Raw genomic sequence first — 72,089 nt, forward strand, 5'->3', positions numbered from 1 at the left:
TTTCATGCCCGACAGTCTTAGCCTTTTCCCCCAAAGCACCAAAATAGATTCCCCCTAATCCCTTAATTTCCCCCAAAATCCCTAGGCATCTTAGTCGACCGACCACCTACTCATCGTCGTCCGCCGTCGCTATCTGCTCGGTAAATTTTGGTACCCATTTGCTACATGATACTTGTTTCTTTTGAGATAGGGTAGAAATAGAACCTGTTGTGATAGGGTAGAAATAGAACACTTTTTCTTTTGAGATTACGCACAGTATTGAGATTTAGTGATGCTTTTTGCTTCAAAAAGTTTTGCTTCAATTACAATGGATGATTTAGTGATGCCCCCGCAATGTTGAGATTACGCACGAATGGTGCATCTCAGTCCCTTTTCGAAAGAGAAAAGTTCTATGTCTCTTTTTGCTGGTGATGATAAGTTCTCTGTCTATTTTTGCGCAAAATTGAGGTGCATATGATGACGTGCGAATCCTAAGAACTGTAATGCATGCAATGAAACTGTAACCCAATTCATGGAAAATGGAAAACACCCTTTTCTTTTATGTTAATTCTAATTAATAATTTTTTTGATGTAATTATGCAATTTTAGCAATCATTTTATTTTTTTGTTTGTTCACCAAATAACTTGGGTGTGGAACTCTCCTGCATATTCTTTGAAAAGAGACGAAATTCAAAGCAAATTGATCTCTTTGTAAACTTCTCAAAGCTTCCATTACCTATTTTTTTCATCTTCCCGGAAATAATTTTTCCCAATATCTGTCTAAATTTCTTTTTTGGGATCTTTTTAGATTTGGAACAAATCCTAAAGCCTTTTTCTTCACAGGTGAGCTCCCAAGTTCAATATCCCGATGACTATCAAAATCTTTCATATGAGGATCTGAAGGAGTTCAAACAGACTAGATATGGTAATAATTGGCTATTTTCATGTTGGCTATTATCTTTTCTCTTGTGAAAAAAAATTAGTCAAATGGTATATCATGTGCATCTTTCTGATTAAAGAGTGAGTTCTCCAGCTGCTATATTTTATTTATTTCTTTTGTTTATTGTAGATCATATTCATGTTTCAATTAGATAACATGAAGTTTGCTTCTGGACATTTTTTCTCTTATATTTGAATCACTAAGCCCTTATCCAATTGTTAGAGTAGGTGACTTGATAATTCATTTTATCTATACTGATATGCTGAAATTATCTTTTGTATGTAAAGGTTGTTAAATTAGTTTGTTTTCCTTTCTTTTCTTTTTTGTTAAAGACATGTTTTGGCTTTGATGAATCCCTGATGGGATTGGTTATTTTGCTAGCTGTTGCGGATGTGTTAACTGATGTGGCATCAGTTTTAGGCGGTGGCACAACATTGCAAATTCTGTACATGAAGCTTGTAGAGGTATTTATTATTTTCTTTAATTGCAATATAAACTTATTCATAATGTCTGTCTTTTCTTCACGACTCCAGTAGCCCGGTAATAGAGGGTTTTAATAGAAATCTAAATTTCAAAGTTGAAATGGTGCATGGCATTGTCATGCTAAGAATGCTTCTGTGATTATGATAATAGTGGAATAGTGGAATAGTGTAATAGAGTAATAGTGGAATTTTTTGATTGGGCAGTATCGGACCAGCAATAGGAAAAAGCGGCGAAACTTTCAACTGCTTTATCAATTACCACTCGAGATCTAAGAAAGAAAGAAAAAACTACAAATACTACTCAAATACACAGAAAGGCTAGATAAGCAGAAGGTTAGTTAATCTTTTACTTTCCTTTTTTCTTTCGTTTTTTAAATTACTATTCTTGTTTATCCGTAGCTTAATTTTGAATGGATCATGCTTTTAACTTATTCTGTTTATCGTTGGATTATTTTTTAAATTTGCTTATGCTATTTATCCTTAGAGACTTGTTATGCTGTCGATGAACTGTTTGTCATTGTTTTCCTCTACAATACATAGATATAATAATACCCAAATTTACAAGTGATCAAGTACAGAACTTATTATGCTGTTATGCTATCGGCCTTGAGATTAGTTCTGTAAAAGGGATCATTTTTGCTCAATTTGCAACCTTTTTTAATTTGTGATTTAATATTTCTATATTTCTATCACGATTTTTATTAAATTATTAAATATTATTGAAATATTCTCGTCCGTTTTATCACAAATATTATAATTCTTTTATCATTTAAGTTAAACTTTTTATTCAAAAAAAATCATAGCTTTTAAGCATAAACTTGTCGTTACCAAAAGAACAATGTTTACTTAAATTAATAAGTGCAAATTAAAAGAAAGACTTAACAAGTTTAATGTCATTAATTTAATAATTACCTAATTTTTACATTAACAAATTAATAAATGCAAATTAAAAGAAAGACTTAACAATGTTTAAAATATTTTGTCTACTTTTATTTTATTTTTAAATTACCTAATTAAATTAAATTGTATTTAAAGTTTTATTTTATTTTATTTTATTTTATTTTAATCACGAAAAAACTTTTGTCTACTTTTATTTTATTTTTAAATTACCTAATTAAATTAAATTGTATTTAAAGTTTTATTTTATTTTATTTTTAAATTACCTAATTAAATTAAATTGTATTTAAAATTTTATTTTATTTATTTTATTTTAATGCCGAAAAAACTTTTGTCTACTTTTATTTTATTTTTAAATTACCTAATTAAATTAAATTGTATTTAAAGTTTTATTTTAAATATTTTATTTTATTTTATTTTAATCACGAAGAATATTTTGTCTACTTTTATTTTATTTTTAAATTACCTAATTAAAAATAACCGATTAATTCCTGAGTTGATTTAGCATTCATGTGACTCAATAAAAAATAACCATAATTGAGCACACATGATAGACTTAATTCAAAATAAATAATTAACCCTAAACTTGTAAATTTATTCTAATAAGAAATTCTTCACTTCCCTTGTGTTTTCCCATCAACACAATCACAATCCCATCAATATAAATATATATCATATTTTACATAATTTACATAACTTACATAATACATAAATATATATCATATCTTACATAATTTACATAATTCGGATAACTTACATAATTTACATAACTTACATAATACATAAATATATATCATATCATAACTTACATAACTTAATTAGAGTTATAAATAAACAACTTACCTATGTAATTTATTGTCAACTTTAGAATTCAAGAACTACGAAATGGATAGGAGTTGGATGAAATTGTCAAGGGTAAGCAACGCCTATCGAAATGGAGTAAAAACTTTTCTAAATTTTGCATTTCAAAATGCAAGCCAAGAGAATATGATTCTTTGCCCGTGTAAGAAGTGTGGCAACATCAACTGGCATATTCGTGAAGTTGTCTACGAACATCTAATTGTTGATGGCTTTATTCGGAGGTATAAAAAATGGATTTTTCATGGAGAGTGTACATCTAGTGGAACTTCTTCAACAATTAATCCGACTTATTCTGATACTGAATACCACCAGTATGTTAGACAAGATGACATGGAAGGTATGTTGCGGGATGCATTTAATATGCACAGTCATAGTGAGCAATCATTTCCACCTGACTTTATTGCATTCGATGATTATAATATTGGTGGAAATGCTTTTTGCGAAACGGAAACAAGTGCACCTGATGAGGAGCCAAATGCAAAAGCGGCGAAGTTCTACAATTTACTTAATGAAATGAACGAAGAACTTTACGAGGGATCAAAATATTCAAAATTGTCCTTCTACATTCGTCTATTTCACTTAAAATGTTTGGGAGGGTGGACTGGAAACTCTTTTACAATGCTGTTAGAGTTTCTGAGAGAGATGTTCCCTTTTGCAAAAATCCCCCAATCTTTTCAAGATATGAAGAGACTAATAAAAGATTTGGGCCTTGGGTACGATAAAATTCATAGTTGCCCAAATGACTGCATGTTATACTGGGGTGATCAGAAGAACCAACAGTCTTGTAACGTTTACGGTAAGTCTCGTTGGATGAATGGGAATACAGAAGATATGAATACGGATGAAGGTGAGGCACAGTTAAGAAAGAAGCCAGTCAAGGTTTTGCGATATTTTCCCCTAATACCAAGACTTCAAAGGCTTTTCATGTCGTCAAAGACGACCGAATCTGTGAGGTGGCATAATGATCAACGGACCGATGATGGATTATTAAGACATTCTGCGGATTCTTTAGCTTGGAAATCATTTGATAGTAAATTTCCAAGCTTTGCAATCGATCCTCGGAATGTGAGGCTTGGGCTAGCAGCTGATAGCTTTAATCCATTTAAAATCATGAGTACTTCGTACAGTACTTGGCCTGTAGTGTTTGTTCCTTACAATTTGCCTCCATGGATTTGCATGAAGCAATCTTCGTTTATTTTATCAATGATTATTCTTGGAGAGAAAGGTCCCGGAAATGATATTGACATCTATTTGCAGTCACTTCTTGAAGAGTTAAAACAATTATGGTCTGGTATTGAGACATATGATGTATTGAGGAAGGAGAACTTTAATTTACGTGCAGCTTTGTTGTGGACAATTAATGATTTTCTGGCTTATGCTAATTTATCGGGTTGGAGTACTAAAGGACGTTATGCTTGTCCTTATTGTGTTGCGCAAACTTGTTCGAAGTGGTTGTACAATGGGAAGAAATTCTTTTACATGGGCCATCGTTGGTGGTTAGATGGGAATCATAAATTTAGATTTCAGAGGACTCTATTTGATGATACTGAAGAGTACAGAGGAGCTTCTGAGCAGACCGTTGGATCTGAAATCTTGTTTATGTTAAAAGATATCAACTTTAGTTTTGGGAAGATGAATCAACCACCTAACACACAAACAAAGAGAAGAGCGAGGGATGAATCTGATGATGAATCTGACGAAGAGGATGATCCTAATGAGGCAGACTTATGGAAAAAAAGGAGTATTTTTTTTGAGTTGCCCAAAATCTTGATGTCATACATATTGAGAAGAATGTCAGCGAGAACGTAATTAGGACAATTTTGAATGTCGATGGAAAATCAAAAGACAATCTTCAAAGTCGACTTGATTTAGTTGACCTGAGAATTCGGCGTGATCTTTATCTTCAAGTACTTCCGAATAGGAAATATCGGTTGCTGCCTTCTATTTTTTCAATGTCAAAGGAAGAGAAAGAAGTGTTCTGCATGGTGTTGAAGGATATAAAAGTCCTAAATGCGTATGCATCAAATATATCTCGATGTGTGAGTCTTAAAGATCGAAGATTATATTCATTAAAATCACATGATTATCACATCTTGATGCAAGATTTACTCCCAGTTGCTTTATGTTGCTGTATGTCAAAAAATGTAACGTCCTGTATAATTGAACTATCCAATATAATAAAAGCTATTTATGGCAAAGTTTTGGATGTTGAAGAACTTGAGAAAGTACAGGATCGAGCGGCTTTGACTTTATGCAATTTGGAGAAGATTTTTCCACCTTCCTTCTTCACTATTATGGTGCACTTGGTAATCCATCTCCCTCACGAAGCAATACTTGGTGGACCGATTTTTTATCGATGGATGTATCCTATTAAAAAGTGCTAATTTATTTCTCAAGTATTCATTCAGTCACCTCTATACATTTAGTTACAGCTTTTGATAAATATTATATATCGTGTTTAGGTTCCTAAGAAATTGAAGTCGTATTGTCGCAATAAGCGTTATCCAGAAGGATCAATTACTGAAGGCTACTTGGCAGAGGAGTGCATGACCTTCTGTTCTAGATATTTTGAAGATGTTGAAACACGATTGAATAGACCAAGTAGAAATGCTGGGCTCAGTGATCATAACTTGGCCGAAACTTATTTATTCCAAAGTTTTGGAGAACTAATCGCCAAAGTTGAAATTGCAGAATTAGATGATATATGGTGGATACAAGCACATCGATATGTACATTTTCACCACGATTCAATTAAACCGTTATGCAAGTAAGTTCTAAAATTTCCTCACATATTCATCATTTTGATTTGTTTATCTTCTAACCAATTAAACTTGTTTTTAACGTAGTGAGTACAAACAAATTTTGAGATCTCGTGCACGCTCTCGAAGATTACAACATCGAGAGATTAATAAGTTATTCACAGAATCTTTTCATGAATGGTTAAGCCAAACGGTATGTAACTGAAGTTAATAAGTTACATATAATCGTGAAATTTAGTTAATCAAATAAGAATGTTTTTACATAATACATTTATAATTACTCAATTTACTTTCGATTCAATAGGTTTGGAGTGGGAAGGACATCAATGACGAAGTCAAATGGATTTCTCTAGGTCCGAACAGAGTAATAAAAAGATATAGTGCATTCCTCATCAATGGATACAAATTTCATACAAAATATCGAGAGAATGAGGAGAACTCAAAATTGTGGAATTGTTGTTAATTCTTCAATTACAAGTTATGCTAGTGCTAGGGACAGTAATCCGGTTGAGGGTAATGTGGAGTATTACGGACTTCTTACCGACATTATTGAGTTGGATTACTATGGTAGATGGAAAGTTGTCTTATTTCAGTGTGATTGGGCTGATGTTAATACTGCTCGCGGAATTAAAAAAGATCAATTTGGTTTTACAATGGTTAATTTCTCTTGGTTGATTCACACTGGACAACAATTGATGGACGAGCCATATATATTTTCCTTTCAAGTGAAACAAGTTTTTTATTCGAAAGATCCAACTGATGAGGGTTAGTATGTTGTACTCCGGAACACCCCTAGAGACTTGTTTGACATGGGTAATGGAAGTAGAGATGACATAGTCGAAAGATCAGAAACATTACCTTTTCCAGAACAAAACTTAGATGAAAATATCCCTAGTACTAGTACACAACATCAATGGGTTCGACATGATGTGGATGAAGATATTTACGAATAATGATGTAGTAAGATTTTATGATTTTTTAATTATATGTAATATTATAATTTTAATCTTGGTCATGTTATATAATTTAACTATTTTATATGTACTATTATTGTTGTAATTTGTTACTAAAACTTCAACTATTTTATGTGTATTGCAGGAAAAATGCGTAGAAGAAGATTACGAGATTTAAGTATTGTCCAGAATACTCCAAATTAGAAAGAAGCAAATAGTGAACAGCAGACAGTTGTTGGATCTTCGAATGTGCCGGAGACACTTGACGAGACTGGAGAATTTCAAAGTAATGTTAAGTTTATTTTACATGTGTTGACTTTTATTATTGATTTATTTGTCAATTTTAATATAATAATAATATATCGTTTTTCAGCTGAAAGTGGTGGGACGCGCAGAGGTCGAGGACGTACGCTGCTTAAAGATTTATACGACTTAAATCCTGTCGAGCATGCAAAGTAAGTAGAAACAGTCATGGTTAGCCTGTTGGATCTGAAGCTCGACTTTTAGCAGGTTATTTGGGCATTTTAGCACGAAATGCGAATATGTTGCCCATCAACTACGAATCATGGCATCACATGCCTGATAGCAACAAAAATCAGGCTCTCGATAATATTAAAGGTAACAAAACGTGAATGTAATTTATAATACTTTAGTTTAAGTTTCATTTATATTTACATTCTAAACTTGTGTTTTTTTAGGAGAGATTTGCTTTAGAGGTCTCTGATGACTATATCAAGAAGGCATTGGGTAAAAAATGGAGAGACCATAAAAACACTTTGAAAAAACTATATTTTAAGAAAGACATAAGCCTCAAGGAAAAATTGAGAAATGTCCAGCCGGGAATGCTGAGGTACCAATGGGAAGATGCGGTTAAATTTTGGAATTCAAAAAAATGAGAGGTATTACGTATTTCCAAACTCTTATATATAGTGTTTACTATATACATAATAATAATTTCATTATGTAGGACCGTGAGCGAGTTGGAACAAGCAGCAGGCAAAAACAAAAATTCACGCACACGGCAGGGTCGAGAAGTTTTGCTTCTGTAGTTGAGACCGAGGTATTATGAATTTATTAATTCTATCAAATATTAATGACTTTCTACTATTAAATAATATTTTTACTACTATATTATAGGAAGCCTCGTCAGGTCAAAAAGTTGGCCGCCTTCAACTTTTTGAGATTACGCATAAGAAGAAAGATGGATCTCCAATAACATCCGAAGCTGGAGAAATTATGGTATATTTACTTAATAAAATTTGATTTATTATAAATATTTATAATGTTTAATTATAATGGTTTAATTCGTCATTAGTAGTTTTAAATAATGTTAAGTTATGTTGCATTCCTTTTTATTATATATTTCGTTTCTAACTCTTTGATTGATTTATTAGGAGAAACTAAAGGAGAAGACGGCGGAGTACGAAGCGATTGCTTCGACTGATAGTTCTGTTAATCTTGAGAACATTGATAACATAATTATCACTGAAGTTTTGGGTCCAGAAAGGTCCGGTCGGGTTCAATTTCAAGGATCTGGTGTTACCCCAACCCAATATTTTAGATTTGGCTCCCAGCAATACATGCCTTCCGGGAGTCAAGCTCAAGCTAAAGTTCAGAGGTTAAGAGATCAGATAGCTCAGATGCAAGCGAGCACAGTTGAGCAAATTGCCAAGGTTCAAAGAAAATATGGAGAACTCTAGCAACAACTTAGAGAAGCGGCAGCAGCGAGAGAGGCAGCGGCAGCAGCGAGAGAGGCAGAGGCAGCAGCGATGGCAGTAGAGTAGAGCAGAAAGTATGATGAGCTCCAGCTACAGCTTCAGCAAATGATGCAGATGTTTCAGCAGTCGCAAAAGCTGCCATCTTAGACATTAGTGTTCTCCTTGAAAGAACGTTTTTAACATTGTCACATTTAACATTATTGTAAGAAGTTGAGTTAGACTTAATTTATTATTTATATCATAGATCTTTCATTAAATTTGAAGTATCATTTAGAATTAATGTCTTTTATTGTATTTTTTATGCTACATTTGCTTTTTTGGTTGGATTTCATGCTATATTTTCTGTTTTAAGTTGGATTTAATGCAGGAAGGGTTAGATATCGATGAAATTTGTATATTTCAAATCTGCCAAAATTAGCGACGTTTGTGAAAAAAGCGACGCTAAAAGTCATGACTTTTAGCGGCTCTTTTACAAGAAACACCGCTAAGGGTGTGTTCTCCATTGCTTTTGGGATGAACTTTTGCTAAAAAAAAGTGATTTTCTCTTAAAAGCAATGAAGAATACATATCATTGGGGCAACTTTTTTAACTTTTGGGATGAGCTTTTTTAGAGATGAAAAAGCAATAAATTTTAGCTTTTTCAGCCAAAAAGCACTTTTGGCTGTTATTTTACCTTTTTAACCTTACTTTTTGACTTAAAATGTGTTTGATGCTATTATTTTATGTTCTCTTTCTTGGTTGTTTAATATAAGTTTTACAAATGTGTTAAAAGTATTAATTAAAAATAAAAAATATTTTTTAAAATAATACAATTGTGCCAATATCTAATTACAAATATTTAATTATTATATTTAAATATTTAAATATAGTTTATATATTCAAATTAAATTTAATAAATAATTAATATTAATTACTTAGAAATATTTAAAATTAATATTATATATTAAAATATTAACAATAAGTTATAATAAATTTTTTTATATTTTTACTAAAATATCATAATATTAACTAATTTGAAAATTATTTAAATACATATTTGTTACTTTATAATATCAGGTCTAAAATGGACATTTTACTTTTCAAAAGCACTTTTTGACAGCAATATCAAACACTTAAATTTTTCCAAAGCACTTCTCAAAAGTACTTCTCAAAAGCACTTTTCCACCACACTTTTCAAAAGCACTTTTCAAAAGCAATGAAGAACTGGCCCTAAAAGCCATGACTTTTAGCGGCATTTTTTTCATATAAATGCCGCTAAATTTTACGGAGTTACCTATAGCGACGTTTTTTGCGGTGCTTGGGAAAATGCCACTAATAGTTTTTGCGGCGCTTAGAGGCTAAAAAAAACGCCACTAAAAGTTTGTTTTCTTGTAGTGTTCCCACATAATTGACCTCTAGTGAACCCCTTTGAGCCTTAACTTTTATTTCTTGATTTTTCCCTTTTTATTAACCCACAACCTAACCCTTTTTGATTCGTTAAGAATTTTTCCCTCTTCATTGACCCCTTTTTATCGAGATTTGATTTGATTAGTTACCAATTTATGTTCGTTCATTCCAGTTGTTGAATTATTTCTTATTATGTATTTTTTATACTTGTTCTTATTCTTAAAAAAAAACATATTTTTATATCCATTCAATTATATATTGTTCTAAAAAGCTTCGATAAGTTATCATATTGAGAGAAAAGCTCCCTTTATTAGTTTTGGTTTGTGTTAATTTTGGCACTTGTTTGTAATTCAGTGATTAGCTTTGTTTTTCTAAGTTGGTAATTGATAAACTGTAATTTATACATATTTTTACCCCATGTTTAACGTATTTTATGGATGATTTCCATTAGAATTGGTGAATTTGATGCTCCTAATGCTTTAATTTCATGTTTTATACTTAGGAGAGCATATAAGAGCGAAAGGAACGAGAAACGGGACAAAAACGGAGAAAATAGGCTAAAGTACGAAATCAACATGGCCTGGACCTCCTCACACAGGCAGACCACACGGCCGTGTCAATTTGGTAGGCTCGAGCACAGCCTGAAGTAATCGCACACGGGCGTGTCCCTGCCGAGCCCAAGTTGAGTCCAATACGAAAAAGACTAATTTTGAGGGCTCTTAGGCATTCCAAAGCCTATAAATACACCCTAGAGGAGGAAGAAAAGGGGACATACAGGGAGGAAGGAAGGAATTACTCGAAGGAAGCTGATTGATCCATCTCAGAAGCCGGATTCATCATCAAGACTGTAGATCTCCCCTCAATTTCCCTTCAGGAGTTTTGCGTTTTCTTTATGTTTTGTATTCTTTATTATTCTGAGATGTTTTCTTATTTAGTTATGAACTAAAACCCCTAAATACCTAAGGGGAATGAAACCTAAGACGAATCTTGTTATTATTTTCTGAATTGTATGATAAATATTTAACTTGTTCTTAATTATTTGTTCTTATTTCTTGTTTTGATATCCCAGGAGACTGATTCAAGATAAGCTCTTATTCAGAGGAGGAATAGACCCTGTCTAAGAGTACATTTGTCATAATTAAGCGGAGTTGTTTGCGCACCTAGACATAGGGTGACAAGATTTTGCCGGATTAGGGTGAAACCTAATAAGGGGATCCATAGATCGAGTTAATGCAACCCTAGGGTGTTAATTAGAGAAAGGTCTCAATTATTCAATCTAGGGATTAGACGTTATTAGTCTTGAATAGGGAAAATAACATAACTTAGGTATCTCTACGGAACAAGTTGAATGAATAAATCGTCCGATTCGGAGCCAGAATAACAAGTAAAGTCTAGGTGGATTTTTCCTTAGGTATCGTCCTAATTCAATCGATTTTCCAAAAAGCAATTCCCCAATTCTATTCTCTATGAGTTCTTAGTTAGATAATTAGTTAGTCAAAACAAAACCTCTTTATTCTTAGGCTAGATAATAAAAAGACAGTCATTACTAGTACTTTTAGTTCCTTTGGGTTCGACAATCCGGTCTTGCTAAAACTATACTACTGTTTGATAAGTACACTTGCCTACATCACGATAATAGTTAGTTTCAAGAACGATTAATTATAAATATCACAAAATTATGCTATCAAGTTTTTGGCACCATTGTCGGGGAACTAAGATATTAGGAACGCTCAATTTTTATTACTGTAACACCCCTAACCCGTATCCGTCGCCGAAATGGGTTTACGAGGCATTTCCTAACATATGACAACTCAAAATAATATTTCTTACATTTCATACTTCGTAACTCAATCCCATAACAAAGCTTATCTTTTAAAACTTAGACATAATCAAACATGTATTAGCAATTAACAAAAATTAAAAACTTATGCATGTGATAAAATATACCATTTCATGATTAGATAAATTACATATTATGCATATTACTCTAAACTAAAACAACCACACCGCATAATAGATATATATATTTATATACACCTGAACATGCATTAAACAAGACGAAAAATATACATCTTTCTCATATCAAGTTATACATATCTAACCACATCAATTTAAACCATTTTTCAAGCATCAATACGTAAACATTTCATGACTATTATAATTATACCTAAAATTTCTTTGTATCTCGTCAATCAGTCATATGAAACCGAATCTAAATACACAATAATTTAAACACAATGTTTATATACAAAAAGTAGATACTATTCATTCATATTACGATGCTAGTTATCAAAATATTTAACATTTTAAAGTCACAAAACTAGATTGTGTGCCATTTTCGTATGGCTCATCAAAAAGATAATTACATTACTTAAAAATACAAAACTCACTTTATTAGTTTCGTCTATCCTATTCATGCCAAATTTAAAACTTAAAGCTTCTTTAAAGATACCAAAAAGTTGACGATAAGTGTGATGACTTCGGTAGTAGTTCTGAACGCACAACGGATCCAAAATCTAAATAAAGATAAACAACAATTTCAAATGAGATAATATTCAGTAAAACATAAGCAATTTAATAAATAATTAACAACCGAACTTCGTTTAAATCTAATTTGTCTACCTTGTTCATTCATGATTACCATATAACCTCATACTTCTATTTCTTCTTCCAAGACTTTATATCATAATCTTTAGACATATATACATACATAAATATATATTCCATACACATTTCATCTTCTTAATTACCTATGATAGAAACCAAATTCTTCTCTCACGCCATTCTAAAATCATATTCCCTAAATAATTTTGCATACACACAGTGCCTTACACCCGATCTCGCACACATAGTGCTCAGTTAATAATTTCGCACACATAGTGCCTTACACCCGATCTCGCACACATAGTGCTCGGCTACTAATCTCGCACACATAGTGCATATATTCATTCATACACCATACTATCTTTTTCACATCCACATATAATGCTGCCTCATTCGCACACATAGTGCCCCTTTTTATTTGTGCATATACATACTCAAAGTACATTTATTCAATGCCATCAGCTCAATAATACATTATCAATTAAACCTTTCTTCACATATAAAAATTTACCTTTCATAAGCTATATGTACTCTAGGCATACATAAGAATCTAAGTTATAATTGCCTAGGACTTACTTTATTGTCGAACGAACAGCTCCGATCGGCTACTCAACGACCTTCGCTTTCTCCTTATCCGTACTTGCTCCTCTTTGATTTTGAGCTTAATTTAAACAATTAAACTATTTAAATTTTCTTATCAATTCATCATAACTCAAATTCTATTTATTTTAAATACATATATCATACGACACTTTCTTCATTGATGAATTATACACATAACATAAATGACTGCACCTAGTTCTTAAATTCAACTAGTTTGTCATAACATTTTCATATTAACAATGTAACATTCATCTAATTTTAGTAAAGCAAAATTTACTTTCTCTTACCACTATCACATACATGACAACTAAATTCCTTTCATGTCAATTACATTTACTAAACAATGTTTTAATATCAAGTGCATTTGGCAATGACACAAACCGACCTACCCCACATTTCATTTCCCATACCTTAACCGAATACTTCCTAGAATATTTCCATTCTCTCAATTAAATATAAAACTTTAAAATTTACCTAATTGAGTTTGTCCATGTTAATCTTATTATTTAACTAAAACAATAATTAATTTCATCTCAAGTCCTCCATGACAGAATATAAATGTATATATATAATTCAATAACAATCAATTATGAACCTCCCAATTCAAGTCCACATTCAGCATACATATAAACACTTACTAACAATTAAGTTAAAATAAAAGCTAAACATAACTTCGCCTTACTCTACAATAGCCGAATAAGATTTTTGTCTATTTTAATTGTTTATAGAATTTTTTGTACTTAGTTCATACTCATCTATAGCCATTTCTAATCACATACTACAAAACAACATCAATTTAACATATAAGAACATAACCGAATGTTTCATATACCAAAAACTCAAAAATTAACTCATGGGTCACGTTATAAGCATCAAAACAAGCTCAACTTCACAAAAATTCCAAAAGAATTACATGATATCATACCTTAATCTATACATTCACCATAGCTGAATGTCTTAGCCCCCTTTTTCTTTTCTTTTCTTTATGGTTTCGGCAAAATGAAAGAAAGGATGATGGAACTTTGTTTTTATCACCAGTTACTATTATAAATTTATTATTTCCCAATATAAAAGTCATTTTATAATAGAATGCTTATTTCTATACTAACTATATATATAATTCCCACCACTTAAAATAAATAAAATAAAAAAAAAACAATAGAACACATGATTACATGCATGTTGACCGGCCATTTACATTTAAAGTTGGTCTATTTGACATGCAAGTCCCCCATAATATTAAGACATAAAATGTTTGGTCACTACACATTTGCTTATCCCATTTTCAAGGTTTCTTAAACACATCCTTTTTAACTAATTCCACATCCAAATAAAATAATCAAAACACGATATTTTCACATATGATATTTCACAAATAATAAACATAGAATATAACATGCAATTATTTTTGCGATTCGATTTCGTGGTCTCGAAACCACTTTCTGACTAGGGTTAAAATAGGGTTGTCACAATTCCCCTTCCCTTTAGGGATTTTTGTCCCCGAAAATCTTACCAGCGAAAAGGTTAGGGTAGTGTTCTTTCATTAAACTTTCAAGCTCCCAAGTTGCTTCCTCAACTCCGTGTTTGAGCCACAACACTTTAACTAATGGAATTTTTTTATTCCGTAGTTCTTTCTCCTCATGAGCCAAAATACGAATCGGTTCTTCCTCATAACTCAAATGAGGCTGAATTTCAATTTTTGTCGGATTGATCACATGTGAGGGACCAGATCTATAACGACGGAGCATCGAAACATGAAAAACATCGTGAATCTTTTTAAGTTCAGGTGGCAAAATCAATCTATAAGCAACCGGCCCAATCCATTTTGAAATTTCATACGGTCCAATAAATCTCGGGCTCAATTTGCCTTTACGGCCAAATCTGAGTACCTTTTTCCATGGTGAAACTTTAAGAAACACTTTGTCCCCAATCTAAAATTCTATGTCCTTTCGTTTCAAATCTGCATAAGATTTCTAACGATCTGATGCTACCTTTAAACTATCACTTATCACTTTCACCTTTTCTTTAGCTTCTCTGATCAAATCAACCCTGTATATCTTATTTTCACTGAGTTCGGTCAAATACAATGGTGTGCGGCATTTGCGATCATATAAAGCCTCGTATGGTGCCATCTTGATACTTGATTAGAAGCTATTGTTGTATGCGAATTCAATCAAAGGTAAATATCGTTCCCACGAACCACTGAACTCGAGAATGCAACATCTCAACATATCTTCGAGTATCTGAATAACTCGTTCAGATTGACCATCTGTCTGAGGATGAAAAGCAGTGCTAAAATGTAGCTTAGTACCCAACGCTTCATGCAATTTTCTCCAAAATCGGGATGTAAATCTGGGGTCTCTATCAGTAACAATAGAAGTAGGTACTCCATGTAGTCGAACAATTTGAGAAACATATAATTCTGCCAATTTATCGAGTGAAAAATCTGTACGAACAGGGATAAAATGAGCGGACTTCGTCAACCTATCAACAATAATCCAGATTGAGTCTTTCTTGCTCTGTGTCAAAGGTAAACCAGATAAAAAATCCATCGTTACTCGATCCCATTTCCACTCAGGTATCATGATCGGCTGTAATAATCCTGAAGGCATCTAATGCTCCGCTTTCACTTGTTAACATATCAAACATTTAGAAACAAAGTCGGAAATGTCTCTTTTCATACCATGCCACCAATATTGTCTTTTTAGATTGTTGTACATTTTTGTGCTACCAGGATGGACCGACATTCGGCTACAATGAGCCTTACTCAAAATCATCGAAGTAAGTTCTGAGTTTCTTGGAACACAAAATCGACCTCTGAATTTTAAACAATCATTGTCATCAATTTGAAACTCTGAACCCATATTAGAATCACATTGAGCTCGTTTAGCAACCAATTCTTCGTCGATTTTCTGTGCTTCACAAATTTGTCGTACTAACACTGGTTCTGCTTTTAATTCCGCTACCAACACATCATTAGCGAAAATAGACAGATGTACATTCATTGCTCGAAGAGCAAACAGAGATTTTTGACTTAGGGCATCAGCTACAACATTTGCCTTGCCTGGATGATAATCGATGACAATTTTGTAATCCTTTAATAATTCAAGCCACCGTCGTTGTCTCAAATTCAAGTCTCTCTGAGTCATTAAATATTTTAGGCTTTTGTGATCAGTATAAACATGACATTTCTCTCCAAACAGATAATGACGCCAAATTTTAAGAGCAACCACAATTGCAGCTAGTTCGATATCATGAGTTGGATAATTTTTCTCGTGAGGCTTTAGTTGTCTCGAAGCATATGCAACAACTCTACCTTCCTGCATCAGCACACAACCCAAACCGTTCAAAGAAGCATCACTGTATACTACGAACTCTTTACCAGACTCTAGCTGAACTAACACAGGAGCCTTCGTCAAAAGGGTTTTCAGTTGGTCGAAACTTGTCTGACACTTTTCTGACCACTCAAACTTGATATCTTTCCGGAGTAGTTTCGTCAACGGTGTTGCGATCATCGAGAAACCCTTAACGAATCGTCTGTAGTACCCCGCGAGTCCCAAAAAGCTCCGAACTTCAAAAACATTCCTCAGAGGTTTCCAATCAAGAATGGCTGAAATTTTGTTCGGATCAACTCTAATACCCGAAGCGGATACAACATGCCCTAGAAAGCTGACTTCCTTGAACCAGAATTCACATTTACTGAATTTTGCATACAACTGATTATCTCGCAAAATCTGAAGTACTAACCTCAAGTGTTCGGCGTGCTTGGACTAATTGTAAGAGTAAATCAGAATATCATCTATGAACACCACTACAAATCGATCTAAATACTGTCTGAATATCTGATTCATCAAATCCATGAAAACCGCCGGGGCATTAGTAAGCTCAAACGGCATCACTAAAAACTCATAGTGTCGATATCTCGTTCTGAAAGCAGTCTTAGGAACGTCAGAATCTCTAACTCGCAACTGATAATAGCCAGACCGCAAATCAATCTTCGAAAACACCGAAGCTCCTTTCAACTGTCAAATAGGTCATCTATCCGTGGCAATGGATATTTATTCTTTATCGTCATTTTGTTGAGTTGACGATAATCAATACACATTCGCATAGTTCCGTATTTCTTTTTCACGAACAGTACTGGAGCACCCCAGGGTGAAAAGCTGGGTCGCGCAAAACCTCTGTCAGTCAACTCTTGCAATTGAGCTTTCAATTCTTTTAACTAGGTCGGTGCCATACGATACGGGGCGATCGAAATCGGTGTCGTACCCGGAACCAATTCTATGCCTAACTCTACTTCTCTAACAAGTGGCAATCCCGGTAATTCTTCAGGAAACACTTCTGGATACTCACAAACTACCGGCACAGTCTCGAGCTTTTGTTCCGATACCTTGCTATCTAGTACATAAGCAAGATAAGCTTCATAACCCTTTCTCACATATTTTTGAGCTAACACAGAAGATATCACTGCTGGTAACCCCTTCGGATCACTAGACTCAATTCGAATCATTTCACCACTCGAACATCGTAAGTCCATAGTCTTTCACTTGCAATTTACCACAGCATCATGTTCGGTTAACTAGTCCATTCTGAGAATAATATCGAATTCGTCGAAGGGTAATAGCATCAGATCCACCGGAAAACAGAAATCTTTAATTATCAATGAACATCTCTTGCATACTTTATCAACTAACACATACCAACCCAAAGGGTTTGATACTCGTATCACAAATTCAGTAGACTCAACAGGTAGAGTTTTACTGGACGCTAATGTTTCACATACGTAAGAATGAGTCGAACCAGGATCAATTAAAGTAAGTACACTACTATAGAGAGTGAATGTACTAGTGATAACATCAGGGGAAGATGCCTCCTCTCGTGCACGAATGGCATAAGCTCTGGCAGGAGCACGAGCCATATCGAAAGTCCCTCTCTAACTACCACCCCTGCCTCCAGTATTTCTCGGTGGTCTACCTCTAATCGTTGTACCACTCGATCTCACACCTTGCACCTTATTTTTCTCATCAGGTTCCGTGTAATATCGAATGAAATGATCTCGCGAACCACATCTATAGCAGGCTCTATTAATAGACTTACCCCAACATTCACCTACATGTCGTCTTCCACACTGTGGACATTCGGGTTTTTCTTGCTGATTGTTGCCCACACTAGCAACCGAAGTAGCTCGAGAGTCCGTTGATGATCGTTCCTTAATAGAAATTCATGCTGTCGTCCTTGATCTGTTAGTATCATCTCTGAACTTCTTTGCAGCCGAAAAAGAATTTCTACTCGCCGTTCTTTTACGAAAGTCCCTAGCTTCATATTCAGCTTTCTTTTTCTCCTTTCCAAGCTCTTCAGCCTTGCAAGCTCGTTCAACCAGTGTTACGAATTCCTCTATTTCTAGAATACCCACCAGCAACTTTAAATCTTAATTCAACCCCTCTTCAAATCTTTTACACATGGCAAGTTCATCAGCTACACACTCCCAGGCATAACGACTGAGTCTTACAAACTCACGTTCATATTCGGATACCGTCAAATGACCTTGTTTAAGCTCCAAAAATTCTTTGCATTTTTGATCGATGAATCGTTGACTAATATACTTCTTACGAAACTCCGTCTGAAAGAAGTCCCAAGTAACTCGTTCCTTTGGAACAATCGAAATCAGGGTTCTCCACCAATAGTAGGCTGAATCTCGTAATAAGGATATTGCACACTTTAGACACTTATCAGGTGTACAAGACAGCTCATCGAAAACGCGGATAGTATTATCAAGCCAAAACTCAGCCCTTTCAGCGTCATCAGTAGCTGTGGCTCGAAATTCCTCGGCCCCGCGCTTCCTTATCAAATCAACAGGACGTTTACTCAGCCTCAAGGGATCAATAGCTGCTGGTATTATAGGTACTAGAGGAGGGTTATTTAAATTCGGAAATGGTTGAGCAGCCGGGTTTGTTCGAGCATATTGTGCAACCTACTCATTCATCATGGTAAAGAAGGCTTGTTTAGCCCCATCATCTTGATTACTCGTGGTTGAGGTTCAACAGGCGCTGTCCCTTGCGCGGGAGCAGGCGCTACACTTTCAACATCATCCGCTAATGCTCTCTCCGGAGGGGATTCCATTTACTAATCGAAACCACAATTTCAACCATCAGAAGTCATCACACTATCATATACTAGCATTTTGGTATGTATAGTTAGACTCACATGTGCTACGGTAGTCCTAGAATCAACTAAACCGTAGCTCTAATACCAATAAAATGTAACACCCTTAACCCATATCCGTCGCTAGAATGGGGTTACGAGGCATTTCCTAACATATCACAACTCAAAATAATATTTCTTACATTTCATACTTCGTAACTCAATCCCATAACAAAACTTATCTTTTAAAACTTAGACATAATCAAACATGTATTAGCAATTAACAAAAATTAAAAACTTATGCATGTGATAAAATATACCATTTCATGATTAGATAAATTACATATTATGCATATTACTCTAAACTAAAACAACCACACCGCATAATAGATATATATATTTATATACACCTGAACATGCATTAAACGAGACCAAAAATATACATCTTTTCTCATATCAAGTTATACATATCTAATCACATCAATTTAAACCATTTTTCAAGCATCAATACGTAAACATTTCATGACTATGATAATTATACCTAAAATTTCTTTGTATCTCGTCAATAAGTCATATGAAACCGAATCTAAATACACAATAATTTAAACACAATGTTTATATACAAAAAGTAGATACTATTCATTCATATTACACATGCTAGTTATCAAAATATTTAACATTTTAAAGTCACAAAACTAGATTGTGTGCCATTTTCGTATGGCTCATCAAAAAGATAATTACATTACTCAAAAATACAAAACTCACTTTATTAGTTTCGTCTATCCTATTCATGCCAAATTTAAAACTTAAAGCTTCTTTAAAGATACCAAAAAGTTGACGATAAGTGTGATGACTTCGGTTGTAGTTCTGAGCGCACAACGGATCCAAAATCTAAATAAAGATAAACAACAATTTCAAATGAGATAATACTCAGTAAAACATAAGCAATTTAATAAATAATTAACAACCGAACTTCGTTTAAATCTAATTTGTCTACCTTGTTCATTCATGATTACCATATAAGCTCATACTCCTATTTCTTCTTCCAAGACTTTATATCATAATCTTTAGACATATATACATACATAAATATATATTCCATACACATTTCATCTTCTTAATTACCTATGATAAAAACCAAATTCTTCTCTCACGCCAAGCTAAAATCATATTCCCTAAATAATTTTGCACACACACAATGCCTTACACCCGATCTCGCACACATAGTGCTCGGTTAACAATTTCGCACACATAGTGCCTTACACCCGATCTCACACACATAGTGCTCGGTTACAAATCTCGCACACATAGTGCATATATTCATTCATACACCATACTATCTTTTTCACATCCACATATAATGCTGCCCCATTCGCACACATAGTGCCCCTTTTTATTTGTGCATATACATACTCAAAGTACATTTATTCAATGCCATCAGCTCAATAATACATTATCAATTAAACCTTTCTTCACATATAAAAATTTACCTTTCATAAGCTATATGTACTCTAGGCATACATAATAATCTAAGTTATAATTGCCTAGGACTTACTTTATTGTCGAACGAACAGCTCCGATCGGCTACTCAACGACCTTCGCTTTCTCCTTATCCGTACTTGCTCCTCTTTGATTTTGAGCTTAATTTAAACAATTAAACTATTTAAATTTTCTTATCAATTCATCATAACTCAAATTCTATTTATTTTAAATACATATATCATACGGCACTTTCATCATTGATGAATTATACACATAACATAAATGACTGCACCTAGTTCTTAAATTCAACTAGCTTGTCATAACATTTTCATATTAACAATGTAACATTCATCTAATTTTAGTAAAGCAAAATTTACTTTCTCTTACCACTATCACATACATGAAAACTAAATTCCTTTCATGTCAATTACATTTACTAAACAATGTTTTAATATCAAGTGCATTTGGCAATGACACAAACCGACCTACCCCACATTTCATTTCCCATACCTTAACTGAATACTTCCTAGAATATTTCCATTCTCTCAATTAAATCTAAAACTTTAAAATTTACCTAATTGAGTTTGTCCATGTTAATCTTATTATTTAACTAAAACAATAATTAATTTCATCTCAAGTCCTCCATGACCGAATATAAATGCATATATATAATTCAATAACAATCAATTATGAACCTCCCAATTCAAGTCCACATTCAGCATACATATAAACACTTACTAACAATTAAGTTAAAATAAAAGCTAAACATAACTTCACCTTACTCTACAATAGCCGAATAAGATTTTTGCCTATTTTAATTGTTTACAGAATTTTTTGTACTTAGTTCATACTCATCTATAGCCATTTCTAATCACATACTACAAAACGCAATCAATTTAACATATAAGAACATAACTGAATGTTTCATATACCAAAAACTCAAAAATTAACTCATGGGTCACGTTATAAGCATCAAAACAAACTCAACTTCACAAAAATTCTAAAAGAATTACATGATATCATACCTTAATCTATACATTCACCATAGCCGAATGTCTTAGCCCCCTTTTTCTTTTCTTTTCTTTATGGTTTCGGCAAAATGAAAGAAAGGATGATGGAACTTTGTTTTTATTACCACTTCCTATTATAAATTTATTATTTCCAAATATAAAAGTCATTTTATAATAGAATGCTTATTTCTATATTAACTATATATATAACTCCCACCACTTAAAATAAATAAAATAAAAAAACAATAGAGCACATGATTACATGCATGTTGACCGGCCATTTACATTTAAAGTTGGTCTATTTGACATGCAAGTCCCCCATAATATTAAGACATAAAATGTTTGGTCACTACATATTTGCCTATCCCATTTTCAAGGTTTCTTAAACACATCCTTTTTAACTAATTCCACATCCAAATAAAAAAATCAAGACACGATATTTTCACATATGATATTTCACAAATAATAAACATAGAATATAACATGCAATTATTTTCGCGACTCGATTTCGTGGTCCCGAAACCATTTTCTAACTAGGGTTAAAATAGGGTTGTCACAATTACTTTAGCCATTTATTTTTCTTGCAATTTAATTTAATTTAATTTAATTATTATTTATTAATTTAGTTTTTCTTTCTCTTGGCAGGTTTTTATAGTTTATGACTAGAAGAAACCCGTCAGGACCACTACTTTTTGACGAAGAAATCGATCACACAGTTCGTAGAAATGAAAGAGAAATAAGGCGAAGCTTAAGATACACAGAGAATGAGCAAGAAGATGATACTTAACCCCCAACCGAAGAGATGACTGAAAACCAAGACAATCAGCTACCTCCTGTAATTGCGATTAATCAAAATCCTGCTCCACGCATTATGTATGATTATGCTAAACCTTCTTTAACAGGAACTGAATCGAGCATAATTAGACCTGCTGTAGCTGCAAATACTTTTGAACTAAAACCTAATACTATTCAAATGATACAGCAATTTGTTCAGTTTGATAGTTTGCAGGATGAGGATCCCAACGCTCACTTAGTAAACTTTTTGGAACTATGCGATACATTTAAAATTAATGGTGTTTCTGATGATGCCATTCGTCTTCGGTTATTCCCTTTTTCATTGAAGAACAAAGCTAAACAGTGGTTGAACTCATTACCACGAGGGTCAATCACTACTTGGAAACAAATGACTGAAATATTTCTATTAAAATATTTCCCGCCAACTAAAACGACCAAATTACGTAATGATATCTTTTTGTTAGTGTAGATGGACTTAAAAACTCTTTACGATGCATGAGAGAGATACAAGGACTTACTGAGAAGGTGCCCTCACCATGGGTTACCGCTTTGGCTTCAGGTTCAAACGTTCCATAATGGCCTGAATCCTTCGACTCGTCAAATGGTTGACGCAGCTACTGGCGGAACCATCAATAATAAAACACCTAAAGATACTTATGAGTTTATAGAGGAGATGTCACTGAATAACTATCAGTGGCAAGTCATGAGGACAAAACCAATGAAAATAGCCGGTGTTTATAACGTCGATTCGTTCACCATGCTCTCTAATCAGGTAGAATTCTTGAATAAGAAAATTGATGGTTTTCTTAGTTCTTCACAGGTTCACCTAATAATGCAGTGCGAAGCAAGTGGAGGTAGATCAAGCAATTCGGAATACCAACCTTATAGCCACAACATGGATAACGAGCAATTAAATTACATGGGTAATAATTCTCGATCTTAAAACAATCCATATAGTAACACTTACAATGCAGATTGGAGGAACCACCCAAATTTCTCATGGGGAGGCCAAAGAAATCAGAGACCACCTCCAAGCTACCAACAACCACCCTACCAACAGGAAAAGAAGCCTAACCTTGAAGAGATGCTGTCAAAGTTTATATCGGTGTCAGAAACCTGTTTCTAAAACATCGAGACAGTACTTAAAAATCAACAAACGTCGATCCAAGGGCTCGAAACTCAGATAGGCCAGCTTTCCAAACTAATCTCCGAACGACCACAAGGTAGCTTGCCAAGTAATACTAAACCCAACCCAAGGGAACAACTCAATACGATTAATGTTCAAGATGAAGAAGGATTCGTTGAGCCTGAGCTAGAACCGAGGCAAGAAACTATGGTAAGCAGAGGCCAATGTAAGGTAGGTCATAATAAAAACAAATCAGTGAATGTCGAATATAAACCTAGTGTGCCATACCCCGACGTGACAAGGAAAGACCGCTCAGATGAACAATTTGGTAAATTCCTTAAACTCTTAAAAAAAATTACACATTAACTTACCGTTTATTGAAACCTTATCACAAATGCCAAACGCAATGAAATTTTTAAAAGAGCTTTTAGTAAATAAACGGAAGTTGGACGAGGCGTCGCATGTGGAGCTAAATGCAGTTTGCTCAGCTATTCTGCAAAATAAGCTACCGAACAAATTAAAAGATCCAGGGAGTTTTACAATTCCTTGCTTAATTGGTAGTTTAGATGTTAATAATGCATTAGATGATTTAGGGGCTAGTATTAACGTCATGCCCTACAAAATGTTCAAACAATTAGGTCTTGGGAAACCCAAATAGACTAGGATGAGCATTCAATTAGTTGATAAAACTATAAGATTTCCTAGGGGTATTATTGAAGATGTGCTAGTTAAAATTGATAAATTTATATTTCCCATGGACTTAATTGTTCTAAACATAGAAGAGGATAGCAACACTCCTTTAATTCTAGGAAGGCCTTTTTTAGCAACTACTAAAACGATCATTGATGTTGGCACGGGTGAACTCACACTCCGTGTGCGAGGCAAAACAATCACTCTTCAAGCTCGCAGTTCTGGCAACACATCAGAAATTGGTGATCGTTTCACCCATTCTACTAAAACTGACAATATGGTACAACCTACTTTGCAGGAAATGAATCTGAAGGAAGCACATGAGTCATTTCAAGCAATAGTAGAGGACCTATTCATGAAGATCGAAGTTTACAAATCGAGGAGCTAGATGAATGGTAGACGCATAAATCAAGAACACACGATAAACCAAAACTAAGCCAGGACGAGCTCAATACCTTTCCAAATCAACTTAAGGTTAGAGATAGAACCTTATTAGATGTAGCAGATCTCCACATGTCACTACCACACCGAATGAAGAAATCCCTCTTACGGTACTCAGAATTTTCCCATTCGGTACAGTCAAGGTGAGTCATCCCAAGTTCGACACTTTAAACAACACCCGTTTAAAACGTTATTTTGATGAGATTGATAGCAAGAATGAGGAGTATAAACTCCTCAAACCACCATGATCATTCAACGGAGACGTAAGTCGAGCTTAGACTATAAATAAGCGCTTCTCGGGAGGTAACCCGAGCACTAACTATATTAACTTCTTTAAAATTTAGTCATCAACACCTAACTAACTAACGGAGCTCTTGAATACAGGTTTTCCACAGACACACAGCCAAGCACACGGGCGTGCTTAGGGCTGTGTGAAAACAGGGCAACGATTTTCCCAAACACAGGCTACGATAAAACGCCATGGCCGTGCGACATGGCCGTGGTTAAACCTGTCAAAACAATACGGGCGTACGACACGCCTGTGTGGAAGAACCGTGGGTAAACCCGTTAAAACAGCACAGGCGTGCGAAACGCCCGTGTCTAGCACCCGTGGTCGAACCTATTAAATTGACACGGGCGTGGGTCTACCTACACGGGCGTAGGAGAAGCAAACAACGCCAGACACGACCGTGTGACACAATCGTGTGGACCCACACGCCCAAGGAACACGGGCGTGTACTAAATGTCAGACGTGCCCAAACTCAAAATTCGTGAATCACACGGGCTAAAATTAGGGAACACGGGCGTGTTGCCTAGCCATGTGTCCCAAAATCTATAAATACCCTGCATTATTCATTGTCTTCCCCATTCAAAACCCCTAACCCTACCGCTACAATTCCAGACGGCCTCCCCGCCACTCTCATGCGCCTCTCCCAACTTCGTTCTCGACGCTCAATCTCTTTCCTTTAGCGTTTGTTTACTCCTTTCTCTTTTATTTCACTGATTTATAATGTTATTTATCATAGTAATCTATATTTTTCATGTTGTTTTCATCTTTCTATCACACAAATTTCATTTATAGAACAAGTTATCATCTTTTTCATGTTCAATTTCTTACTCATTGCATGATTTCTCTACTCCATTTAATTAGTTAGAAGTGAATTTTCATGGTTAGGATAGTTGAAATAATTATTCCTTTTGTGTTGACATTTCTATCCATTCAAATAGTATGTTGCATTCCATTCTTTTCCATTTTTACTTATATCACCATGCTAATGCTACAAAAATAGGTCATTGAACTTATTGTTTTAGTTAAACTTAGTAGTTGTGGCTGAACATATTTATGCATTTTTCTTTCAAATTTAGTCGCATTTTTTTTCCCTTGTCTACTCATCAACACGAATTGAACAGGTATACAATGTTGTTTTCACGTGGTAAAAAGGCCCTGTCCCTGCTTCAAAAAAAAGAAAGGAGCGTCATCTTCTTCGGGTCCTACCGTAGAATTTCGTCACCCTTTCTTGAGGTTCTCCATCAAGCCCCAAGAAAAACTATTCCAAATAATCCAGGCTCAACCTTTAATTGCGAGCCGCTGCATCGACTGGGCTGCGGTAGAACAAGTTCAGTTGGCTGAATTGATTTGGGTCCTCCTAACCACCGACCCTTGAGAGCTGTTCTTCGGGATCATCGAGCCAGCATACCTCGAGATCACGGTGGAACTATGCTCAACATTTCATCTTCAGACCGTAAAGACAAACTACTATGATCCCGGCATGGTCCAATTTCGCCTAGGTGGGTTAGTCTGTCAGCTTAGTGTCCCAAAATTTGGTACGATGCTGGGTTTATATATGAAGGAGTTCAAGGAGGAGAATGACTTACATGCTCTCAACCGCCACATCCATCGTTCTCCTTCACGGTGCTGGGATGCACTAGTACCAAGTGGGGCCACCTACAATCCTAGCCGCTCCAAGGCATTGGCTCTCCCTCCATATCTGAGGTACCTAAATGCCATTTTGGCTTACATGATTACAGGACGGTGAGAGAGCACTGGCATCGTCAACACTCACGACGCTTACTTTTTATGGTGTATGTCGCACGGACACGTCATTGACCTTGCCTATTTTATCGCCCTCGCGATTCAGCACCAGAAGGAGCGGCATAGGAAGAGGGTTATCTCCATTGGCCCTTATGTTACTCGGTTGGCTCGACACTTCGGGCGTCTTAGCACTTCAGCCCAAGAATCATCCTTAACCCTCATTGGTCAGATGTCTATACAAGGCATCTCGAGCATGCTTACTATGAGGATGCTCGAAAAGTGCCGAGGAACCTACCCTCCTCAATATCGTCTCGCCCAATCTACCGAGGAGGAGGCCTACGAGGACATTCCTGATGATGTCCCTCCACAGCACGAGGACCCACCAACTCAACCACCACCACCCTCTTGTCCAGTTCATGCGGCGGTTTGTGAGTGGGAAGAAGAACATTGGTTTTTATCAGCATAACTCTATCCATCTTCTTGCCCATGTGAGTTTCTAAGCTGCATTAACAGTTTTACCATTCAATTCAAGGTTAAAAGATTTTTAACGATTAAACATACTTAACAGATGTGGGTAAGGTGATATGATACTGTTTTGGTCGTCTTCTTTCTTTCTGTGATTGAAGGCATGGAATTTGTGGACAAGCAACAGAGAAATGGACTTAATTAATCCAATGCTGGAGGAAGTGCCTACAGTTTAGCATTGAGATATGTTAACATAGGGCTGCTTTACATTCAAGAAACCGCAGATGATAGACCGACTATGTCCGATGTTGTCTCAATGCTTAGCAATGAAAGCCTGGACATACCTCCTCCTAAACAGCCAGCTTCTATAAATGCAACAAGTATGGAGAAAGACATGTTGGCGCAATAGAGAAGATCTGAAGTTTGCTCAGTAAATGATGCAACATTTTCAACCTTGGATGCTCGGTGACATGTTTAAGTTTCCTTTATTATAGTTCGAACGCATTGTGCAGACAATTCAAGGCAGAAATTGCGTTTTATATGTAGAATTCATTTAAATTCATGATTTTAGACTAAGCCATACTTTTCTCTAAGTCATTTGGCACTGCTATATTAAATACATATGAAGGTGGAAAATATGGCAATGTATGTAACCTCATTTTGTCAATATCGTGACGCATAAAAATAGTGACGCATAAAAATTTGTAAACTTTTCAACACCTTATCTCTCACAGCTGTGGAATATTATATTATGAATGAATACTAGGTAACTCTTATTGCCATTTATGATTTATACAACATTCATTCATTCAAGTCAATAATGTCGATTCCTTCTGCTGCTTTGGCAAATATATATATGGCTTTTGCTACAGGTATTTGTCTTTCTCTACTAGTTTCTTAGCTATCAGATAACTTTTTTCTTTGGGAATACCATGAGTGGTATTCTCAGGCTTAGTCATTTAGCAGTATAGATTGAAATTGAAAGCATTGAAACTCCAAACCCTTAGTCAAGTAAACTCAGATACCATGTAGCTGATTGTTAGGGATGAAAGTTTAAACAAATTAGTACGGATTCAAGGTTGATGTTGAATGTTCTTCATTTGCATGCTTGTGGGTGTTTAAAGCAGACTGTGAAACCATGGGTCCATGAGAGCTAATAGTTTGAAATAAAAGAATATAGTTGGGAACAAGCAGATATTGTTAGTACAAAACTCCGGTAAGGAAAAAAAACTCGAACACACGATCGGAACTCGAAAAGAAAAAGAAGAAATAGGACAGGCTCCAAGGCGTGTATCAAGCCACTATCTTTAAGGTTATATTCGCCCCCACTTATCTTCAGTGTGCAAACGAGTTCCAAGCAAATTAACCTCAAGGATACAATGAAGCCAATGACTATTTGCGTTTTGCACTGACGAGAATAGTCCACTATGCACTGAGTAATGTATAACAAAAACTCAATTTCTACAAAGGATTTCTGCAGCAATACTTTATAGAATAATCTAATAATATTAGAAAATGAAGGAAGAGAAGAAATAATATTAGAATTTGTTGATATGATTTCCAAATGAAATCCCATTCCTATTTATAGGAATTTTCATGTCTCTTCATAGAGACATCTTTCAATAGGTGTCTTTATGAATAAATAAATAATAATAATTATTCATTTAATTTTGTAACTATTCAAATAATATTTTTTGAATAGTTATAATTCTTTTTTTTTAAAAAATCAAATGATATAACTTTTGACCAATGACCAAAAGTTTTATCTTTTGATTAATTACACCCATTCATTTATAGTTATTGGGATACTATAAATATTTGAAAATATTCCAACAATCTCCCTCCATTTTCAAAATATTTAGATTTTGATATTCTTGGAAATCAATTTGCATAAATAAATGTGTCTTACGATTGAACCTTCACTTAGTGAAAACATGTTAAAGTTAATCGAAATTGTATGGTAGACTAAGCTTTGAACCAACTATTCCATTTGATTAACTGAACACATCTCACACAATGATTTCAACATCAGTCAATGCATAGTATCTAGGGACACTATTATAGCCATGTGTCTATGTCCTCTTTTCATGAGTGCTGTCAGAGCCAAGCCCTTAAGCTCCTAGAAACGGCCACACTTCCACTCACATAGGTAGATCCCATCAAAAGTGTTCCCGTAATTATAACACTCTAACATATTTATGTTATGGGTCGATAAGAGTACATTACTCATCCTTCCCTTATCATTACGGGTACCTAGCACTTTAATCTTAGGATGGATTTATTTATAGTGCTAACAGTCACATACTAATGATGTACTTTGTCTCATTGAACTCAAGACTTGACGTTATACCAAGCGTTGAGTCGAGTTTCCATCATGGGTGACTCTAATTAATAGGCTTGAGTCCCATCCCTTTTGAGGTCCTTTTTACTGCATCTCTAGCAAGACTTTCTGTCAAAGGATCTGCCAAATTTTCACTTGACCTCACATAATTAATAGTGATCACTCCATCAGAGATTAATTGTCGGACATAACTATGTCTTAATCCAATGTGTCTAGACTTTCCATTATATACTTGGTTATATGCCTTTGCTAGAGTAGCCTCACTATCACAACGGATAGAAATAGGTGAAACTGGCTTAAGCCATAAAGGTACATCATAAAGCAAATTTCTTAACCATTCTGCTTCTTTAGATGCAGCGGCTAATGCAATAAATTCTGCTGCCATGGTGGAATCAGTAATACATGTTTGTTTCTTGGAACCCCAAGAAATGACTCCTCCACCAAGAATGAAGATCCACCCACTAGTAGATGCATGCTCTTTCAAACTTGTAATCCAACTAGCATCCGAATACCCTTCTAAAACTAGAGGATATCCATTATAACACAATCCATAGTTAATAGTTTTCTTTAAGTACCTAAGTACTCTATTTAAAGCTTGCCAATGCAAACTACTTGGATTACTTGTGTATCTACTCAATTTTCCACTAGCATATGCAATATCTGGTCTTGTACAAGTCATTATGTACATAAGACAACCAATTAGACTTGCAAATTTCAATTGATCAATTTTCCTACCAGCATTAGATACTAATTTTAATTGAGGATCCATGGGTGTAGATGCTGGTATACAGTTGAAAAGATCAAACTTTTTAAGCACATTTTCAATGTAATGTGATTGTGATAAAGCTATAGTGCTTTCATCTCGGGTTATTTTAATCCCAAGAATAACATTTGCTACACCCATATCCTTCATAGCAAAGTTGTTTGACAAGAATTTCTTTGTGTTTTCTATTTGTTCCAAATCCGTGCCAAAAATGAGCATGTCATCTACATATAAGCAAATTATAACACCCTTTCCATTATCAAATTTACTATATATGCACTTATCGGATTCATTTATTTTATAGCCATTAGCTAAAACAACCTTGTCAAACTTTTGGTGCCATTGTTTTGGTGCTTGTTTAAGCCCATATAAAGATTTAACAAGCCTACATACCTTATGCTCTTGTCCTGGAACAACAAATCCTTCCGGTTGCTCCATGTACACTTCCTCTTCCAATTCACCATTTAAAAAAGTAGTTTTAACATCCATTTGGTGAACAACCAAATTATATATAGAGGTAAGTGATATTAATAGTCTAATTGTAGCAATTCTTGCTACTGGAGCATAGGTATCAAAGTAATCAATACCTTGTCTTTGTGTAAAACCTTTTGCTACCAACCTTCCTTTAAATTTATCAATGGTTCCATCGACCTTCATTTTCTTTTTGAAGATCCATTTACAACCTATTGGTTTGGAACCTGGTGGAACATCAACTAAGATCCAAGTTTGATTTCCCATTATTGAATCCATTTCATCATTTATTGCTTCTTTCCAAAAAGCAGAGTCTTGAGATTTCACTGCTTCTTCAAATGTAATAGGATCAGATTCGGTATTATAACAATAAGGTATCTTATTGCATATACTTTAACATTTTCCTTCTACAAGAAACATAATGAAATCTGGTCCAAAATCTTTGACCTTTTTAATCCTCTTACTTCTTCTTAATTCTTGACAAGATTCATCATTATTATCAATTTGTTTCAATGGAATCTCATTCTCATTTGAAGAATGAATCAATTGTTGTGGTTGTAATTGTCTTGATATAGAATTAAATCTATTTTCATCAAAAATAGCATCTCTTGATTCAATAACCGTATTAATTGAAATTGAATCATTTGGTTCAATTACTATGAACCTATATGCCTTGCTATTATGTGCATAACCTATAAATATGCATTCAATTCCTCTTTCACCTAACTTTTTACGTTTAGGTGTTGGAACTTTTACAATAGCTCTACAACCCCAAACCTTTAAATAATTAAGGTTTGGTTTCCTTTTCTTCCATTGTTCATAGGGGGTTATTTTAGTTTCCTTATTAGGAACTCTATTCAATATATGACAAGCTGTTAGAACAGCTTCTCCCCAAAAACCCTGTCCAAGACCTGAATATGATAACATTGAATTTACCATTTCAATCAAGACTCTATTTTTCCTTTCAGCTACACCATTTTGTTGTGGTGTGTAAGGGGCTGAAACTTGATGGACAATTCCAGTGAGTTCAAAATAACTTGGATTATAGTATTCTCCACCTCTATCCGATCTTAAGCACTTGATAAATGATTCACACTGAAGTTCAACTTCAGATTTATAAACTTTAAATTTATCAAGCACTTCATCTTTTGAATGCAATAAATATACATAACAATATCTAGAACAATCATCAATAAAAGTAACAAAATATTTCTTTCCACCTAATGTAGGAGTATTATGCAAGTCACATAAATCACTATGTATCAAATCAAGCAATTTTGTTTTCCTTTTAACCTTAGGGAAAGGATTTCTTGTAATTTTAGTCAACATACAGGTATTGCATTTTTCAATATTATTATTAAAAACAGGAATTAAATCTAATTTATACATGTCATTCAATTTTCTATAATTCAAATGACCTAATCTATAATGCCACAAACAAAATGATTCAACCATATAAGCAGAAATAGTATTTTTATTCTTATTCATAATATTAAGTTTGAACATGCTTTTATACATATACCCTTTTCCCACAAAATTCCTCCCTTAGACAAAACAAACTTATCTGCCTCAAAAACAAGTTTGAAACCAAACTTATTCAACAGACTTCTAGACACTAAATTTTTCCTAACTTCTGGTACATAATATACATCATTTAAGGTTAAAACCTTTCCAGAAGTGAATTGTAGTTCAACAGACCCTTTGCCTTTAATTGTTGCGGTGGAAGAATTTCCCATGTACAAGAAATTGTCATTTTCACATTGTGTGAACTTTGTGAACATGCTTTTGTCTTTGCACACATGTTTGGTTGCTCCGGTATCAATCCACCATGTATTATCATCTTGTGCCATATAAATTAATTTCATTGTAACGAACTTTTCGTTATTATCAGCCTTAGAAGATGATTTCTTCTTTAAAAATCGACATTCATTCTTGAAATGTCCCGGCTTTCCACAATGATAGCATGAGCCCTTTTGTTTCTTTTTGAACTTAGGTGCTCTATCAGTCTGATTGAACTTTCTCTTGAATGGTTTAGTAGTCTGTACTTCCTCCGTAACATGTACTTTGGCATTTTCAGAATTTAGGTTCTGATCTTGTTTTCGATACTCTTCTTCAATACGAAGATGATTTGCCAAAGCCTCAAGAGATATTTCCTCTTTCTTATGTTTTAGACTTCTTTTAAAGTCTTTCCAAGATGGAGGAAGTTTGTCTATTATGGAGGATACCACAATCATTTCATCCATTTTCATATCATATTGCTTAAATTGATTCAGCATCTTTTCAATATCACGAAATTGTTCCATAACAGAACGACCATCAACCATTTGATAATTATTGAAACGACTGACAAGAAATTTCTTACTTGTAACATCTTCGGTCATATATCTTGCCTCCAATTTGTCCCATAATTCTTTAGCGGTGACGTCGTTTTGGTAGGTGTCGAACAAACCATCAGATAAACCATTCAATATGTGGCCCATGCACATGTAATCAGCATTGTCCCATTTTTGTCTTTCTCGGGTTGCAGCAACAGATTCATTTTCATTCTCTTTAGGTCTTGGAGTATCCAAAACATAAGCAATCTTCAAAGTTGATAACAAAAAGTGCATCTTTTTCTGCCATCGTCGAAAATTGCCACCATCAAAACGATCAAGTTTAACAAAGTTGGAAGCCAACTCCCTTAGTGTTCCACTTTCATGTGTTGTGGTAGTCATCATGAATTATAACCTTAAAATTGTTAGTACAAAACTTCGGTAAGGAAAAAAAACTCGAACACACGATCGGAACTCGAAAAGAAAAAGAAGAAATAGGACAGGCTCCAAGGCGTGTATCAAGCCACTATCTTTAAGGTTATATTCGCCCCCACTTATCTTCAGTGTGCAAACGAGTTCCAAGCAAATTAACCTCGAGGATACAATGAAGCCAATGACTATTTGCGTTTTGCACTGATGAGAATAGTCCACTATGCACTGAGTAATGTATAACAAAAACTCAATTTCTACAAAGGATTTCTGCAGCAATACTTTATAGAATAATCTAATAATATTAGAAAATGAAGGAAGAGAAGAAATAATATTAGAATTTGTTGATATGATTTCCAAATGAAATCCCATTCCTATTTATAGGAATTTTCATGTCTCTTCATAGAGACATCTTTCAATAGGTGTCTTTATGAATAAATAAATAATAATAATTATTCATTTAATTTTGTAACTATTCAAATAATATTTTTTGAATAGTTATAATTCTTTTTTTTTAAAAATCAAATGATATAACTTTTGACCAATAACCAAAAGTTTTATCTTTTGATTAATTACACCCATTCATTTATAGTTATTGGGATACTATAAATATTTGAAAATATTCCAACAGATATCTTAGCTGAATATCTGATATTTTCTCCAACACGAAGCTAGATCCAGTTTTCTTTGTTTCATTTTGATTACTTAAAAGGTAAAAAAAATGATCCCAAAAACCCAATTTGTTTATCCTGTTCTCCTGCTGATGTTCTCATCCCACATACTCAAATATTCAAATGCTGTGGTGGACACAATCTCACCAGGGCAACAGCTGAATATCTCACAAACTATAGTATCAGCTGGTAAAATGTTTGAATTAGGATTTTTTTCCCCTACCAATTCAACCAATTACTATATGGGAATTTGGTACAAGAATATCCCGGGGAAAACAGTTGTTTGGATAGCAAACCGAGATTATCCTGTCACTGGTTCCGCAGTTCTAAGTATTAGTGTTGATGGTAACCTAGTGATAAGGCATGGTAGGATAGTCTACATGGTGACAGATATAGTAACTAATGGAAATGTCACTGCTACATTGTTCGATTCGGGAAATCTTGTTGTGAGAGATGAAAAATCTAACACCTTATGGCAGAGCTTTGACTTCCCTTGTAATACTTTCTTGCCTGGGATGAGACTTGGATATGATAACAGGAATGGAAAAAGCTGGTCATATATCTCTTGGAAAAGTGATGATGACCCAAGTCCTGGAAATTACACCTTGAAATTAGATTCTGAACAAGGAAATAGGATTCTGATATTGAATGGAGATGATGAATACTGGAGATCTAAGCTTTGGGAAGAGGATTCCAACGTATTTGAGAGCCCTCCAGAAGTGAGATTAAACATGTTCAATTTTAGCTTTGTTTCTAATCTCTCCATGACTTATCTTACTTACAACCTCTATAGGGAAGACCTCATTAGTAGATTGATGATTGATTCAAATGGACGGCTAAGACAGTTTTCATGGTCGGGAAATGAGTGGGATGTGTTGAACTCCCAACCTAGAAACGCTTGCGATGTTCTTGCTTACTGTGGAGGCAATTCGAGCTGCACCGAAGTTCCATCACCAAATTGTAGCTGTTTACCTGGATTTAAACCAAACTCACCAGAACTTTGGAACAAAGCAGACTATAAGTTTGGATGCTCAATGATAAGTGGTTTGCAGTGTGGCAATGACACTAACATCAAGGGTGCAGAGGATGGATTTCGTATGCTGTCTAAAGTAGTACTTCCAAAGAACCCGCTGCCTCTACAGGTTCAGACTCTAAGTGATTGCCGTTCATCCTGCTTGAATGACTGCTCCTGTGCTGGTTTTTCTTATATCAGTCAAAGTTGCTCCATCTGGATTGGTGAACTTAGGAATTTGCAGCAACTTTCAGCTGATGACATTTCTGGCACAGATTTTTTTCTCAAGCTACCGGCTGCTGAATTGGGTACAGGAAGTAAGAACTTTCCCTATGCTTCGTTTTTTTGCTCCATTATGTGCATACACTGGTGGATATGATCTAATAAATTTATATATTTATGGGACTTGCAGAACGCACACCAAGTAAGAGGAAGCAGTTAATTATTATTATATCAGTGACCATCTCAGCGTCGATTCTTGCTTCAGCCTTGTTCATTTGGAAAGTGAAGATGAAAATGCACAAAAGAACAGGTAAAATGTTTCTCTCCAGAAAGTAGCAACATACAAGCAAAAGTTCAATCTTGCTGCAATTTTCAATTTACAAATGCAACACATCACCACAATTTGGCAGCGAGTCCACCTTGTCTAAGTTTCTCCATTGCACCAGTACCCACAATAAAAATCTGTAGTTTGCTTGTTTATCTAAAAGTAGATTATATTTAGATTGTTGGGAATTAATGGTTTGGTTTTGAGTGCATGAACCTCTCCAATACCTGTGCACTCAAACTGAGTATCCATATGTATGCACTCATGCTTCATTAATTCTTGATCAAGCAGGGGAGGACTTGTTATCGTTTGATCTTAGCATTAGTCCAGAACCTACCAAAAATGAACAATCTGGTGTAAAACAACGCCAGAAACATAAGAAGGAAGTGGAGATTCCAATCTTCAGCTTTTCTAGCGTTTCTGCTGCCACAAACAACTTCTCCCTCTCAAATAAACTTGGAGAAGGTGGTTTTGGACCTGTATACAAGGTAAATGATGAAATTTAAATATCATAGTTAAATCATTTTACGGAAGGAAATGCAAAAGCTTTGTTATAAGACTACAGATATCAAATTTCTTTGAGAAAGTCAAAAAGGATTTTGCTGTTTCAGGGAAAATTATTGAAAGGGAATGAAGTAGCTGTAAAAAGGCTGTCAAGAAAATCTGGACAAGGTTGGAATGAGTTAAAAAATGAGGCAGTGCTCATAGCCAAACTCCAACACAAGAATCTTGTGAAACTTCTTGGTTGTTGTATTGAAGGAGATGAAAAGATTCTTGTCTATGAGTATTTGCCAAACAAGAGCTTAGACTTATTCCTCGTTGGTAACTTTCTTCTCATGTTTTCTTTTTCCCCACTTGATTGTTATTACAGGTTTGTTTTTTTGTTGTTTTAAACCCATGAAGGTACCAATAACATTTTTACACTAGCTTGGGGAACTCGTATTCGGATCGTTGACGGGATTGCTCAAGGTCTACTTTATCTCCATCAATTTTCCAGGCTACAGATTATTCACAGGGATTTGAAGGCCAGCAACATTTTGTTGGATGAAGACATGAATCCAAAAATTTCAGATTTTGGGATGGCAAGAAGTTTTGGAGGCACCGAACCACAAGCAACCGACAAAATTGTTGGAACTTAGTAAGTAGCTAGTACTGTATATGGATCCTCTTAAGGCGAGCTGCATTTGCTATTGTTGTTTCTGTAATTTTATACATATTCTTTCACTTGGTGTATAACTGCATCTTTTCTTAATTATGAAGCTAGTGAATAACTTGATTTATAATGAAACGCAGTGGCTACATGGCTCCTGAGTATGCTCTCGAAGGTGTCTTCTCTGTGAAATCAGATGTCTTCAGCTTCGGAGTTTTGTTGTTAAAGATTTTAAGTGGCATGAAGAACACTGGCTTTTATCAGAGCAGTTCCCTCAATCTTCTAGGATATGTGAGTGACTTAATGTATACACTGAATCATTTAAGTTTTACTATGTTTTAGAATCTATTGAGGATGATTCAAAAAGATATCAGACCAAAATTTAACATTAAATGGCAGGCATGGGATCTGTGGATAAGCAGTAGGCCATTGGAGTTGATGGATATTGTAATGAAAGATAGTTCTTGTGCCAATGCAGCAATTAGATACATTAACATTGCACTTCTGTGTGTTCAAGAACATGCAGCCGACAGACCAACCATGTCTGAGGTTGTCTTGATGCTGAGCAATGAACTTACCAGCTTGCCTTCTCCAAAAAAACCAGCTTTCTCAAATGTCAGAAGTATGGTAGACTCAATCCCAAATCCAAGTCACTGGAAGCCAGAGACCTGTTCTGAGAACGAACTAACAATCTCAGATATGGATGCTCGATGAAACTTTGTATTTGCTTACCTTTTTATTTTTTATTTTTTTTATTTTCCTCTTTTTCGATTCATCAACAAAATTAATTGCAGGGGTTTCCCATTATATATAAAAACACCAACTTTAAAATTATAAATTGTGAACTATATTTATGTTTTATTCATTCTAATTTTTATTAAAATAAAATATTAGTTATTTTTATTACCATTAACATTAAAATTACTTAATTGATTATTTAATTTTTATATTTACATCGATACAATAAATTAATAATTTCTTATTAAACTAAAACATCAATTAATTTTTATGTGAAACTCTTTTAATTAATATTTTTACTAAATATTAACTGATTTTATTTTTTTTTAATTTATTTGTTTGTTTAGTAAACTTAAATATAAAGTGAAAATTGATAACTTTGAGATGGCATGAACCATAAGTTCTTATAGGCACTAAGCTTTTTAAAAAATATAATTAAGTTTGTGTGGTTGTTTTTTTATTTAATTGGGTATTTGAATTGCCAAAATATATTAAAAAGTTATTGAATTTAAAAAAAAATTAAAGTCTCTATTTTTTTTTTGCAAGACCAGCGGCGGATCTAGGGGGCTGGTAGGTGCCCAATCCCTTAAAATGTAATTTTTTTTATTTAGGCTATTTATAATTTATAAAATTTTAAATTAGTAGTAGTAAAATTACACTTTGTCCCCTCAAAATAGATAAAATTTGATTAATCCTCCAAAAATTAAAAAGATATATACTATTAAAATGATGAAATTACATTTTTCCTATCATAAAAATATATAATTTAATTTTTCCTTCAAAAAGATTCTAACTTCCCCTTTACTCCTAAATTGTATTTCTGAATTACCCACTACAAAACACCCTTTAACATAAATATATAGTTCTAAGTTGCATCAAGTGTTAGAATTATTTTAAATATTGTTAAGATTATTTATATATTATTTATAATGTATAAAGGTAGACTTTAATGCATTGAAAGGCCATAGAAAAATGATTCATAAAAAAAATTATGGTTACATAGATAAATGAATTATTGTTAATAAAATTTGACTTGTTTGAAAATTAAATTTTTGAAAAACAAGATAGTTTGAAAGCTAGAAATTTTGGAGAAATAAATTTTTGTTCTCTGTCTTGTGTTTAAAATCATGTTCTTTATTATAAAACTGGGAGTCTTTTATAGAGAGCTTATGCCTCTTTACAACATTTTTCTTTAAGGAATTCAATCCCCTCTATTATTACAAAGATAACATAATAGCTACTTTTCATATTATTATTATAATTTGTAGAGAATATATTTTCTGATTACAACATTTTTATAGAGAACTCACTGTTCATTCTTGGTTGCTTTTGGCAGGGAATCTCACTGTTCAACTCTATTTTTGCTCTGCAGGGAACCTCCCCTGTTCATCTTTTGTTTTTGCCTTCATTCATCTCTTGTCTTTGCAAAATTATCATCATTTTTTCTTGGTTCTGGTGATAGTTACTAAGGTGGTATCATCTGCAAGATCCACCATTTTGATTGTAGACGTTGAGGATTTATCGTCTTCTGATCCAAAATCCATTGAGCTGAGCATTTCAGCCATGAGTTTTTTATATTCCTTCTTGGTCTTGGTTTGAGCTAACATTGCACTAGCAACCGATTTTACTTGAAGGAATTTTGCTGTAGCTTGATCTGAGGTCGCGAGCGTACATAATCTTGGATTTTTATAGAAGAAGTTATCCAAATAATTGGAATCATATTTTTCAACGTCAAATTTTTCCCACCATTTCGTTCTGAAATTTCAAACTAATAGTGGAATTTCAACACATGGATCTTGTTCATAAGAATAATTCCATGAAATAATCCAAGAAATGCACAATTTTAAGAAAAATGAATTGTTCGATAGATGTGTTTTTGGTTTGGTTCAAGTTGAAATTTGTCAAATAGTTTGGGTTATAAATTTTGATTTTTTTTCTAATAGGATTTCGAAAGATTGATGGCCCGTACCAATTCCACCATTTTTTGAACCAAATTAGGAATTTGAATTGAGTACCATATTTGAAATATATGAGCTAGGAATGTCTCATATATTGATTTTCCATTAGAAAGGCATTGTACCAGGCCATTTGGTAATCCCAATATATGAAATATGGGTGGTGGTCTATTTTGGTGGTGAATTTGGCTAGAATTTTCTTTGGAGAATTTGGGTTTTCACTCCAATCTCCTGGTCGAAGTGTAACAGCCCGATTTTTCAGTGATGTTGGAAATAGTTGTTTCGATGCCATCAAATCCAGTGAGTAAGTTCGTAAATATTATTATTTAATATTTACGAGTCAAATATGGTTTTAAAAAGTTTTTTGATTTAGTAATTTATGTTTTATAATAATTTATTAGGTCAAGTGGTTTTAGAAAGTGAGGTATCGGGACCTCGTTTCTATAAACCGAGTCGTAAATATTTTTATAACTATTCACGGAGTGTCATTAAGGTAGTATTAAAGTTTCACTGAAAAATTTTAACGTTTCGATAGTTAATTAATTAAAAAGGACTAAATTGAAAAAGGTACAAAAGTTGCTAATTATAATAATAAAGTGATTAAATGGCTTTACAATTAAGTGCAGGTTTATTAAAATTTTTCAAAATTAAGAGCAGGTTTCCCACGACCAAGATACATTCCCGTGTTCTAGGCCGTGTAGCACACACGGCTGAGACACACGCCCGTGTCTCTGCCCGTGTGCTCAATTCTGAACATTTTGTTTCTCAAATTTAAGATGCAGGGGACACATGGCTGAAACCTTTGTTGTTTCACCTGCAATTTGTTTGAGAGGAACTTCATCTTTTTGTAACACCCCCTACCCGTATCCATTGCCGGAATAGCGTACGAGGCATTACCGGAGTTTACTGAACATTTTCAGATAATTCTGAGTCATTTATTATTCATATTTTACAAATAATCATAATGTCTCTCTATTGGGCCCTCGAAGCCCCAAACATACATTAGAAACCAACCGGAATTAAATCGGGATTATAAAAAAATTCGCAAAATCTTAAATTTTATTTTCATCTAAGTACTTACTATTTCAATGCTCCTTATAATTAAACATGTTACCGTTCAATCAATAGTTTGGCACTTGTCTAAGCGTCAAACAACATCATTGTTAGTATACTTGCACACATTTCATCTAAATTCAACATTGATATACTTATTTTCTCTACATATCGCACTTGAGTTTAATAATAGTCTCAACTTACATAATTTCCTTGTATCAACATATCAAAGATAATCATATATGTACATGTCATGAAACATATCATGCTCTTACCGTTTCTTCATAAGCATATATCATTCATTTCATTATATCAATATTTCATGCTCCATCATTTCCATATATTTTATGTATATTTATTCCGGTAATAGTTTATATCAAACTTGACATAAATTATATTCCATGTACTTATACTTATTTTGTTTATTTATCTTCATAATTATTCCATACAACTATTTTGTACATATATTTCCATATGACCAGTTCTTGTAAACATTTCACACAACCATTTCATATAATCATTCGTCATCTGATAAGTATTACCTGAATATCAATTGTTCAATAGATGTCATAGCGTCTCCCATCCACGGTCTTATTTATCTTTGACATGATGCCATAGTGTCTTTCAACTATGGTCTTACTCATTCATTTTCTGTCATGTTGCCATGGTATCTTTCAACCATGGTCTTATTCTTTTCATGTCACGTTGTCATGGTATCTTTCAACCATGGTCTTATTCATTTCATATCAGGTTGCCATGGTATCTTTCAACCATGGTCTTATTCTTTTCATGTCACGTTGCCATGGTATCTTTCAACCATGGCCTTACACATTTCATATCACGTTGTCATGGTATCTTTCAACCATGGTCTTACACATTTCATATTAGGTTGTCATGGTATCTTTCTCTTACACATTTCATATCAGGTTGCCATGGTATCTTTCAACCATGGTCTTACACATGTCATATCAGAGAGCACACTCCCACGAACCTCATCCTTACAGTGGGATTACCAGTTCAGGCTAAATCCCCTGTAATATAAACTCATAGAGTATTGTCGGGATTACCAGTCCAGGCTAAATCCCCTGCAACGACAATTACTCTAATGAGCTTGGATCTGAACTACCAGTCCAGGCTAAATTCAGACCCTAATTCGGATTACCCATCTGGGCTAAATCCATTTTACACGTATTCTTCGGGAGGGCTGTATCAGAATAGGATCACCCGTCCAGGCTAGATCTTTTTTACCGTCAATTCCTTTTCAGAGATCCACCGAATTTTCCTTTCATTCAACCGGGCTTTATTTTCAATTTATATCGAGTATTAGCAATATTTCATCAATTATCATGAATTGAACATTCAAATCATATTTTCATCACATAACCACATATTTCAAGTGTTTAAAATACAATTCAAGTTACACAAACTTACCTCATTGCTTGTTTGTGTTTATAATTTCATTAATCCGATATCTTTTATTTTCCACGATCAAGTCTCATTTTTGAGCCGTCCGGATCTTTATAAATAAATTAGATCATCATTTTTATTCATTTCATATTCTAATGCATTTAATTAATGCTCTAGGAAAAATTACCATTTTGCCCCTAAACTTTTAATTAATGACGATTTCATCCTTAGGGTTAGGAAAATAAAATTCTTGCAATTTAATCCTTATTTCTAGATATTATTCTCATACATATTGATAACAATCCATGAATTCTATAAAATATCAGAATTTTCCATAATTTCAACATTTTTCAATTTAATCCCTAAAACATGTTTTCCCCCGATCTTGAACTAAATTAATAATTTCATTCAATTTTGTAATTTAAATAATAAAATAATCCATTTCATGCAATTTAGTCATTTCTGACATTTTTACAAAATTACCCATAAAATTTTACTTTTATTCAATTTAGTCCCTGAGCCTAAAACATGCAAATTAGCCATACTAGATGAATATTCATACATATTTTTCCTCCTCCTCCTCTCCATTCCACATCCTTAGTGTATATAACACACTTGTAAGTAGCATTATCTATAATTTTTATTATTTACTTTTATGAATATTCAAGTTGTCCATCTGTGTCATAGTCACTAAATTATTTATAACTCGAGCTACGGAACTCCAAATTAAGATTTGTTAATTTTTCCTGAAACTAGACTCATATATATTTTTACCATAAAATTTTTAGAATTTTTAGTTTATCCATTAGGTACATTTTATTCTTTAAATTCACCCCTATTCTGCTGTCTGACAGTTCCGACCCTTCTTCACTAAAAATTAATTATCTCACAGTAAAGAACTCGGATAATATCCCCATTGATTTCTCCTGAAAATAGACTCATTATGAATTCTAAAAATATAACTTTAATCCTCTAATTATTTTTCTTCAATTTTTGGTGATTTTTCAAAGTCAGAACAGGGGAACCCGAATTCATTCTGACCTTGTCTCACAAAATTCATTATATCTCATAATTTACAATTCAATTGCTTACACCGTTTCTTCTATAAGAAACTAGACTCAATAAGCTTTAATTCTATATTTTATTAATCCTCTAATTCAATTTCTAAAATTTTTGGTGATTTTTCAAACTTAGACTACTGCTGCTGTCCAAAATAGTCTTAGTGCAAAATGTTGATTTTCTACTTTTAATTTCAATTTAATCCTAACTAAATTCACTTACTTTTCTATCTTAATTCATACTTTATTTCTACTCAATTTTTAACTAAACTCATATTTAACTATTAAATTTCCAGCATATTTTCCTAATTTCGAAATTTCATCAATTTAGTCCCTACAACATAAAACTTATGAATTAATTTACAATTCAATCCTTATTTCATTTCTAACTTGAATTCCTATCAATCTAACCCCTAATTCATCTTTTTATTCAACATGAACAATATTTAAAAATCTAATAACTTTCAAAATATTCACTTAATTTCATCAAAACCTTGTCCCAAAGCTTCCAAAACATCAAAATTAAGTAAAAAGGGGCTAAATTGACTTACCTATTTAACTTTCAAGCCTTGAAATCCCAATTTTTCCCTTTTTCCTTCTTTCTTTTTTCCCTTCCTTATTTCTTTCCCCTGCTCTCTGTTTCATTTCATCCTTTCTTTCTTTTTCTATTCTTTTTCTTTTTTATTCCTTTTACTTTATATATGTAAATACCCAAATTTGCCCAGCCCAATCCTAAATAACCCATTAAACCCAACTAACCCAACAGCAGCCCAACCCAAACACAAAACAAAAAAGCGAACTAAAAACCCTAGCCTAATCAGCCCTGCTGTCGCACTTGTCCCATCGCCCATACCGTCTGCCTTCACCCACCCCTCTGTCACCGTCATTGACTCCAGAGGCCTGCAAATAGATTAAAGAAAAGAAAAGAAGACAACAACACGCAAAAAAAAAACAGATAGCAGTAGCAAAAAGGGGTAATACCATGTATTTGGCTATATATAGCCAAGCAAAAATTGTAACCTTTCTTTTTTTTGGAGAGAAGAAAAGAGAACAAAAAAAGGAGAAATACAGGAGAAAATCATAAACATTCAAACAAGAGGTTGTTTCTTCTCTCTGTAAATCATCTACTTTCATTTTACGAGTAGGTCTAACATACATACACGCATAGTACACATATACATATATATACATATATAAAAAAGGGAGAAACGAAGAAACTATTACCGTCTTAGAGATCGGGAAAGCCAGGAGCTGAAAGGTTTCCAGGGTGCGTTTTGATCACTAAAAAAGGCTTTTGCTTGCATTAAACCCGGATCTGGGGAGAGAAGAGCAAAAGGAGCTGATTCGGTGCCACTTTTGCACCTTCGGCCACCATGCGTGGCGAACGCCGGTGACAGACGGGCCTCGATCCGGCAATTAGAAATCGCTCTCGCCGGAGGGACTTATCCTTCTCTCCCCTTTTTTTCCCTCTGCACTGATGAAATGAATTTTTTACAAAAAAAATTTTGCTTTTATTGCCCCCATAGCGCGACGTCGTTTTGGAGCAAACTTCCAATACCCAAAACGGCGTCATTTCACGCCGAACCTGAAGACCCGACCCTTGAGCAGCAGGATCCGCACGTTTCTGCTAAGGGGGATAATTGCTTGCGCAGTCCCTCCGCATTTCTGCCATGTTTTAATCCAGTTTTCTTTATTTCTTAATTATGTCTTGTAATTTTAATCTTTTTAATTTGGTCCCCTGATTATTGGGGGAATAGATGTTGAGATGGCGTCGTTTGGGGACATGGTATAATAGCAGGATGGGTCCCCCATTTACTTCGTGTATTTTATTAAACCTCCTCCATTTATTTTTATTCCAAATTGGCCCCACAACTTCATTCTTGTTTCGAATTCAATCCCTTTCTGTACTTAATGAGGTTTTTCCATTATTTTTTTTACCCTTTTTTGATATTATTTATTATCCTATTCATTATTATTATTACTGTCATTAGCATATTATCACTATATTTTAGAATTCTTTTTTAAATTTCAATTAATACTTATATACATATATATTTTATATATATTCATATAGTTGTTTTTTTTCATTATTATTCCATGTATACACATTTAAATACCATATCATACTCCATATTATACATATACATATTAACATTATACCATGTATATAATTTTATAAATATTATTCCCTTTTATTTCAAGTTAAATTAGTGTATTTCAAGCCGATTTTATAATTATTTGTTTAAAAATTCTTTAAAACGGAGTCGATGTTCGATGTTTAGCAATTCAGGGAATCGTGCCCTATCGTTCTGGGTTGCAATTTCTCGTTTGCCCAAAATAATCGAATATCTCTTTAGAATTTCGTTCATATTTTCTAAAAAATTTTTAAAATGAAGGAAATATTCGATGTTCGACAATTCGGGGAATCGTGCCCTATCGTGCAGGGTTGCAATTTCTCGTTTGCGCAAAATAATCGAATATCCCTTTGGAATTTCATTCGTGGTTTCTAAGGCGAGGCAATACTCAACATTTGGAAATTCGAGGGATCGTGCCCTACTGTGCTAGGTTTCAATTTTTTCGTTGGACTAAATAGTTGAGCATCCTTTTGAAATTTCCAAATTATAAATTTTTGGAAATTGAAATCTATCGCGTTTTCGAGGGTATAAAGGATCGCATCCTATCGTGCTGGATGTGGTGCTATATTCCTCTGAAACAAGAAGATTTTGATGACCAATTCGGGTTATTCAAATGTGATCAAAAGTAACCTCATTTCAAAACATTTTAAATCTTAGACCCAAGGACAGTTATTTAGTCGATATGGTACCAATTTTGGGGCGTAATGAGGGTGCTAATCATTCCTCGTACGTAACCGACTCCCGAGCCTGTTTTTTCAAAATTTCGTAAACCAAAATTATTATTTTAGTGAACCAGAATATTTTATTAAAACAATCAAATTTCTAGGTGATCCGATCACACCTAAACAAAAAAGATTGGTGGCGACTCCACGTTTTGTTTTCTAAAAAGTCGATCCCCGTTTTTTTAAAAAATAAAAATGGTTTCGACAGCTTGGTGACTCCACTGGGGACCTTAATAAGAGAGTCAGGCCATAAAATTGATTATCTGCTGTCCTTTTGTTAGTTGATTGAAAATTTGTTTGGAAAATCATGATTTCTTCAATTACATTCGATTGTATGATTGTTGTGGCTCCGGTCTTGTAGAATAACATTGCATTACATTGCATGACCGCTGTGGTCATACCTTCTAAGTGGGAGTAAGAAACTATGCTTTCGTGAGGTTTTCACCTCCGCATGGGCTAGTGGATTACTTCCAGGATACATCCGTACCTATGATTTCGTGAGATTTTCATCTCCGCATGGTCATAGGGAAATGTATTCCCCGAACTGAACTCAATTTATATGAGCCTATAATGGGTGAAGATCGAGAAATCTGCTGGTTCGGGTACCCTTACTCTAGAACTAAACCACATATAGGGAACCCTAAGAGCCTTCTTTAGGTGGAGCTAGGTTAAACTGTTGAAAGTCTTGATCTAAACAGACATAAAATGAACAGCTCTATGAGGCCAAATTCCGAGTAAAAATTTTTTTATAAGTAACGCCCATATAAATATGCTTTGATTATCTTTATTTTGCTTGTATTTTATTATTAATACTTGATACTGACTTGTCTTGTTTTGATTGTATTTTGCATGACATTGCATACTAAATGAGGTGTTGATTCGTATTCGATTACTAAGTTAGAAAGTTTAACATGGAGAATGAATTTCTTAGTAAAGTTGAGGATAATGCGGTCGTCCGTGCATGGTCAGAGAAGTTACAATCGGAGAAATGGGATAGCTTGACAGTAGGATATACATCAGAATTGCAGGAATTCACTCACGTCAATGTAGCACAGAATGAGTTGTAGGAACTGAAAGATATTTGGACTAGTTGGGACAAAGAAACCAGACAGTTGTTCTATCAAAGCTATGGTGATATATCTTACTTGCTAGATATTAAAGTGAACAAGCACCTGTTCTGAGTTATGGTCCAATTTTGGAATTCTGCTTACAAGTGTTTCACTTTTGGGGAAGTGGATTTAATGCCTACCGTGGAGGAATATACTACCTTACTCAGGTGTCCAAAAGTGCAAGTTAGAAAAGCTTATGCCAAGGTTTTTAATGGTCAAACTTTCACGAAGAAATTGATAAATATTTCAGGGATGAGCGACCCTTGGGTCACTGTTCGAATTCAACAAAAGGGAGATAGTAAATGTATCCCTTGGGAGAATCTAAGAGATTTGGTTTTAGCACATCCGGTCGATATCTTCGTCTTAAGCATCTATAGATTGGTAATTTTTCCCAATGCTTTAAGGCACATGGATGAGGCAGTCACTGACTTATTCGATCGTCTTGAGAAGGGAATCACACCGGTACAGACAATATTGGCAGAGACGTTCAGATCCTTGAGCATATGTCGAAAGACGGGCGGGGGACGGTTTATTGGATGCGCACAACTGTTGATGGTATGGTTTCATGGGCGCTTTTGGAAAGTAGACAAGGTTTCTTATCGGGTCTTTGCCGAAGGTTATTCCCCGTTGAGAGAGGAGGAAGCTATACAAAGGAGAGAAGATATCTCGGAGGAGAAGTGGATGGAAATTCTTCAAAACCTTAAGGAAGAGGATATCGAGTGGAGAGCATATTAGATGGTTCCTGATGAGATCATGTATCAATGTGGTAACTTTGACTGGGTACCGTTGTTGGGAATTTGAGGAGCTACTGGATATGCCCCATTACTTGCATTGAGACAATAAAAATCAAGGCAGTTTATACCCGCAACCTACGGACTTGCTCAGTGTGAATTCTCTTTTAAAGGTGCCCACTATAAGAAGAAGGTTCGGGAGCTATCCGATGCTTGGAAGCAAACTCGTTGGATGAAGAGGTTGGCCGTCAGTTCCATGGTGACGCCCGAGTATGATGAATGGTTTAAGAAGAGGATTAATGATAATGTTCCTAGGCCAAGCTTGAAAAATACTCGACCTATGGTAGAACAACTACGAGTCGCCCCATCAGAATTGGAAATTATAAAACAAGACTTCGAAAAGAAGAGTTCAGAGCTTGGGAAAAAGATTGAACAATTGGAGGAAGAGAAGATGCACCTGAGATTAGACGCTGATGTCCAGAGGTCAGAGGCTGAAAAGTGGAGAAAAGGGAAAGCTAAGGCCGAGGAGGATCTAGACAGTTTGAAGACTGATTACAAGAAGTTACGCCTGTCTATGAGGACTGCGGGGTTAGGTAAGACTTCTGAACAATGGCGCCAGGAAATTCAAGAAGAAAAGACCAAGGCTGATCGATGGGAAAGAAAATTTCGAGAAGCTCAGGTATGAAATGAAGATTTAGAGAAAAGTCTGTCGGAAAGCAGAAATGAGCGAGGTGAATTAAAGGCTAGAGTGGCAGAACTCGAGAAGTCTCTTCATCAATACCGAAATCACAACACCGTAATGGAATTGAGGGCGAGCTTGAGCAAGATAGAAGAAATGAGAGGAAAAATAGAAGAATTAGAAATGTCACTGTAAAACTGTGAGATGCGGATTCAGTTTTTCGAGGCAAATAAAGACCGTTGGAAAGAGCAACTCCATCATGCGCAAGATCAAGTCAGAAATAGAGATTACATTATGGGAGAAGCCATAACCCAAATTCGGGAGGTAGCTGATTACTTGCAAGCCTTGGCAGTACAAGTGGACATACTGGGAGTGAAATACGAGTTGGAGTCAGATCGGGGCAGGAGCTAGCCTCCTTATTTAAGAAAATTAAGGCTCTGAGCATTAGGGCGAAGTCTTATTTGTAACTCAATTTTATGTAAAGACTTTTATTTTCTAGTCAAATTTTCTAAATGGAATCGAATCAAAATTGATGCCTCCTTTGCATTCATGCATTTGCATCACATTACTTCGTATGCATTAAAGGCCATAAAAAGATTCTAATTAATTAAAAATGTTTCAGTATCTGGAAACCAACGAAAATCTCTCAAGTGCACATCCCTACAGTACAAGAAGAAAAACTCAAGCAATGGATAAAAAATTAGAAAGACTGGAACAAATGCAGAAAGAGATGCAGGAGCAGATGCAAGCACAAGTACAAGAACAGTTAGCTAAAATCCAGCAGGAAATGAGGGATCAAATGCTGGAATCACAAAGAAGTATGATGGAAGAGCTAAACCGACTACTGACTAGTAGGACGGATAAAGGAAAGGGTCCTACGACTAATGTTGGAAATAATAGTGAAGACTCCCTTTACCCCCCTGGTTGTAATCCGGCAAATGCTCAAGTGCAACATGAAGGGCTAGCCGTTACTAAGGATCCTCTCTACCCCCCTAGTTTCACTCTGATGAATACTCAAATGCCACCCGAACCACACATGCGAAGGCCGTCTGTGACAATCAGGCCCCAACAATTACAGGCCAATACCTCGATGCCGATGAACTATCAGGCTGGTTTAGGTTCTAATCCGGGGGATAACCCGATTAACCCCGGTGTCCTCGATCTTAATGATGTAGTAGAAGCGAAAAAGACAAGGGTAGAACTTCTGAAAGAACTCGAAGAACGGTGTAGATGGTTGGAAGAAAATTTTAAAGAAATAGAAAACGCTGACTATCGTGGTGGAATTGATGCTAAGGAGTTTAGTTCCGGACTTGGTGCTTCCCCCCAAGTTCAAAACGCCAGAATTTGAAAAATACAATGGAACTAGCTGTCCAAAGGCTCACATCACTATATTTTGTCGAAGAATGGCAGGGTACGTTCACAATGATCAATTGTTGATCTATTATTTTCAGGACAGTTTGGTCGGGTCTCCGGCCAAATGGTACAACCAACTAAGTCGTGCTCAAATCCATTCGTGGAAAGACTTGGCACAAGCTTTCATGAAGCAATAAGGCCATGTGATAGACACAGCACCCGATTGAATCACGTTACAAAATATGGAAAAGAAACAGAATGAAAGTTTCAGACAGTACGCCCAAAGATGGAGAGAGGTGGCGACGCAAGTCCAACCACCTCTTCTGGAGAAAGAAACGACTATGCTCTTTATCAACACTCTGAAAGCTCCATTTATCAACCACATACTGGGAAGTGCTACTAAGAGTTTCTCGGACATAGTAATGTCAGGAGAGATGATAGAGAACGCGATAAGATGTGGGAAGATTGAAGCAGGAGAAAATGCCAAGAAATCAATTCCGAGGAGGAAAGAAAATAAGGTGAATAACACGAGTATATACAATAAGAGTTATAACAAGCCTGTCACCGTAAGCCAACCAAGGACGGTGACTACCAGCCATTAGGGCTCCACAAGACAAGATTCTAACTCAAGGCCTAAAACGGAAATAGTCCAATTTACGCCTATCCCGATGTCCTACAATGAGTTGTATCAGAGCTTATTTGATGCCCATGTAGTGTCACCTTTCTACTTGAAGCCTTTACAACCCCCGTTCCTAAAATGGTACGACACAAACGCCCAATGTGAGTACCACGCAGAGATAACGGGGCACTCGATCGAGAATTGTACTGATGTTCAAAAAGTTAGTGGAAAAACTCATAGAAATGGGAGTTATAAAGTTTGATGACTCACCAGGTCCCAATGTGGCAGGAAATCCATTACCCGACCATGTTAATAAAAGAGTAAACACGATAGTTGAAAGGGGGAGCAAAAGAATCAAGATGGATGTATCAGAGGTAAAAACTCCGCTTAAACAGGTTTGGGAGAATATGGTGGAAGGAGGTTTAGTCACACGACATCCAAAAGAAAGGCCCAGAGAAGCGAGAAGATACTGCGAGTTTCATGCTGATGAAGGCTATAACATCCAAGAGTGCAACAAGTTCAGGTCCATAGTGCAAAATCTGATGGACAATAAGGAGATGGAATTTTATGAATAAACCAGAGGAACAAAGGAAGAAGAGGTTTACGCTACAGAGGAGGGAACAATAGAAGGGATCCAAAAAGTTAATCATCTTGTAGTGATCATTTCGCGACCCAGGAGCAATGAAGCAGGAGTACAACTGGCGCCGAGAGTCATAATCCAAAAACCGATATCCTTCCCATACAAGGATAGCAAAAAGGTTCCTTGAAATTACGACTGCAACGTGACAATCCCCGGGGGAGAAGGCCCGACAAGTGCTTCACAGGAGAACCAAGATGTAGGTTTCTATACACGTAGTGGGAGACGTTATGATCCCGCGAGTACAAAAAATGAAACCGTTAAAGAAAAGGCCCCCATGGTTGAGCAAAGGAAGGAGAAGACGGTCAGGTTCGAATCGCCAGTCAATGAGTCGGTAACCGAGAATGAAGCTAGGGAATTCTTAAAATTTTTAAAGCACAGTGAGTATAGCGTCTTTGAATAGCTACGCAAGCAACCAGTACGCATCTCAGTGTTAGCCTTACTGCTGAGCTCGGAAACGCATCGGAACACGTTAATGAAAGTGTTGAATGAGGCTTATGTCGCAAATGACATCTCAGTTAAAAAATTGGATCGTCTGGTTAACAACATCAGCGCTGATAATTTTATTTTCTTTAACGACGACGAAATACCACCGGGAGGTATAGGGTCCACAAAGGCCCTGCACATTACCACACGTTGCAAGGGATTCACATTGCCGGGGGTATTGATTGATAATGGATCGGCACTAAACGTCCTACCTCTGTCCACATTAAATAGGTTGCCCGTGGATAGTTCCCATATGAAAGCATGTCAAAATGTGGTGAGGGCGTTCGATGGTACCGAAAGGAAAGTAAAAGGGAGGATCGAAATACCCCTTTTAATTGGCCCTAGCACGTACGAGATAGACTTCTTGGTAATGGACATCAGGCCCTCTTACAATTACTTGTTGGAAAGGCCCTGGATTCATTCAGCGGGGGTAGTGCCGTCATCGTTACATCAAAAGCTCAAATTTATAACTGAAGGTCGATTGGTGACCATAAATGCGGAAGAAGATATCATTGCATCCGTTACCAGCAATGTACCGTATGTGGGGACAGATGATGAAGCCATAGAGTATTATTTTCGGTCATTAGAATTTGTAAATGCGACCTTTGTTTCTAAAGGAAATAAGATCCCTAAGCCCCGAATCTCTAAAACTACAAGAATGGGCCTACAACTGACGATTGGGAAAGGAGCTTTACCAGGGAAAGGGCTTGGAAGAAGCCTACAAGGAAAGGTCGAAGCACCCATGCTTATGGAAAAACGAGACCGCTTTGGCTTAGGATTCAAGCCAGATGCAAGACAGAAGAAAAAAGAGCAAAAGAAGAAACAAGAAAGGAAAAGAGCGCGTTTGAACGAGGGAGAGGTTAAGTGGGAGCTGATGACCTTTCCTCACATATCCAGTACATTCGTGTCGGGAGGAATTATTCACGCTGAAGGAAGAGCAACAAGGAAAGAATTTTCTGAAGAAATGTTGGAAGACTTAAGCATTAACGCCACATATAAGGAAGGAGCTAGAGTAGAGAATCTGTCGGGCATCCACCCTTATGAGCCAGAAAGTGTTCTAAATATTTGGACTGTAGAAAAGATTCCTATAGTCTTTAGAACCAATACAGAGTAATGCCCAAAACACGCCTATTACTTCAGGCCTAGGAGTAATAAGTGTCCTTTTGTGAAATAGGCTTGTGTCCAAAATCGTTATTTCAATAAAATGCATTATTTTGTCTTATCTCGTGCAAATATTCTCTTATTCTTTCATTCATGATCATACTATACATGTCATTGCTCTTAGATTCTTTTGTTCTTTGTATCTTCCTTCACACCTACAGCAGGTCTCCAGATATCAACGATATGAACGACGCTGCTACTAATTCAGAGTCTCCTTTTGAGCGGGATATGTGTTTAGAGGGATCTCAGGACTTTGAAGATGACAGAGACTGTAACTTATCCCCTGATTTGTTAAGGATGGTAGAACAAGAAGAGAAACAGATTTTACCTCACAAAGAGTCAGTAGAAGTCGTGAATTTGGGAGATGAACTAGAAAAGAAAGAAGTAAAGATCGGAGTTGGCATTACCACAGAGACAAAGCAGGAGCCTATTGAGTTACTCCGAGAGTTCAAGGACGTCTTTGCATGGTCATATCAAGATATGCCTGGGCTAAGTACTAATATTGTGGTACACAGGCTCCCCATTAAAAAAAAATGCAAGCCAGTTCAACAGAAGCTCCGAAGGATGAGGCCAGATGTTTTGTTGAAAATAAAAGAGGAGGTCAAGAAGCAATTCGGTGCTAGTTTCTTACAAGTAGTCAAGTACTCAGAATGGGTAGCCAATATCGTCCCCATCCTTAAAAAAGATGGAAAAGTACGAATGTGTGTAGACTACAGGGATCTTAACAAAGCCAGCCCGAAGGATAATTTCCTATTGCCTCATATTGACACCTTAGTAGACAATACAGCAGGTTACTCACTGTTCTCATTCATGGATGGTTTCTTAGGGTACAATCAGATCAAGATGCATCCCGAAGACATGAGTAAAACCACATTTGTAACTATATGGGGAACTTTTTGTTATAGGGTGATGCCTTTCGGATTGAAAAATACGGGAGCAACATATAGAGAGCCATGGTAACCCTATTCCATGATATGATGCACAAAGAAATTGAAGTCTATGTTGATGACATGATCGCTAAATCCCGAACAGAAGAAGAGCATGTACAAGTCTTGAGGAAATTATTTTTGAGGTTGAGAAAGTTCCAACTGAAACTCAATCTAGTAAAATGTACCTTTGGGGCCAGGTCAGGGAAACTGCTAGGATTCGTAGTCAGTGAAAAAGGAATCGATATTGACCCAGATAAAGTCAAAGCCATACAAGAGTTACCTCCGTCGCGTATTCAAAAGGAAGTTCGGGGATTCTTAGGGAGACTAAATTACATCACTCGGTTTATTTCACAACTAACCGAGAAATGTGACCTCATATTCTGTCTCCTTAAGAAACATAATCCTGGTGTTTGGGATACGGAGTGCCAGAAGACTTTTGATAAGGTTAAGCAATATTTGTCTAATGCCCTAGTGCTGACACCGCCTAGTCCAGATAAACCACTGATACTGTACTTGACGGTATTTGAAAATTCTATGGGATGTGTACTTGGCCAACATGATGAATCAGGAAGGAAAGAAAGAGCGATATATTATCTCAGTAAGAAGTTCACCGAGTGTGAGACAAGATACTCGCCAATTGAAAAGTTGTGTTGCGCATTAATTTGGACAACCCGAAGGTTGAGACAATACATGTTGTATCACACAACTTGGCTGATTTCTAAATTGGATCCTCTGAAGTACTTGATGGAGTTAACTGTTTTAAAAGGAAGAATGGCCCGATGGCAAATTCTTCTTTCTGAATTTGATATCGCCTATGTAAATCAGAAAGCTGTAAAAGGGAGTACAATAGCAGATTTTCTAGCTAGTAGAGCTTTAGAAGACTACGAGCCTCTGAACTTTGATTTCCCAAATGAAGATCTGACGTACGTAGCAACCACTGAAGAAGACCCTCAAGAAAGTCACCCTTAGAAACTAAACTTTGACGGAGCATCAAATGCTGTGGGTAATGGAATTGAGGCAGTCTTGGTATCCCCAGACGGAGATTATTATCCCTTCACTAGTAAATTAGATTTTGACTGCACAAATAATATGGCGGAATACAAAGCATGCATCATGGGCATCCGTGCAGCCATAGAACGCAAGATCAAAGCGCTAGAAGTATATGGAGATTCTGCGCTAGTGATTTATCAACTCTAAGGTGAATGGGAGACGAGAGATCCGAAATTGATCAATTACAGAAATATGGTCCTTGAATTGATTCGAGAACTTGATGATATCGTCTTCTGCTATCTCTCCCGAGAAGAAAATCAGATGGTCGACGCCTTAGCAACTTTAGCCTCTATGATTAAGGTGAACAAACAAAAAGATGTGAAACCGATCCAAATTAGTATTTACGAGGCTCCAGCTCATTGTTACAACCTCGAAGAAGAAGCAAAAAATGATAATCATCTCTGGTACCACGATATCCTGTGGTATGTGAAGAATCATGAGTACCCCGACCAAGCTACTGAAAATGACAAAAGAACATTAAGGAGACTGGCCGGCGACTATGTCTTGGATGGAGAGATCCTATACAAAAGAAGGAAGGATCAGGTACTGTTAAGATGTGTAGACGCTATTGAGGCCAAGAAAATCTTGGAAGAAGTTCATGAGGGCGTCTGCGAGACACACCCTAATAGCTTCACAATGGCTAGGCAAATTATGGGATTTGGTTATTATTGGTCCACCATGGAAGGAGACTGTATTAATTATGCCAAGAGATGTCATAAGTGCCAAATCTATGGAGATAAGATTAATGTGCCTCCTTCACCTCTGCATGTTATGACTTCTCCATGGCCTTTTTTGATGTGGAGCATGGATGTAATCGGGTCAATTTCACCAAAAGCTTCAAATGGGCATCGATTCATCTTTGTGGCCATTGATTATTTCACCAAGTGGGTGGAGGCCGCTTCATATGCTAATGTTACAAAATCAGTAGTTAGCAAGTTCCTAAAGAGAGAGATTGTCTGTCGATATAGAATGCCAGAAAAGATCATATTCGATAATGCATTGAATTTGAACAACAGTACAATAGCAGAGGTCTGCAGTCAGTTCAAGATCAGACACCACAACTCGTCGCCGTATCGCCCGAAAATGAATGGTGCAGTTGAAGCGGCCAATAAGAACATCAAGAAGATTGTTGGAAAGATGACTGAAACTTACAAAGATTGGCATGAGAAATTACTGTTCGCCCTCTATGCTTATCGAACATCCATCAAGACCTCTACTGGGGCAACTCCTTTCTCATTGGTCTATGGAATGGAGGCTGTTTTACCTATCGAGGTTGAGATTCCTTCCCTTAGAGTTTTGGCAGAAGTAAAGCTAGATGAGGCAGAGTGGATCCAGTCCCGATACGATCAGTTGAATTTAATCGAAGAAAAGAGGCTAAAGGCAATCTGTCATGGTCAAATGTACCAAAAATAGATGATGCGAGCCTACAACAAAAAGGTTCGTCCTAAAGAATTCCACGAAGAAGACCTAGTATTAAAAAAGATTTTGCCTATGCAAAAGGACTTCAGAGGAAAATGAATGCCAAATTGGGAAGGACCTTATGTGGTGAAGAAAGCTTTTTCCGGAGGAGCATTGATATTGACTGAAATGGATGGCAAGACTTTGCCCAATCCTATGAATTCAGATTCAATCAAGAAATACTTCGCCTAAAAAAAAAAGGGGGAAGAGGCTAAGGTGATAACTCACAAAGAGCACCTTGAGACCAAAGGGATTTTGAATTGAAAACCCGTAAAGGGTGATTCAAACTTGGATCAGAGGTTGAGCCTGTGGTACTCTTGTAATATTGAATTAGCAAAGAGGTGAGATGTTACATCTTGGGGCATCGACAAGAGTACTCTAGATCTCCTAAACACATATTAGGCTCAAAAAAGGGTCTTCAAGAAGTTCATACAGGGGAGTTCATGCTGTGATATTTGGGGCATCTATTTTCCTTTTGTTTATTTTGTCTTCCAACAATGCCTATGTTCTGTGATTAATCTATTCCTTTCAAATTTTGTTTCTAATGAATTCCAGTTCTATCCATTGTTACGATCTCTCTCAAGCATCTTTGTATTGAAATAACGACTAATGGACTAACAACACTTTTGCAAAAGGAGTTCTGTATATTACTCTGAAAGTTTCTAAATAGTACAGGAACCTGAAACAGGGCTATTATTTAGAACTAACCAAACTTAAAGATTGGAAACACTCGAGAAAAAAGAGTTTGAATTATGACTACCTTTTCGGGTTTTCTGTTCAAAGATCTAAGCCGAATAAGAAGACTGGGTACCTATTCAGTGAAAGAACCTTGATGAACAAAGAGCAATAGCAATCCAAACATTAAAAAATGGATCATTCTCATAACATACCGCACTCATGCATTTATAGACCATTCATGGCATATCTAGTTAGGAGCATTTAATTCATTTCGATCATAGTATCCTAATCATTTGACATGAGCATAGATACATGGAATTGATTCTACAGGTGATGTTCCTAGAATCAATGAATTCACAAGCCTTAAACTCCTAAGCAGTAGGGTAACAGGCTGAATTCACAAATCTTAACCCCTTAAGCAATTGGGAAATAGATCGAAGATGATGGTTCTTAACCCCCTAAGTAGTAGGGTAACAGGCTGGAAATTGCAAATCTCTTTTCCCTGAAATGACATTGGAGTAGCTAAAAGCCACATCAGATCTCCTTGAAATTTCAGTGGAGTTGATTGAAGTCACAAGTCTTATCTCCCTGAAGTTGCAGTGGAGTAAACTAAAGATATTCAATCTTATTTCCCTGAAGTTGCAGTGGAACAGATTGGAGCTGAATTACAGATCTTATCTCCCTGAGGTTGCAGTGGAGCAGATCGAAGTCATTAACCTTATCTCCCTGAAGTTGCAGTGGAGCAGGTTAAAACCACAAGTCTTATCTCCTTGAAGTCGCAGTGGAACAGACTAAAGATAGCAAATCTTATTTCTCTGAAGTTGCAGTGGAACAGATTGAAGCTATAAATTATAGATCTCATCTCTCTAAAGTTGCAATAGAGTAGATCAACACAAGTCTTATCTCCCTGAAGTTACAATGGAGCAGACTAAAGATAGCAAATCTCATTTCCCTGAAGTTGTAGTGGAACAGATTGAAGCTATAAACCACAGATCTCATCTCTCTGAAGTTGCAATAGAGCAGATCAAAACAAACCCTATCTCCTTGAGATTGCAGTGGAGGGGATCAAAGCAACACTACTTGTACCTCTGAGGATACAGAGAGGTTACTTGAAGAATAAAAGCATCAAAGAGAAATCAAGACTTGGCAGGTCCCGGTAAATTTGGCCCCTTTTATAGTCTTTGCTCTATTCTCGTTACACGACAATGAGCAAAGAGGGGCAGCTGTAAATACTCAAATTTGCCCAGCCCAATCCTAAATAACCCATTAAACCCAACTAACCCAACAGCAGCCCAACCCAAACACAAAACAAAAAAGGGAACTAAAAACCCTAGCCTAATCAGCCCTGCCGCCGCACTTGTCCCATCGCCCATACCGTCTGCCTCCACCCACCCCTCTGTCACCACCATTGACTCCAGAGGCCTGCAAATAGATTAAAGAAAAGAAAAGGAGACAACAACACGCAAAAAAAGCAGATAGTAGTAGCAAAAAGGGGTAATACCATGTATTTGGCTATATATAGCCAAGCAAAAATTGTAACCTTTCTTTTTTTTTTGAGAGAAGAAAAGAGAACAAAAAAAGGAGAAATACGGGAGAAAATCATAAACATTCAAACAAAAGGTTGTTTCTTCTCTCTGTAAATCATTTACTTTCATCTTACGAGTAGGTCTAACATACATACACGCATAGTACACATATACATGTATATACATATATAAAAAAGGGAGAAAGGGAGAAACCATTACCGTCTCAGAGATCGGGAAAGCCAGGAGTCGAAAGGTTTCCAGGGTGCGTTTTGATCACTAAAAAGGGATTTTGCTTGCATTAAACCCGGATCTGGGGAGAGAAGAGCAAAAGGAGCCGATTCGGTGCCACTTTTGCACCTTCAGCCACCATGCGCGGCGGACGCCGGCGACAGACGGGCCTCGATCTGGCGGTTAGAAATCGCTCTCGCCGGAGGGACTTATCCATCTCTCCCTTTTTTTCCCTCTGCACTGATGAAATGAAATTTTTACAAAAAATTTTTGCTTTTATTGCCCCCATAGTGCGACGTCGTTTTGGAGCAAACTTCCAATACCCAAAACGGCGTCGTTTCACGCCGAACCCGAATACCCGACCTGTAAGCAGCAGGATCCGCTCGTTTCTGCTAAGGGGGATAATTGTTTGCGCAGTCCCTCCGCATTTCTGCTATGTTTTAATCTAGTTTTCTTTATTTCTTAATTATGTCTTGTAATTTTAATCTTTTTAATTTGGTCCCCTGATTATTGAGGGAATAGATGTTGAGACGGCGTCGTTTGGGGACATGGTATAATAGCAAGATGGGTCCCCCATTTACTTCGTGTATTTTATTAAACCTCCTCCATTTATTTTTATTCCAAATTGGCCCCAGAACTTCATTCTTGTTTCGAATTCAATCCCTTTCTGTATTTAATGAGGTTTTTGCATTATTTTTTTTACCCTTTTTTGATATTATTTATTATCCTATTCATTATTATTATTACTGTCGTTAGCATATTATCACTATATTTTAGAATTTCTTTTTTAAATTTCAATTAATACTTATATACATATATATTTTATATATATTCATATAGTTGTTTTTTTTTATTATTCCATGTATACACATTTAAATACCATATCATACTCCATATTATACATATTCATATTAACATTATACCATGTATATAATTTTATAAATATTATATATATATATATATTTTTAATATATTATATATTGTGTACATACTTTTAACATCATCATGTATTCATTTTAATATATATGTATATATCTATGTAATATCATTAATATCTATTCCTTTTTTTAAAAAAAAATATTATTATTTTTAGTATGTATATACTATGTAAATATTGCATTTTTATTATGTATATATTTTTAATACGGATTCATTTTTTATATTACATGAATATATCTTTTAATATTGTATTTTTATTGTTATGCATATACCTTAATACTATATCATTTATATATTTTTATTTCTCATATTATCTTATGCTTATGTTTTTTTCTAAACTATACCATGTATATACTACTACTATATATCTATTTATATAGTTATTAATATTTTTTTGTGTTTATGATTATTTCTAATATGTATGTATTATGTATTTACCTCTAATACTATGTATTGTATATTCTACTATTATCATTACTATATTTATTATTATTGTTGTTAATTTTTATTATTTGACATAGTATTGTTATCACCTTTTTTTTCTTTCTTACTATTATTATTATTATTATTTATCATTGTTTGTGTTATTTATTTATTTACGTATATATCATTTACTTAAGTTTTTACTTTACTTTTCGTTATCTTTGATCTGTGATTATTTCGCGTGTTTGCTAATTGTTGTTATTCTCGTCTTTTATCTTATTTTATATTAATGCATCTATTATGCTCATGTATGTCATCCCGTTTTTTTTTATTCCCGATTTACAAATATCACTTTATAACTTCTAATTCTTTAAAACTAATTATTCCTTTTCATTTCAAGTTAAATTATTGTATTTCAAGCCGATTTTATAATTATTTGTTTAAAAATTCTTTAAAACGGAGTCGATGTTCGATGTTTAGCAATTCGGGAAATCTTGCCCTATCGTGCTGGGTTGCAATTTCTCGTTTGCCCAAAATAATCGAATATCTCTTTAGAATTTCGTTCATATTTTCTAAAAACTTTTTAAAACGAAGGAAATATTCGATGTTCGGCAATTCGGGGAATCATGCCCTATCGTGCAGGGTTGCAATTTCTTGTTTGCGCAAAATAATCGAATATCCCTTTGGAATTTCATTCGTGGTTTCTAAGGCGAGGCAATACTCAACGTTTGGAAATTCAAGAGATCGTGCCCTACTGTGCTAGGTTTCAATTTTTTCGTTGGACTAAATAGTTGAGCATCCTTTTGAAATTTCCAAATTATAAATTTTTGGAAATTGAAATCTATCGCGTTTTCGAGGGTATAAAGGATCGCATCCTATCGTGCTGGATGTGGTGCTATATTCCTCTGAAACAAGAAGATTTTGATGACCAATTCGGGTTATTCAAATGTGATCAAAAGTAACCTCATTTCAAAACATTTTAAATCTTAGACCCAAGGACAGTTATTTAGTCGATATGGTACCAATTTTGGGGCGTAATGAGGGTGCTGATCCTTCCTCGTACGTAACTGACTCCCGAGCCTGTTTTCTCAAAATTTCGTAGACCAAAATTATTGTTTTAGTGAACCAGAATATTTTATTAAAACAATCAAATTTCTAGGTGATCCAATCACACCTAAACAAAAAAGATTAGTGGCGACTCCACGTTTTGTTTTCAAAAAAGTCGATCCCCGTTTTTTTTAAAATAAAAATGGTTTCGACATATATATATTATAATAACTTAATAATAGCTATAATAAAATATCTATTTAATATTCAATATCTATTTTACATTTGTATACACATATATAATTACATTTGTCTTTCTTTAATCTATTTATTATATAAATATCTTTTACTTAATAATAATATATAATTTAATAATAAACTTATATAATAAGTAAATATACATGTATTTTACAAATGTATGTATATTAATATCACACATGTCACTATACATACCATACATTTGTCAACTTTTTATTTATTTATCATATAATATTAATTTAATAATAATAAATACATTAATATTTACTTAAATAATAAGCAAATAAATATATGTATTACAAATGTTTGTATTATATTTATTATACTTGTATTTTATTTTTGCCACACACTTGGCACTCTTTTTGGTTTATTTACTTATTTAGTCCTTTTAATTTTCTTTATTCTATAATTAAACTTTCACACTTCATTCAATTTAATCCTTTTATCTAATTATCATTTATTTAAGCTAATTTGCTTCATTAAACTTTAATTAATCACTCTCTTAACTTCGTAAATATTTTTAATAAATATTTAAAAATCTATTTTTTAGAAACGGAGACCCGAAAATGCTCTTTTTTGATAACTGTAAAAATTCAGGTCATTACAACTCTTCCCCCCTTAATAAATTTCGTCCTCGAAATTTGCCTAAAAAGAAGTGGGATACAGAAATCTCACTGTTTCTTTCAGTTCCCATGTTGCTTCTTCAGTATTATAACTTCATCTTTCAATCTAGTATCTCAATTGGTTCTTCTTTTTCATACAACAAATCAGGTCAAATTTCAATATCTTTTGAGTACCAAATCCTGAAAAATCTCATAAAATTTTTTGTAATTGCAGAAGTAAAACCAGTCAATTCATTACCAGTCCAACTCTTTCTATAATCTCAGATAAAAAAAAAGAACGGAAATTCAATTTCCTTAACCAACAGTAATTCAAGTAACTCTTCTGGGAAAATATCAAAATTTTCACATACTATTGCCACTGACTTAAATTTTAACTTAAATACTTTAATATCCAATACCTAAGCAAAGTACCATAGCCCCTTTTTGGCACATTTCTATGTGGACATTATTAATATCACAAAGACAAATCATTCAATCTCCTCTGATTCGAAACAAAACATTTCATCATTCCATTCTTGAAGTCACATCAAACAATAATAACATCAAATCGATTAGAAAACAGTAGTATCATTATCAAACAGTTCCTGCAGATCTCATCAACCCATAAATACTAATCCAATAATTTAATGTTTCAATCCAAAAATTTCAGCAAACCCAACAGGCAAATCTTTAATGGATACTGAACTCATGTAATCATAGGAATAGTCAAACCAAGATCAATTTAAAATAATCATATTAGTGTCAATAAAGAAGAAAGTTCATGTATAACATCCAGTAGAGATAAATCTTCTTATATGCAATTAACATATGCCCTGGCTGATGTTCATTCTTCAGATTTTGCAGTGAAGTCCTTTATCACATTTCGACTATCACTCATATTTCTGAGGTTACAGGATGATCTATCTCTGGTAGTTGTGTTACTTAGTCTTGAAGTTTGATTAATATTTTTTTTTCAGCTTGCTTCAAGTAATCACTAAAATAATGATCAAAAGAATTATATCCAGTACATATTCCACTCTTTATTCTACATTTTTCAGCTTTATGTCTTCATTTAAACCATCTTCAAACCATATATACCTTACAGTTTCTGTCGGAATACACTCTCTGATACATTTATTCATTTAACAAATTCCTTTCATACACAGTTTCAATCATATAACTTTGTTTAAGCTTCAAAAATTCTTCACATCCCTGATCAAGAAATCCCTGACCGAAGTATATATATATATATTTCTGTCAGAACCCTTTTTAAAAAGTTTCCAAATAACCCTTTCTTAATCACAACATAGATCAACATTTTCTACCACTAGTAAGCTGAATCCTTTAATAAAAATATTATACCTTTTTAACATCTAATCAGTGTATAGAACAATTCATTTATAATCTTGATAACATTCTCTAACCAGATTCCAATTCTTCCAAGACCATTTCCAATTAAAATTCTCAATTCTTCCACACTATGTTCACAGAGTATTAATAGTAGATGACTTACCCGTTCGGTCAATCCTTGTACCTTAAAGCACTTCGGGAACCGATTGAGAAACAGGAGGGGTAGATATCGTAGCAAACACAGTTTCTTTTTACTCACTAAATGCATCAGTCATAATGCTAAATAATTATATATCATCTTTTCTCTATCATTTCATCAGTCAACATTTAGCAATTAATCACTTATTAAGTTAATACTCACTATTCCCAATTCAGTTTCCTTTTTAATTCACGAGACTACTCGTCTCCAGTATACATTTCATAAACAATACCATTGATATGTTCATCTAACATTTTCAACTATAAAACAGTACCAAACAAATATATCAGCATCTGATCCCAACTCAATTTCGACTTAATTATGGCATACACCTCTAGACTTCTTTTAGTACTCGACTTAATCCTAGAATCGGCTAAACCCGGTTAACTCTGATACCACTAAATGTAACACCCCCTACCCGTATCCATTGCCGGAATAGGGTACGAGGCATTACCGGAGATTATTGAACATTTTTAGATTTTAGAAATAATCATAATGTCTCTCTATTGGGCCCTCGAAGCCCCAAACATACATTAGAAACCAACCGGAATTAAATCGAGATTATAAAAAAAAATTCGCAAAATCTTAAATTTTATTTTTCATCTAAGTACTTACTATTTCAATGCTCCTTATAATTAAACATGTTACCGTTCAATCAATAATTTGGCACTTGTCTAAGCGTCAAACAACATCATTGTTAGTATACTTGCACACATTTCATCTAAATTCAACATTGATATACTTATTTTCTCTACATATCGCACTTGAGTTTAATAATAGTCTCAACTTACATAATTTCCTTGTATCAACATATCAAAGATAATCATATATGTACATGTCATGAAACATATCATGCTCTTACCGTTTCTTCATAAGCATATATCATTCATTTCATTATATCAATATTTCATGCTCCATCATTTCCATATATTTTATGTATATTTATACCGGTAATAGTTTATATCAAACTTGACATAAATTATATTCCATGTACTTATACTTATTTTGTTTATTTATCTTCATAATTATTCAATACAACTATTTTGTACATATATTTCCATATGACCAGTTCTTGTAAACATTTCACACAACCATTTCATATAACCATTCGTCATCTGATAAGTATTACCTGAATATCAATTGTTCAATAGATGTCATAGCGTCTCCCATCCACGGTCTTATTTATCTTTGACATGATGCCATAGTGTCTTTCAACTATGGTCTTACTCATTCATTTTCTGTCATGTTGCCATGGTATCTTTCAACCATGGTCTTATTCATTTCATATCAGGTTGCCATGGTATCTTTCAACCATGGTCTTATTCTTTTCATGTCACGTTGCCATGGTATCTTTCAACCATGGTCTTACACATTTCATATCACGTTGCCATGGTATCTTTCAACCATGGTCTTACACATTTCATATCAGGTTGCCATGGTATCTTTCAACCATGGTCTTACACATTTCATATCAGAGAGCACACTCCCGTGAACCTCATCCTTACAGTGGGATTACCAGTCCAGGCTAAATCCCCTGTAATATAAACTCATAGAGTATTGTCGGGATTACCAGTCCAGGCTAAATCCCCTACAACGACAATTACTCTAATGAGCTTGGATCTGAATTACCAGTCCAGGCTAAATTCAGACCCTAATTCAGATTACTCGTCCGGGCTAAATCCATTTTACACGTATTCTTCGGGAGGGCTGTATCAGAATAGGATCACCCGTCTGGGCTAGATCTTTTTTACCGTCAATTCCTTTTCAGAGATCCATCGAATTTTCCTTTCATTCAACCGGGCTTTATTTTCAATTTATATCGAGTATTAGCAATATTTCATCAATTATCATGGATTGAACATTCAAATCATATTTTCATCACATAACCACATATTTGAAGTATTTAAAATACAATTCAAGTTACACAAACTTACCTCATTGCTTGTTTGTGTTTATAATTTCATTAATCCGATATCTTTTATTTTCCACGATCAAGTCTCATTTTTGAGTCATCCGGATCTTTATAAATAAATTTGATCATCATTTTCATTCATTTCATATTCTAATGCATTTAATTAATGCTTTAGGGAAAATTACCATTTTGCCCCTAAACTTTTAATTAATGACGATTTCATCCTTAGGGTTAGGAAAATAAAATTCTTGCAATTTAATCCTTATTTCTAGATATTATTCTCACACATATTAATAAAAATCCATGAATTCTATAAAATATCAGAATTTTCCATAATTTCAACACTTTTCAATTTAATCCCTAAAACATGTTTTCCCCCGATCTTGAACTAAATTAATAATTTCATTCAATTTTGTAATTTAAATAATAAAATAATCCATTTCATGCAATTTGGTCATTTCTGACATTTTTACAAAATTACCCATAAAGTTTTACTTTTATTCAATTTAGTCCCTGAGCCTAAAACATGCAAATTAGCCATGCTAGATGAATATTCATACATATTTTTCCTCCTCCTCCTCTCCATTCCACATCCTTAGTGTATATAACACACTTGTAAGTAACATTATCTATAATTTTTATTATTTACTTTTATGAATATTCAAGTTGTCCATCTGTGTTATAGTCACTAAATTATTTATAACTCGAGCTACGGAACTCCAAATTAAGATTCGTTAATTTTTCCTGAAACTAGACTCATATATATTTTTACCATAACATTTTCAGAATTTTTAGTTTATCCATTAGGTACATTTTATTCTTTAAATTCACCCCTATTCTGCTGTCTGACAATTCCGACCCTTCTTCACTAAAAATTAATTATCTCACAGTACAAAACTCGGATAATATTCCCATTGATTTCTCCTGAAAATAGACTCATTATGAATTCTAAAAATATAACTCTAATCCTCTAATTATTTTTCTTCAATTTTTGGTGATTTTTCAAAGTCAGAACAGGGGAACCCAAATTCATTCTGACCTTGTCTCACAAAATTCATTATATCTCATAATTTACAATTCAATTGCTTACACCGTTTCTTCTATAAGAAACTAGACTCAATAAGCTTTAATTCCATATTATTAATCCTCTAATTCAATTTCTACAATTTTTGGTGATTTTTCAAACTTAGACTACTGCTGCTATCCAAAATAGTCTTAGTGCAAAATGTTGATTTTCTACTTTTAATTTCAATTTAATCCTAACTAAATTCACTTACTTTTCTATCTTAAGTCATACTTTATTTCTAGTCAATTTTTAACTAAACTCATATTTAACTATTAAATTTCCAGCATATTTTCCTAATTTCGAAATTTCATCAATTTAGTCCCTACAACATAAAACTTATGAATTAATTTACAATTCAATCCTTATTTCATTTCTAACTTGAATTCCTATCAATCTAACCCCTAATTCATCTTTTTATTCAACATTAAAAATATTTAAAAATCTAATAACATTCAAAATATTCACTTAATTTCATCAAAACCTTGTCCCAAAGCTTCCAAAACATCAAAATTAAGTAAAAAGGGACTAAATTAACTTACCTATTTAACTTTCAGGATTTGAAATCCCAATTTTTCCCTTTTTCCTTCTTTCTTTTTTCCCTTCCTTCTTTCTTTCCCCTGCTCTCTGTTTCGTTTCATCCTTTCTTTCTTTTTCTATTCTTTTTCTTTTTTATTCCTTTTACTTTATATATATATATATATATATATTATAATAACTTAATAATAGCTATAATAAAATATCTATTTAATATCTAATATCTATTTTACATTTGTATACACATATATTATTACATTTGTCTTTCTTTAATCTATTTATTATATAAATATCTTTTACTTAATAATAATATATAATTTAATAACATGTATTTTACAAATGTATGTATATTAGTATCACACATGTCACTATACATACCATACGTTTGTCAACTTTTTATTTATTTATCATATAATATTAATTTAATAATAATAAATACATTAATATTTACTTAAATAATAAGCAAATAAATATATGTATTACAAATGTGTGTATTATATTTATTATACTTGTATTTTATTTTTACCATACACTTGGCACTCTTTTTCGTTTATTTACTTATTTAGTCCTTTTAATTTTCTTTATTCTATAATTAAACTTTCACACTTCATTCAATTTAATCCTTTTATCTAATTATCCTTTATTTAAGCTAATTTGCTTCATTAAACTTTAATTAATCACTCTCTTAACTTCGTAAATATTTTTAATAAATATTTACAAATCTATTTTTTAAAAACGGAGACCCGAAAATGCACTTTTTTAATAACTGTAAAAATTCAGGTCATTACACTTTTAATTGAGAAAAGGCTAATGTCATTTTTTGGGATGGAGAAAGGGACTCAATCTATTTTTTTATTTATGAACTAATTTCATTTGGATCTTGTACACCCGGAAGGGATGCATTTTTGGAGGATTTTGATGAGGATGACAATCTCTCTTTTTCTTCTTCAAGGAAAATTCCATACCATGACTTATTTGGTTTTGAGGAAATTTGAGTTTTTGTGAATGGTTCCTCTATTTTTCCTTTTCCTTTTCCTTTTCCTTTGTCTCTGAGTTTGGTCGGCATTTTTGAATAAACTCTCTAGTGAGAAAATCAAGCAAAGAATTATTTCTCCTTTGATGTATTCAATATCAAAATCAAATGTGCCCAAAATTGCTTGTCATCTTGCAAATATCTGTTTTGAGGCAATATTTTAACATCTTTTTGTAAAACCTCTTTTGTTGATTTGCAATAAATTCATAAAAGAGATTTTTGATTTACTAAATCACTTTGAAATTTTATAATGCATAAAACAACTGATAAAATTTCTTTTTCTAATAGTACTATAATTTTGATGAGTTGGATTCCAATGTCTAGAGGTAAACTAGACTATTTGCTCTTTTCCTCCCTTAACTTGTTTCAGGATCCTACCATACCCTATTTTAGAAGCATCTGTTTTTTTTATCTTGGGGGCATTTTAGATAAGCTAAATGTAAACAAGAAAGTTTAGTAATTTGTTTTTCATTTGGGTGTGGTCATTTGTCCACTGTTATGGATTCTTTTTGATCTATCATATAAAGGCTTACACTAATATATTATTCGAATAGTAAAATTCAACTCAACTCAAACTCGAAACTTGAATTACTTATTTGAGTTGATTCAAAAAAATTAAATAACTCGATTTGATTAACTCAAAATTAAATTTTTATTTTTATTTTTCGAATCGAATCAAGCTTTGCTCAACCCTACAAAGAATCAAATAGCAAAAAAATTTCGGAGTGTACATATTTGACCTCGCCTATCTAACACAATCTTCTTGAATAGAACCAAGCTTAAAGTTATTCAAAACTTGTTGAAAAGATAATCACTAGCCACGCTCCCAATCAAATGTATCTTTTCTAAGTGAAATGAGTTGGTGTGTGGGAATAAAAATAAACTTATGAGAAATTAACGAAGGCTTTAATGAGTGTATCAATGCCACTTTCTTTATGGTTCTATTTACCCTCACCTATATTATAGTGTGCAAAAGAATTACTGACAAACAAACCTTAAGGATACAATGAAACCCAATGATTGTCTACGTTTTGCACTGAGAGAAACAATTCACTGAGCATTGAAAGGAGCACAACAAATATATCAATTTCTATAAAGAATTTTTGGAGTAATTCTTTATAGATCAATTTAGGAATATAAAAGATGGTGGAAGAATAAAAAGAAATTTTATTTCTATATTATTTTTGGGTGTGTCATACAAATGAAATTTCACTACTATTTATAGGAAGTCTCATGTCTCTTCATAAGAACATAATTACCCAAATGGATAATAATATCTTTAATAATAAATATAATTATTAAATAGATATATACTTGAATAAATATGACTATTTGTTATTATCAAGTGACATAATTTTTTAATTTAAGAGACGTAACTCATTAGTATAAATAGTGACAACTTTTGATTAATAACCAAATAACGTAACTTTTAATTACTTATAACTTTCTATTTGTAACTATTAAAATACAATATATATATATTTAAGATATTTTAATAGAATATACCATTACCAATACCAATTCCATTGATCGTTGATCCAAAATTTGAACTCGACAACCTTTCCATCTTTCCTTTCAGATAAAGCAAAGATCCCAGGGAATATAAATTTTAATGTTGAGTTCTTTCTTCTCTAATGTTCCCTACCCACATATCGGTCCAAAAGTTCACAATAGAACCATCTCCTAATTGATCACAAATATTAGCAAGAAAGCATCCTCCAAACTGATTCTAATTAGACGATGATCAAGTGTCCCACCAAACCCAAGATTTATGTCGAGATGCCAGATTTGTAGGGAGGAGATTATTAGCCCAATTTTCATACTAGGTGTTAATCACCTGTTTACAAAGACCAATTCTTTCTATGCCAAACCTCCACAAAAAAATTGAAAATCGCCCATTAAAATTTTCAAAATAAATTATTTTATATAAAATAAATGAATCTCTATCTTCTAATAAAAACCTCACAAAAATACTTTCAAGTGAATTTGCCTAATTTGGTAAAAATTCTCCTTTCTTTTCAAATTTTATTGATTAATATTTAGAAATTTTAGAATTTAGAATTTAGAATTTTCTTATGATAGTTTATAATCTATATGCAAGATTTAGTTTATTTATTAAATGATTTTGGGATATTTAAAATTACTTACATCTTAATTAGGTAATTGTTTTTAAAGGTTAACTAATACAAATCCTTCAAAAAATTAAGATTGATTGTATTTATATAATCTTAATTTCTTAAATATTGATTAAAAATGTAGCGTTCTTATTTAAAATTTGTTGTTGATAGCGTGATTATTGTGAATCTTGTGTTTGAAAAAAATATACACTTCAATTTTTTTTTTGTGAAAGAAAATTATTAGTTGTTTGTTAGTTTCATAAAAACCTTTGTGTTTATGATTTAGATTTATTTGTTTTAAATATTTAACAAGAATGAAAAATATTTTAAAAGAATGTTTACTAGTAAAATAAAGGAAGAGCAACAAGAAAAAAGTGAGCAAACCAATTTGAAAAAAAAATTAAAAGAGTCAAATTGAATTTAGCATTTCAAGCCTTTTGGTCAATCCGAGCAAGTACCTTTTCTTATAGTTATTGTTTCAATAATTTTGTAATTATTTTACATTTAATTATATACATTCGATTTATCAAAAGTTAATATTATGTATTAATTTCTTTGAGTTTTATAAACGTATTAATTTTTAATAAACCAATGGACACTGCTTTATCCAACAAAAGGCTAAGAGCCTCCGCCACCAAATTGAAAAGCAAGGGGGAGAGTTGACAACCTTGCTTAAGTCCTCGATTGATAGACAATCAATAGGTGGGAGAACCATTAACTAAAATATAAACGGAAGCTGTTGATATGCACGTGTAAATCCTTGATCACCAACGCGCCCCGAAGCCCATTATTTGCATAACAAAGTCCAAAAAGGCCCAATCAATTGTGTTGTAGGCCTCGTTGAAGCACCCAGAAAAGCAACTAATTGATGCATTAGTGGCTCATTAAAAGTAAAAAACTAATAGTTTTTATCATTTTAATTTTTATTTTTTTTAAGTTAAAATTTGATCTTATATATTTTAAAAAGAGTCAAATTATTATTATTTTAACTAAATTACTTTCTAAACCATTAAAATTTTAAATATGATAATCTGCATAGCAATTTACATGTATTTAATACTACTTTTTTATATTTTTTATGAACTATTTATATATAATTTTTATTTTTTTGAATCTTTTGTAATTTTATAATTATTTCATAAAGTACACATAAATTACTATATAGGTTACCACATCAACATCATTAAAAAGTTAATATTTTAATAAATATTTTTATTAAAAAAATATGATTTGACTTCTTTTAAAAAATAAGAGTTAATTTAATTTAAAAAAATAAAAATTAAATTGATAGAAAAAATATAAACATTAAAAGATAAAATTATCATTATATTTTTTCTGAAAAAAATGCAAGGGTTAATAATCAATTAAATGCTTGTCCTATTGGAAAACAGGGGTAGACCCTAGATGTTACTGTTGGACCTGACAGGCCAACTAATGGCATTAAATTTGCTGTCAAAGTGGAGAGAAGGTGAAGGATTTGATCAATTCAATTGAAAATTTATAATTACATAGAAAGTGGAGTTGATAATTTGACAATTCTTAGGAACATTTAACAATGAGATATTAGTCGCAAAAGCATATGCCTGTACAAGCTCCGACGCATCAAGGGTTCTAGATACCTTAAAAAAGAAAACTGGGTAACTTTTTAAAGTTAATGTATAGTTGAAAGCAATTATTGTAATGAAATAGGTACAAATCTGCATTATAATCCATTTAAGAGTAAATGTTATTTGCCTTGCAATTTTCTTTATATGCCTGCAGTTGTCAAGATTGAAGTTTGTTTGAGAGCCCATTTGCATCAATGTGTTTTTGGATAAGCTTAGACATTATAGTTAAA

At 34.1% G+C, this 72,089-nt stretch overlaps 2 protein-coding genes across 2 annotated transcripts; both read left to right on the forward strand.

The window, feature by feature from the left end:
* The first annotated feature begins 34,359 nt into the window (after positions 1-34,359).
* On the forward strand, positions 34,360-37,872 carry LOC121204962 (G-type lectin S-receptor-like serine/threonine-protein kinase At1g11300). Its single transcript, XM_041075849.1, has 6 exons — positions 34,360-35,680; positions 35,776-35,895; positions 36,202-36,398; positions 36,522-37,048; positions 37,204-37,351; positions 37,460-37,872. The coding sequence occupies exons 1-4, from the start codon at positions 34,402-34,404 to the stop codon at positions 36,801-36,803; spliced, it is 1,878 nt and encodes a 625-aa protein (XP_040931783.1). The 5' UTR covers positions 34,360-34,401; the 3' UTR covers positions 36,804-37,048; positions 37,204-37,351; positions 37,460-37,872.
* On the forward strand, positions 37,193-37,774 carry LOC121208539 (G-type lectin S-receptor-like serine/threonine-protein kinase At4g03230). The gene is made up of 2 exons (XM_041079485.1): positions 37,193-37,351; positions 37,460-37,774. Exons 1-2 carry the CDS (start codon positions 37,193-37,195, stop codon positions 37,772-37,774), a joined length of 474 nt encoding a protein of 157 aa, XP_040935419.1.
* Positions 37,873-72,089: the final 34,217 nt, after the last annotated feature.

This window comes from Gossypium hirsutum, chromosome A01, assembly GCF_007990345.1.
Source record: "Gossypium hirsutum isolate 1008001.06 chromosome A01, Gossypium_hirsutum_v2.1, whole genome shotgun sequence".
NCBI lineage: Eukaryota > Viridiplantae > Streptophyta > Magnoliopsida > Malvales > Malvaceae > Gossypium > Gossypium hirsutum.

Excerpts from the sequence above, each read along its gene's own strand:
- LOC121204962 (XM_041075849.1), top strand. The coding sequence starts at position 34,402 with ATGATCCCAAAAACCCAATTTGTTTATCCTGTTCTCCTGCTGATGTTC. Across the intron at positions 35,681-35,775 it reads TGCTGAATTGGGTACAGGAA|AACGCACACCAAGTAAGAGG; the intron begins GTAAGAACTTTC and ends TGGGACTTGCAG. Across the intron at positions 36,399-36,521 it reads GTTTTGGACCTGTATACAAG|GGAAAATTATTGAAAGGGAA; the intron begins GTAAATGATGAA and ends TTGCTGTTTCAG.
- LOC121208539 (XM_041079485.1), top strand. The coding sequence starts at position 37,193 with ATGAAACGCAGTGGCTACATGGCTCCTGAGTATGCTCTCGAAGGTGTC. Across the intron at positions 37,352-37,459 it reads CCCTCAATCTTCTAGGATAT|GCATGGGATCTGTGGATAAG; the intron begins GTGAGTGACTTA and ends ATTAAATGGCAG.